This window comes from Chionomys nivalis, chromosome X (genome assembly GCF_950005125.1).
Source record: "Chionomys nivalis chromosome X, mChiNiv1.1, whole genome shotgun sequence".
NCBI lineage: Eukaryota > Metazoa > Chordata > Mammalia > Rodentia > Cricetidae > Chionomys > Chionomys nivalis.
The window spans coordinates 9,517,334-9,589,422 of record NC_080112.1 but is presented as its reverse complement, the minus strand read 5'-3'; the positions used below and the strand labels follow the sequence as shown (position 1 = coordinate 9,589,422).

The 72,089-nt window shown below is 37.1% G+C and overlaps 1 protein-coding gene across 1 annotated transcript; it reads left to right on the top strand.

Moving 5' to 3' along the window:
• Positions 1–29,619: 29,619 nt before the first annotated feature.
• Positions 29,620–62,792, top strand: LOC130867480 (dCTP pyrophosphatase 1-like). Its single transcript, XM_057759515.1, has 2 exons — positions 29,620–29,845; positions 62,350–62,792. Exons 1-2 carry the CDS (start codon positions 29,620–29,622, stop codon positions 62,790–62,792), a joined length of 669 nt encoding a protein of 222 aa, XP_057615498.1.
• The last annotated feature ends 9,297 nt before the right edge of the window (positions 62,793–72,089 follow it).

Here is a 72,089-nt window from a genome sequence, read left to right as displayed (position 1 = left end):
TATTTCCATGCATTTCCATGCAAAATTCAAAAAGTCATTCTTTTTTACTGCTGAGTAGTACTCAAATATGTAAATATTCCATACTTTCTTCATCCATTCTTCCATTGAAGGGCATCTAGGTTGTTTCCAGGTTCTGGCTATTACAAACAATGCTGCTATGAACATAGCAATCTTATATTACATATTAATTTCAGTTCACTCTCCCTTCCATAATCCAGCTTCTTCACCTTACCACCACCCACCCCTATCCACTATTCAGAGAGTGTTAGGCTTTCCATCCATAGTAAACAATGTCTAGCACATCACTTTGAGGCAGGACCAAGGTCTTACTCCCATATATAGGCTGAGCAAGGTATCCTTCCAAAGAGAATGGGCTCCAAAAAGCCAGTTCAAGCAATAGGCATAAATCCTGGTTCTACTGCTAGTGACTCCACAAACTCCACACAATTGTCAGCCACAAGCAAAGTGCCTAGTTCGGTCCTATGCAGTTTCCCCATCTGTCAGTCTGAAATCAGTGAGCCCTGACTTGCTCAAGTCAGCTGTTTTTGTGGGTTTCCCCATCATGGTCTTGACCCTATTATTTCTTATTTATATTTTTCTGTTTATATCTCCTCCCCTTACTAAACGGTAATGTCCTTATAGAAAGATTGGTTTCTTATTTATTTTACTTTGTTTTGCCATTGTTTAGTATGCTTGTATAATTATGGATTCTAAGCCATGAATCAATAGTTATAATAAGTATCTATTACATTCTCAATATTTTTTTCCATTTTAATAATAGCAGTAGAAAATAGTCAAATCAGACAGTTGTTTATAATTCAATATATGATGGATAATCATTTCAGTAAGAAAAAGCAACATGCTATGGATCAGACAGACAAACAAAGATATATCCCATTTGAACCAGTTGCTCTGGTATAATCAGCAATATCTACTACCTTTCTCTATTACATGTACCAGACATATTGTGTAGACATTGGAAAAATAAGATAACAACACTGAAAGAAGCCAACGTTACTGGAGTTAATATATGAAAAACATTTACTGTTTCACAGTCAGAAAATAAAGAAGCAGAGGAAGATAATGCAACTGATTTGTGTTACCTGTTTCCTGAAATTGCTCTCACATTGCTTATCTTTGAGGGATAAGAACTAGGTGTAGACCAAAGAAATAATTGCCTCTTGATTTTATATATGATTAAAAGAGCAATAAACTTGTAAAGCTCCATAAAATATGCATTACACAATGAATATATTGAAAATAATCAAATGAAAAATTATCTCTTGGGCCTATGAAAATTCTGAACATGGGAAATTAAAGTTATAGTTACTTGCCTCCAATGAACAACTTTATAGTCCATTTCAAATTATTAATGAAAAGAAGTATGGAATTTTATATTCTCTCTTCTAGCAACAAGTCTTTCTTAATTTCTAATGGAACAGCAACAATCACTACATCATGAATTATTACAAGGCACAATGACCAGGTTGACCTCTATTCTAGAAAACCTACTAAACTACATCTAGAAAATACCAAATAGGAATCAGGTCACTTAGTATTGCCATTTGCACTCCAAAATTGAGCTGTCTCACTGTTTCAGCTCTTGTTATACTAAATACCATTTATGTTTGAAACAGATGGGCACTTGCTAATTAAGAAAACTGCTCTAGTTCATTAAAGAAATAGCAAACAACCAAATGAAGTCTCAGTTCTCAGGGTCATTGGGTGTGCAAAGCTTGATCACATTACTCATTTGTTCCATCTTTTACTGAAATATTGAGTCAACCTAAATATTTACTGTATATTAATTTTAACTACTATAATTACAAAAAATCCACAGTATAGCCAAATACCTTTGAGCCATTTATTTTAGTTTCCTTCATTCTATTTTTCAGTACTTAAAACATTTTGCTAGGATCTGTGCTAAACATTTGTGAGGCAAAAAGAAATAATAATCCTTGTTGGAATCAAATAGTTTATATTATTTAAGGAGAGAAGTAGTATAAAGTAATAATATTTCCATGTATTATTTTGCTACTAAAATTCGTTAGAAATTTTGTGATTTGGAGGGGGTATAAAGTAGTTAGATAAGGTTTAGATATATGAGATAATATTTATTTGAAGTACAAGATATGAACATGCTTACTTGGACAAGAAACAGGAGAAAACAGATGGCATAAGAAAGATTTCAGGAACACTGAGCATTATGTAAATGTGTTCCAAATTGTTGACATGTCTGACATGTCTCTAAGATAGAACAAGGGTGAAAAAAAGGGTGCTAGATATTAGAAAAGAATTAAATATAGGAATATGCCACAATAATTCAGTGATGAAATTATAGTGACCAAACCCTGAATAATATTAATAACTTGATTATCAGATGTATTTTAAATCAGATTAATGAAGTTTGCTGATGAACTAAATATATTCCGCAAAATAATAAAGATATCACCAATTTTTTAAAAAATGAGAATGAGGTTTATTGATTAGAAAAATAATCAATAAAGGTAAGGATAGAAATTACCAAGAGTTAAGGTGGAACAAGTTCATTTCAATATTGCTATTAGACATACAAAGTATCAAATAGGCTGAATGATATTTGAAACAAATATTTAGAGCAATGATCAGGGCTATTTTGAATTATTCTGATTTGAAGTCAAGTAAGGCTGTCAAAGTAGCTTAGTGATAAAACACTTGTGTAGGAAATGCATGGCCTTAGGTCCAGTTTTCAATACACAAAAATAATTAAAATGTAGAAGGGGAATCAACAGGGAGACTGAGAAGTAACAGCAAGTAAAATAAAATGAAAATTAAGAAAGCATGGAATCCCGAAAGCAGAGTAAGAAATATGAAGCTATATTATTCTTTTATCATAAGCACATGTGTTTATAGATAACAATGTATTTTATGAGCATATATAGGCATATATATTAAAATACTTAAATGAACACAGCAGTGGTTGCTGCAAAAAGACTTACCTAGGAAGAAAGATTGACCAAATTTTTTTTTTTTTTGGTTTTTCAAGACAAGGTTTCTCTGTGGTTTTGGAGCCTGTCCTGGAACTAGCTCTTGTAGACCAGGCTGGTCTCGAACTCACAGAGATCCGCCTGCCTCTGCCTCCCGAGTGCTGGGATTAAAGGCGTGCGCCACCACCGCCCGGCTTGACCAAATTTTTGAACAGCCACACAAAAGAGGTTTATTAAGATCAACACAGCCAAAGTAACATTGGATTTTGCAGTGTAGAGGTTGATATAACATTAACAAAAGCAGGATTATGAGGGATAAAAGAGTAATCAGAGTAGATTCAATAAAAGAATAGAAATAAAAAGAGGACCATTGCTACAGGCAATTGCTTTCATATTTTGACTACAAAAAAGACTAATCCCTCACTAGGAGAAAAATAGTATATATGTTCAAGAATATAATTTTTCAAACATAGCAACAACAAATGAAATGCAGGTACAACAACATAAACACATTTTTAAAGTAAGACTGAGATAAAAATAGGAAGGAATGATTTTTTACAAAAATATTTATTTATATGTAAAACTTAAGTTTATGAAACCACATCTCTATGTTTTTTCAGGAATATACACGTAATAATTATTATATACATTAATTGTATGTATGAGTATACTTGTCATACATAGATTTATTATACTGTCTTTTTACAAAAGAACAGATTTATGTTTCTGTAAAATTTTTCTTAATTATATGGCTTTGAAATATTTTAACATTCGAATATATGCCTCAATAAACACTTTGTATATGCCTCTTTATATGTAACTATGAACGTTACACTAAATTTGATACTAAGATAGCATGATAGTTAAATTGTAAAGAATCACCTTAATTCTTATTTTTGTCAATAATGTGGATAGCTATTACTACTAGTAAGAAACAGTGAATTTTTGTGGACATGTATATTTGCTTTTCATTTTGGGGTGCTTTTGGAATGAGTTATATGCTATTTTCTATTGGATTTTTGGTCTTTGTAACTATGCATCATAAATACTAATCCTTTTTTATATGTGTTGTACATCTGTTCTTGCCTTCATCTGATTGTAAAGAGTAATAAAAAATTTTAAAAAAACAACATTTAAATACTTAGAGGTATCTATACCCTCTGGCTCTTACCTTCTTTGTGCCTACTTGACCACATAGATTCCTGAATCTTTAAGGGAGTGATTTGATGAAAATATAATTAGGACTGAGTATTCAAAAATCTCTCACTCTAAGTACATTTTACAGTGTGGGGATTGATATTAATTTCCACCTACTACAAAAAGTTTCTCTGATGAGGTTTGTGTGAGGCATAAATCAGTGAGCATAGTGGTATGCCATTAGAAGTTATTTTATTGTTACATTGCTTTAGCAGAATAATAACAGTATTAGGGATTTGCCTAGGTCCATGACCTATGTAGTCTCAGATTCTTGGAAACTTTGGCAGTGTCAGATATGGGACTTAAATACAATCATAAAGTGGTTGGTTATTTTCATAACATTTATGATACTATTGCAGCAATATATTCTTTAGGCATATCACTGTTGAAGGTCATGTAATGGTGTAAATGAAGGCAGACAGAAATTATAAAAATATATTCAGCTTTAATTAGGGAAAGACTCACAGAACCCGTGGTTCCAGCAGAGAACAGGAAAGCAGAAGGGGTGGGGCAGAGAACACCAGCAATATTTATTAGTAAAAAATATCCATTTGTTGAAGATGCTTTATTTCTTCCACTGTATACTTTTAGCTCCTTTGTCTAAAATCAGGTGTTCGTATGTTTGTGGGTTTATATCTGGGTCTTCTATTCAATTCCATTGGTCAACATCTCTGCTTTTATGCCAATACCAAGCTGTTTTCAGTACTGTAGCTCTGTAATAGAGTTTGAAGTCAGGGATGGTAATGCCTCCAGAAGTTCCTTTATTGTATAGGATTGATTTGGCTATCGTGGGTTTTTTATTTTTTCATATAAAGTAGATTATTGTTCTCTCAAGATCTGTGAAGAATTTTGTTGGGATTTTAATGGGGATTGTGATGAATTTATAGATTGCCTTTGGTAGAATTGCCATTTTTACTATGTTGATCATACCCATCCAAGAGCATGGAGATCCTTCCATTAAAAAATGGGGCACTGAACTGAACAGAGAATTCTTAACAGAAGAAGTTCAAATGGCCAAGAGACACTTAAGGTCATGTTCAACTTCCTTAGCGATCAGGGAAATGCAAATCAAAACAACTTTGAGATACCATCTTATACATGTCAGAATGGCTAAAATCGAAAACAACTTTGCTGGAGAGGATGTGGAGTAAAGGAACACTCATCCATCGCTGGTGGAAATGCAAACTTGTGCAACCACTTTAGAAATCAGTGTGGTGGTTTCTCAGGAAATTGGGAATCAACCTACCTCAAGATCCAGCAATACCATTCTTGGGAATATATCCAAGAGATTCCCAGTTATACTTCAAAAGCATTTGCTCAACTATGTTCATAGCAGCATTATTTGTAATAGCCAGAACCTGGAAACAACCTAGATGCCCCTCAATGGAAGAATGGATAAAGAAAGTGTGGAATATATACACATTAGATTACTACTCAGCAGTAAAAACAATGACATCTTGAATTCTGCACGCAAATGGATGAAAATAGAAAACACTATCCTGAGTGAGATAACCCAGACCCAAAACGATGAATATGGTATGTACTCACTCATTTGTGGACTCTAGCCATAAACCAAGGAAACAAGCCCAGAGAAGCCAAATACAAGGTGAACCCAAAGAAAAACATATAGATCCTCCTGGAAATTGGAAGCAAACAGGATTGATGAGCAAAAGTTGTGAGCATGGGGTGGGGCAGGAGTGGGGGTGAGGTTGGGGGAAGGGAAGGGGGGGAGAGGGAAGGGAGAAGGGAAGGAATGACAAGAGCTAGGGGGAGTGAGAGGGTGGAGATGGAGGAAGGGTGGATATAGGATCAGGGAAGAAGATACCTACATTAAGAGATCCATTTTAGGGTTGGCAAGAGACTTGGCTCTAGAGGGGATCTCAGGTGTCCACAGTGAGGTCCCCAGCTAGGTCCTTGAACAGCAGAGAAGAGGGTGCCTGAACTGTCCTTGCCCCACTATCACACTGATGATTATCTCAAATATCACCATAGAATCTTCATCCAGAGACAGATGGAGACAGACACAGAGACCCTCATCAGAGCAATGGACTGAGCTCCCAAGGTCCAATTGAAAGGCAGAAGGAGGGAGAAGATGAGCAAGGAAGTCAGGACTGTGAGGGGTTGGTCCACCAAATGAGTGAGACCGTGTGCCTGTTCTAATGGGAACTCACCAAATCTAGCTGGACTGGGTCTGAAAGAGCATGTGATCAAAGCAGACTCTCTGATTGTGGCTTACAATGGGGACTGACTGAGAATCCATTAAGAAAAGCACTGGGACTTGTTTTTACGGGATCTTCTGCCTTTTTGGGACCCTAGTCTATATGGATGCACAGCTTCCTAGGCTTGGATGTAGCGGGGAGGTCCTTGGACTTCCCACAGGGCAGGGTTCCCTGCCCTCTCTGTAGCAGGGAGGGAGAGGTAGGAGTGGGTAGGGGGGAGTGGGAGAGGATACGGAGGAGGGAAGGAAGTGTAAATATTTGAATGTAATATATATATATATATTATATGGCAGTAACATTGAAAGAAAAAAAAAGAATTAGGTGGATTCTGGGTCGCACCAAGAGTTATTTCAATATTTTTCTATTTGGTAATAGTTGCTTCATACCTTACAGTATGATTGATTTAAAGAGAAAGTTTGATGGGATAATAAGAAGAATGTTTATTTCATAGCTGTTAGATGGGATATCCTCAACACTTCTGTTAAGTTGCTTTAATTTATCACACAACTCTGTGAATCCTTTATTGATATTGTGTCTAAATGATCTATTTATAAAACTGAGACGTCAAAGGTACCCATTATCATTGTATTTGGATTTATCTGTCTCTTAAGATCTCATATATGTTTGTTTTATGGGTAAACCAAACTTTTCTGAATATCTATTTACAACAGCAATATTTTCTTCAATGATTGTTCTCTTTATAGATATGTAATGTTCTTATTTACCACTTTTGCAATAAATTTTTGCTCCAAGTTTATTTTGTCATGCAGGAGTTTACCCACTACTGATTTATTTCTACTTCATTTCCTTGAATTACATTTTAATCTGTAACTTTTAAGGTATGATTGTCTTTGTCAATGAGCCATCTTCTTTAGGCAACAAATATTTTTTTAATTATTTAATTCTATCTGCCAATTGATGTCTTTAATTGAAGAACTGAGACCATTACATTTAGAATTTTATTCAATGTTATTGACTCATAATATTGTAATCTAATAACATATGTCTTATAATGATAAGTATAACTTAATACTATAATAATAATAATAAATTATTTGGCTTCATAATTAAAATTACAATGAAATTTAAATTATAAAATTATGAATGAAATAAAAGTCAATAAAATTCTTACTCAAATAGTAATAACAAAATAAGTCAAATTTATTTTAAAAGGCCTCTCATTAATGTTTAGTAACTCTATAAACACAATCACTTAAATTTGTTTATGAAAAACTGAAATCTGGAAAATGAAAACACTGATTGAAGTAGAACAGAGTTTCCATGACATCAGGGTCTTATTTTCTTAAAATTCATCAGGATACTTTTTATGTTTTACATACACTCGAGCCTAATGAGAGAAGGCTATGACATTACCTTCTCTGAGTTGTTTTAAGGTTTATCCTCTGATCTCTAATCTCTATTACAATAAGATATTTACTGATGACAATAATTATTCTTTTGACATCTCCGTGGTCTATATCTTTTTGTCTGAAGATTCATGGGGGGCCTATGAATTCATATATTAATTTTTACCCTTTTTCTTGAAGAAAAGTCAAAACAAGAAAGGGACATTAATGGAAAATACATCAAGTTTTTCATAATCTCTCACATAATTTTCAGCTGAAGAATTCTGAAGACATGCTTGAGAATTACAACTTATAGGTAGTGCTTATTGAATTTTTTTTACTTTGTTGAATAGTTTCACATTAATTATGCTGTGATACTATGTATTTGTGTCACAACAGGGGTAGAAACATTAAACTAATGAATATCTTGCCTCATTTGTCAAGATCTAAAACACTAGCATAAAACATCTTTCATTGTAAATGTAATTTAGGAGATTCAGTGATACTTCTCTTATTTGAAAATAAACAAGTAGTTATTACTAGGCCATTTACTAATAAATAAAAATTAAAAGCACTTGAAATATAAGGATACTCTTTGAGACTAGATGACTATAAGGAAAGATTAAATAAGAGGCTACACTATTTTATTTGTAAAATCTACAATTTATCCTTTTGTAAAGAACATAAAGACTTTACTGAAAATGGCACTTATGCAATTGAGCATATTGTTTAAAATTCTATGAAAATTTATTTCCTTTTCCAAGATACTCTGTAAAATCTCTGTCAGTTACAGCATGAACTGGGTGTCCTTCATTTCAAATACGTAAGACAGAGTTTCAAATGATGTTTGAACTGACAAATCCATATTGGAGTTGCAAAGTATTGAGATCAGGAAATTCTAGAGTGCTTAAAAAAGAAAACACTGAAAAAGACACATATATGCCAATTATCTCCTTTTTAATCTCCTCTATGAAACTAAAAAGTCCAATTTGCAGCAAGGACGTTGCACAAGCCTGGAAAATTAGGAAGATAAATATATTTCACAAAATTCATGGTGTTCTTTCTGATAGAGAAACTGAATTGCTGAATATTTGAATTTATGACTAAATATTGCAACACCATCCATAGACCTGAAATAAAATGGATGACTGATTGTGTAGGGATAAATGGTGCACTGTTCCTATGCAGAGGAGTATAAAGATCTCTTATATAAAATATAACCCTGACAAAATGAGTATGTTAAATATATCTTAATGTACCCTTTATTGACATCTACCTCCTGATATTCATGAAGTTTTGAAATTTCCTCAGACTGACTACAGAATTTAGGATTTTATTCTAACTTGATTTTTTGGAAAGTCCAAGAGATATCAATTCTATGAATATATTATACAATATACCAGTTGTTTCTACTGTCAACTTCACATAAACCAGAGTTATGTGGGAAGAGGGAACCTCAATTTAGAAATTGCCTATGTCAGATTGACCTGTGTATATATCTGCATAGAATCATCTTGACTAGTGACCATTGTGAGAGGTCCCAGCCTAGTCTGAGTGGTACCATCTCTATGTGTTGTGAGGAGCAGCAGGGCTGCGTCCTGCCACCTGGCTAGCTTTACCTGAAATAATTACACAGAAACTGTATTCTTTTAAACACTGCTTGGCCCATTAGTTTTAACCTCTTATTGGCTGCTTCTTACATATTGATCTAACCCATTTTTAATATTCTGTGTAGCACCACAAGCTTGCTTACCAGGAAAGATCTTAACCTGCGTCTGTCTGGAGTGGGAGAATCATGGCGACTGCCTGACTCGGCTTCTTTCTCCCAGCATTCTGTTCTGTCTACTCCGCCCACCTAATTTTCTGTCCTATCAGAGGGCCAAGCAGTTTCTTTATTAATTAACCAATGAAAGCAATAGATAAACAGATGACATTAACCAATAGACAGATGACCCTTCTCCATCATTTATGCAGGTGGGTCGAGGCTGTATACGAATGAAAGCTGAGCAAACCACAGGAAGCAAGGCATTGAGAAGAGTTCCTCTAAGATGTCTACTTCAGTTCTTATTGAGCTTTCATCTTGACATTTTTAGTGATGGACTATGTGCTGTAGGTCAAAATAAGCTCTTTTTTTCCTCAAGCTGCTTTTGATTGTGGTGTTTATTACAGCAGCAGAAATCAACTAGAGTATATAGCAAAGGTTAGAAAGCATATGTCCCACGACTATTTTGCACTACATAATACTTTTATCTACAATTCCTTCTTTAAAGATACTCTTTTTAACGAAGTTAGTAGTGATATTGAGTAAACCTAAGGACTAAGACTCTGTAAAGTGGCTAAAAAAATGTAGCAGACACTTCAAACTGATAGCCAATAAGGAGTCTGCAGTCTTCAATACTACAGTGGCAAGAAAATGGGTTCTACAGAAACATGAATGAGATTGAAAGTAAATCTGTTCTTCGTGATGTCTCCAGAGAAAGACCTTGCCAACATTTTGATTGCAGCTTTCTGAGAAACTGAAACAGATAACACAGCTTAGCCATACCCACACTAATGGCTCAATAATAACTGTATGTTGTTTAAAATACAAAGTTTGTCCTTACTTGTTATGTATCAGAGTACAACTATAATGAATTGTATATTTTTCTGGGAAAACTCACTTTTTCCCACTTCAGATACAGAATATAAAGGAATTATGGGAAAAAATAAGGTAGGAACAGACAATGTTAAGATCATGGAAGTTCAGTAACAAAGCATAAGTTCAGTAACAAAGCCATAAAATCACCAGGAATTTAAAACATATGTTAAATTGCTAACAAAAAACATGATAGTAAGGACATGACCTATTTTGCTTCTTGCTGTAATCAAACACTGAGAAAAGCAACAGGTTTATTTGTCTTCCATTTCCAGGTCACAGTCCATCACTGAAACATTAGGGCAGAATTTGTAGTGGAAACAATGGGGAAAAGGCTTATTTTCTTGCTTTCTCTCTGACTCATTCTCAGTTAGCTTTTTTATATATCCTAGTCCTACCAGCCTAGGGATATATAAAGCCAAGTGGACTGGGATTCTCACAACAATTAGCAATCATGAGAATATACTCACAGACATGCTTATAGGCCAATCTCATCGAGACAATCCCTCAATTATAGTTTTCTCTTCCTGTGTGACATTAGCTTGTGTTAAGTTGACAATAAAAACTGAGCATCACAGCACTTACTGCAAAGTAATGGAATAAGGAATGTAGTGTAAAGTAGAATTGGGAATTCTAAATTTTATAGGCAGCACAGACAACTAAACGATATAACAATATGCATTCTCAAAGCAGAAGAGGTTGTCTAAGCGATTCGAAGGAGAAAGTGAGATAATAGATGCCATGAACAGATTGATCACCTGCTAAGGCTACTGTAGCAAAATATAACAGCCTAGGTTTTGGCTATTACAAATAATGCTGCTATGAACTTTGTTGAACAAATACTTTTGTAGTATGATAGGGCATCTCTTGGGTATATTTCCAAGAGTGGTATTGCTGGGTCCTGGGGTAGGCTGATCCCAAATTTCCTGAGAAACCGCCACACTGCTTTCCATAGTGGTTGCACAAGTTTGCATTCCCACCAGCAATGGATGAGGGTACCCCTTACTCCACATCCTCTCCAGCAAAGGCTATCATTGGTGTTTTTGATTTTAGCCATTCTGACAGGTGTAAGATGGTATCTCAAAGTTGTTTTGATTTGCATTTCCCTGATCACTATGGAGGTTGAGCATGCCCTTAAGTGTCTTTTGGCCATTTGAACTTCTTCTGTTAAGAATTCTCTGTTCAGTTCAGTGCCCCAATTTTTAATTGTGTTAATTAGCATTTTAAAGTCTAGTTTCTTGAGTTCTTTATATATTTTGGAGATCAGGCCTTTGTCCGTTGTGCGGTTGGTAAAGATCTTCTCCCAGTCAGTGAGTTGCCTTTTTGTCTTAGTGACAGTGTCCTTTGCTTTACAGAAGCTTCTCAGTTTCAGGAGGTCCCATTTATTCAATGTTGCCCTTAATGTCTGTGCTGCTGGGGTTATATGTACGATGTGGTCTCCTGTGCCCATATGTTGTAGAGAAACAACCTAGATGCCCTTCCATGGAAGAATGGATGAAGAAAGTGTGGAATATATACATATTAGAGTACTACTCAGTGGAAAAAAAACGATGACTTCTTGAATTTTGCATGCAAATGGATGGAAATAGAAAACACTATCCTGAGTGAGGTAACCCAGACCCCAAAAGGTGAACATGGGATGTACTCACTCATAATTGGTTTTTAACCATAAATATAGGACATTGAGCCTATAATTTGCGATCCTAGAGAAGCTAAATAAGAAGGTGAACCCAAAGAAAAACATACAGTTATCTTCCTAGATATTGGAAGTAGACAATATTGCTGGGCAAAAATTGGGAACTGGGGGGTGGGCTGGGATGGGGGAAAGGGAGATGGGGAGAGGAAATTGAGAAGGGGAGGATGGGGAGAGCTTGGGGGAATGGGATGGTTGGAATAATGGAAGGATGGATATGGGAACAGGGATGTATATATCTTAATTAAGGGAGCCATCTTAGGGTTGGCAAGAACCTTGACTCTACAGGGGTTGCCAGGGGTCCAGAGAGATGTACCCAACTAGGTCCTTGGGCAGCTGAAGAGAGAGAGACTGAAGTGACCCGATCCTATAGCTATACTAATGAATATCTTGCATATTACCAGAGAACCTTCATCTGGTGATGGATAGAGATAGAGACAGAGACCCACATTGGAGCAATGGACTGAGCTCCCAAGGTCCAAATGAGGAGCGGAAGGAAGGAGAACATGACCAAGGAAGTCAAGATGGCGAGGAAGGCACCCACTCAATGAGACGGTGGGGCTGATCTATTGGGAGCTCACCAAGGCCAGCTGGACTGGGACTGAAAATGCATGGGATAAAACCGGACTCTCTGAATATGGTGAACAATGAGGGCTGCTGAGAAGCCAAGGACAGTGGCACTGAGTTTTGATTCTACTGCATGAACTGGCTTTGTGGGAGCCTAGCCTGTTTGGATGCTCACCTTCTTAGACCTGGATGGAGGGGGGAGGACCTTGGATTTCCCACAGGGCAGGGAACCCTGACTGCTCTTTGGACTGGAGAGGGAGGGGGAGGGGAGTGGGGCATGGGGAGTGGGGGGATGGGGAGGGAAAAGGGAGGTGAGGAGGAGGTGGAAATTTTTAATAAAAAAATTTTTTTTAGACTAATGGCTTTTTTTATTATTGAAAAAAATTTTCTGCCTCCTCGCCGCCTCCTATTTCCCTCCCCCTCCTCCCGCCCCTCTCCCCCTCCCCCCACTCCTCTTCTCCTCCCTCTCCAGTCCCAAGAGCAGTCAGGGTTCCCTGCCCTGTGGAAAGTCCAAGGTCCTCCCCCCTCCATCCAGGTCTAAGAAGGTGAACATCCAAACTGGCTAGACTCCCACAAAGTCAGAACATGAAGTAGGATCAAAACCCCGTGCCATTGTCCTTGGCCTCTCATCAGCTCTCATTGTCTGCCATGTTCAGAGAGTCCGGTTTTATCCCATGCTTTTTCAGTCCCAGTCCAGCTGGCCTTGGTGAGCTCCCAATAGATCAGCCCCACTGTCTCAGTGGGTGGTTGCACCCCTCGTGGTCCTGACTTAATAAAAAAATTTAATAAAAAAAATATAACAGCTAGATGGTTTAAACAACAGAAAGTCTGTGTTTCCAGGTTCTGAAATGCAGAATTTAGACCATAACTCTGACTCAGTAAAGGATGTACCATCTGATAAAGATACAATGGTCAAATCATATACAGATGATATGCACTTTTTATTCTAAACAGTGGACATGAGAGGCTTATGGTTATCTAAGAATTTAGTTATAGTTAGGAGTACTAATTGGTAGTATACTTCTTAGGTTCAACTATGGATATAAAATTAGATCAGACGGACAAGATGCCTCTGACAGTAATGACATTTAGCATCAAACTTAACAACCCACATTTGATGCACACAACTCATATGGTGCAAGGAGAGAAATGGATTCCACATATGAATCATGGCACATATTTACTCACATACACACAAGCACATACAGATATTAATAAAGCCTCTAATTTTAAAATATTTTATTGCATATTTTAGTTGTAAGTTATTACATGTCTGCGCATCTCAGTTTTACTGTGCTGTCTTCAACTGACATGTAAATTTGTAATACCTTCACCTTGAATATTTGTGGTAAGAATAGAGTCAAATACAACAATTAAGTGGAACTGTTTACATGGAAGTTTCTTATGGTATCTCAGTTTTTGGACCAAGAATTCTTCCTCCTTATAAATTCAACTACATTTTATATAAATTCTGACTAATATTACCTAAAATTTCTCTGTATTTTTAACCATATAAGATTTATTAGTGCAATCACATCATTCTTCCCTAGCTCTAGAAAAACTATCCAGATAAATATTTCTGAAAATAATGTAGTATAAATATGTGGTATGCTAATCACCCAAAATGCTTGGGAAAGGAAACATAGTACCAACACCTGAGATCAGAATTTAGGACGTGATTCCTGGAATCTGCATTTTAAATGTGTGCTGCCTTAGTACATTCAAGTAAAAGAACCACGGTATGGGCTTCTCTAACTCAGTGCCACAAAACATAAAATATAACCAAAGCTCTGTTGAAAGAAAGAATACCAATTACATAGACTCCTTTGCTTTATTATCCACATGAATAATTTCTACCCCACAAAGAAAATTAATAAGCCCACAAAATTTCAGGGTTGTTTTTCTTTATCCCCTGATTTCAGAGCATTGTTGACTTTCAGATTCTGTTTGCTTTATTAATAAGTTCCTAAGTGTTTGAGTGTCTTATATGGGCATTCTCTAGAAGATATGAAGCAAGTAATGCAACCTCAGGAACAGCAGGAAAACATTAGACTACTGGGTTTACGTAGAGAAAATAGGACATTTTTTTCTGCTCCAAGAATATTTGGAGGGTATAGTGACACTACATATTATCACTTTGAAAAACCTTCTGCATCAATTAAATGTCAGATACTTTAAATTATCTTCAGGTAAGTTTATATTATTTAATTTTAAGGTGTTTTATCATTTCAATAGGTGATTTACACATTCTACTTCAATTCTGTCTAGCAATTTCAGTCATTCCTATGAAATAATTCAATGTATACAAATAATGTTACTGATTGTTTAAGACTGAAGTGTTTATTACAAAAAGGGAAGATTCCTATTTCACAGAAAACAGCTTGGGACAACAATGTGCCTGATAAAAGGAGACACAGCAAGATCCCTGGAGTTAGTAGAGGTTATTCACAGCTGTCAACCCTCACTGTCCAAAAGAAACATGCCTTCTCCAATAAAATCTTGCCTTTTCTAGATTGATACATATTGCATATACATTCCTGGCTCTTCCCAATTATTCTAAAATGGATGTATGTCAAAATATTTTCCACTTGCTAAGTGCTAAGATTCAGAAATTATCTACATATTCCACAAATAAACACACACATATGCATACACAAACACATGTGTATATGTGCACAAACTCCTTTGTTTTTAATGGAAGTTTAAATGAACAAATATTTTCTTAAGTATTCCATGTTTCAGAAATATTATTCCTCATAAATACTTGAGGTTATCTTAAACTACAAAATCATTTCACAGAATGCTAGAAGAATATCAGAACTGAAGGTATACTTGTAAAAGTTTATAATATTTTATTGAAAAAGTAGAAAAAGAGGAAATGTTCTTTTTTTGAAAGACAGTCAATACACAATTCACTGGTTGAGTAAGCAATAACTAATAAGACAGACTAGCAAACAAAATATAAAATTGTCAATACACAGGTTCTTTGAATCTCACTTTATAGCATAATCAATTAGATAACAGTGATATTTTCAAATTATTTTATTATTTACAAGTATGGGAATTTTTGCCTTAATGCATTTCTGTGTATCCATTGCAAACCTGATGTCCCAAAATACAGAAAAGAATATCAGATCCCCTGGGACTGGAGTTAGAGAATATTGTGAGCTATTAAGTGGGTGCTGAGAGTTGAACCTAAGTCCTTTCAAAGATCATACAATGCTCTTCACCTCTGTAACATTTCTTTAACAGCATATTTTATTAGCATATGTTAATTATGAACAATAATGAAATTTTTATGACATATTCATATGCATATAAGTGAACTTTGATCATATTCACCTACAGTTACTGTCTCTTGTCCTGATACAGTTTTATAGATCCTTTTCCTCTTATTATTTATTTATTTATTTATTTATTTATTTATTTATTTAGTGTGTGTGTGTGTTTGCTCTTTTGCTCTTTCTTTTCTTGAAAAGAATTTTTTCCTACTGTCTATTCTAATCATGTTTTCCCCTCCCCCAACTCCCACAAGATCTTCCCTATCCTTCCCCCATCTACCTCTATGCCCTCTTTCTCTCCTCTATAATAAAACAGGCTAGCCAATAAAATAACAAACAAACCAGAGTAAAAGGAAATACAAGTAGAGAAGAAAAAGAAAAATCATAAAAAAAAACATATACAAGCACAGAGGTGTGTCTGTGTTTGTACACAACCTTCATGCATGTGGATATTCCCATCAAGATATACATGTGTAGATACCAGAGGGAGACAACTGATATCTTTTTTTTTTATCTTATTCCACATTATCTCTTTTTCCTTCTAGCATAAAGTCTTTCAATGAACCTGGAGCTTATCAACTTGACAAAGTACTTTGCTAATAAGCCCCTAAGATTTATCTGTCTTCATTTCCCGGTACTATAGATGTAGGAAACTTTCACTGTCTGGCTGGCTTTTCATCTGAGTGCTGAAGTTCTAAACTCATGTCCTCATACTTGCATGGTGAACACTTTACATACTGAGCTGTCTTTCATACCTTCCTTTTATTTTTTAATGCTGAATTCAATAAAACAAATTCAGTATCTTACATAAGAGTAAAAGTTCATAACTGAATAAAATTATTATTAAACAATCATAATGCATTCTAGTTCTTTATTGAATATCCAGGGAAACACATACAAAAGCATTACATTGTATTTATTAGCAACATATTAGTGATTACAGAGCCCAGAGCAATGCTTAAAATATACTCTAATTTTTGGCTCTTTTATTCAAATTATTTTGTCTATGAAGAGTTTAGTTTGGAGAATGAAGTTATTATCAAGACATTATAATCTCTAATGGGATGTAATCTACTTATAAATTTTATGGTTGGAAAAGAAAATATATCTCTGTTATTTTGTGTGTACATTTAACTATACAAGATGGTCGACCCATCAGCATATCTCCTGATAGGTGTCATGTACTATTTATAGGTAAATATATTGAGCCTGAAACTAATGTAACCTTGTTCTCCATCTTCCCACTGGTTTCTGTACTGGGACTCTGACAATTTAATATTTTTAACTATTGTTCTGCCACATTTAGTTCTCTTAAAGATGCTACTAATGATAAAATTTCAATAACAACTTCAATGTTTTCAGCAAATACTAGGCTACTAATCAGTCAAAAGATGACATCCAAAGCTTATAAAAAGTGCTCTTTTCACTCAGGATAGTGTTTTCTATTTCTGTCCATTTGCATGCAAAATTCAAGAAGTCATTGTTTTTTACTGCTGAGTAGTACTCCAATATGTATATATTCCATACTTTCTTCATCCATTCTTCCATTGAGGTAAGCCAGACCCAAAAAGAGGAACATGGGATGTACTCACTCATAATTGGTTTCTAGCCATAAATAAAGGACATTGAGCCTATAATTCGTGATCCTAGAGAAGCTAAATAAGAAGGTAAACCCAAAGAAAAACATATAGTTATCCTCCTGGATATTAACCTTCATCAGGCGATGAAAGGAGACAGAGACAGAGACCCACATTGGAGCACCGGACTGAAATCCCAAGGTCCAAATGAGGAGTAGAAGGAGAGAGAGCATGAGCAAGGAACTCAGGACCACGAGGGGTGCACCCACACACTGAGACAATGGGGATGTTCTATCGGGAACTCACCAAGGCCAGCTGGACTGGGTCTGAAAAAGCATGGGATAAAACCGGACTTGCTGAACATAGCAGACAATGAAGACTGCTGAGACGTCAAGAACAATGGCATTGGGTTTTGGTCCTACTGCACGTACTGGCTTTGTGGGAGCCTACGCAGTTTGGATGCTCACCTTACTAGACCTGGAAGGAGGTGGGAGGTCCTTGGACTTCCCACAGGGCAGGGACCCTGACTGCTCTTGGGGCTGCTGAGGGAGGGGGTGTTGATTGGGGGAAGGGGAAGGAAATGGGAGGCGGTGGCGGGGAGGAGACAGAAATCTTAAATAAATAAATAAATAAATAAATAAATAAATAAATAAATAAATAAGAAAAAGTGCTCTTTTAAACTTATTGAGGTTGTTTGGGGGACGGGGCCTAAGACTCTATTTTAAATGGATTAGTGTAATGACTACAGTTCTGATTTTTTACATTACTTTTATTATTATATGTATATGGATAATTGCCTACATGTATGTCAATGCACCATGTGCATGCCTGTGCTGTACTGGACGTAGAGAGGTGAGTTGTCATATGGGTGCTGTAAATAAAGCCCAGGTCCTCTGGAAATCAGTCAGTGTTCTTAACTCTGTGCCATCTCTCTCTCCAGCCCTATGATGACTAGGTTTGAGTATCTATTTAATACAATATTGAATCGGTAAGTAAAATGATGAGTAATCATCTGGAACTTACAAGTAAAATAAACCCCGCCCAAAATTGCATTGTTCAGAGTATATTATCAGAGCAACATAAATAAAACGAAGAAAAATTTGAAGGATTAATAAACCCAATAGCTGCAATTATTTTCCAACTGAGAGAGATTTTATTCTAAATGTGAACCTTTAGATAACTATAATGAAATTATTTAACGCAGTTGTGTATAACCCAAGATGTTTGCAATTAAACTTAGTTTGGTCGATTAAAACTTAGGTGGTTGAATTTTTTGTCTACAGAATTCTAGGAAAATAAATGGAAACTTCTTTACTCTTAGTAAAACCAGGTATTTTTATTCCAAAATGAAGAAGGCTGCCTTGTAAAATTAGAGTTGCTATGGAGTCTTCTGTAAAGAAAGTGTCTTCTTCCTAATAAAAGTTTATTCACACATAAAAGGGATATTCAATTTCTGAATTCATGAAGCACAATGAACCAGTTTCCAAGAGAAGTGACTATAACATGTGAAAATGCCTTATATGCAGAACCACTTAAAGCCTCTATAAAATGTCATAGTCATGAATACACATTTGTTCAACAAACTCAATTAAATTATGATAAAACTTGGAAAAAATTAGTGACAATCTGTAGTACGTGAACCACAATATACGCCCCTTCTCCTTCATTCATTTGAGTCTGACAAAAGTTATACTTTATTCAGATATGTCCAAGAGAATGATCTCTCTGTCCACTATTACCAGACAGAAATATTTTATCTTTCTGGGAATGATAAAATATGCCATTAGAAATTATTTTCATGTAGAATAGTGGAATTAAATTAGACCTCAATGACAGAAGGAAATATGAGAAATTCACACACATGTAAAACTAAGTATTAAACCACTAAATGGTTCAAAGAAGTAATTAAAGTGAGAAATTTTTAAAATTAAATATTGAAAAATGACTAAAAACAATTTATAGGAAGCAGAAAGTACAAAGAGAAATTTATACTTACATAAGTGAAAAGTATTTACTTGATTTTATATAAAGTCTATAAAAAGACAGTGGGCAAATGACTCAATGGTGGTATAGATTTTATCTGAGGAAAGGACCTGTGTTGAAAGAGTCTTTCGTTCAAGAAAGAGCAAGGCCATTGTTGGTTTACAACCTGGGATATTTGTAAGACAGAAAAGGAGAAGAAAGAAGTGAACTGATTATTTTTCTCATGGTTTGCAATTGTTTGGGAGTAGCTAGAGAGGAGAATATATGGTAAGATAAAGAACATGTGGTAGGGTTTGGTGGTGTTAATCCCAGCACTCAGGAGGCAGAGGCAGATGGATTTCAGTGAGTTTGATTCCAGCCTGTTCTATAAAATAAGTTCCAGGGAGGCTCCCAAGATTTACAGAAAAACCCTGCCTTCAAAAACCAAAAAATAAATAAATAAATAAAATAAAAATCGAAGATAAGAGAGAAAGAGAGAATGTCTGGTGATTGATAAACATCTTTTGTTGTAGCCGGCCATTACTGAGGAATCTATAAGATGGGGAGGGGAAAACATCAAAAAATAAGTTTCATTGGTTCTAGATCTCAGTTACTTTAGTTTTGAAGAAATGTCATAATTTAACTAAATTGAAAAAACTTTACAAAATTTGTGACTATAGATAATAATAGTATAACTAGAAGAGTATATAGAAAATTTATTCCTCATAAAACATTGTTATGAAATATTTATAAAATGTTGTGAAATATTTATTGTAAATAGAGTTGAAGAGAATTAATGAAGAAATTAAGTAATAATAAAATTCTCTTAAAATAACTTTTTTACATTGTCTTTAGGGAGAAGAACAAAATTGTCCATAGTCAACAGGTACTGGAAATACTTATTTCCTTATTTTTTTTTTGAAAATTAAGAATATTCCACTACCATTACTGAACTTGAGGAGTAATTGAACATTAGAGAAAAAAGAAAAGTAAGATAATTTAATTTTTATATTAAAGCATCAAATAGCCATCAGATCAGAAACATAGGTAAAAATCCTTAGAATTCTCAATAACGTATATATTTTTTTAAATTGCTGAAAGGCTCAGAGATCACTGAAGAAGAGAGGATGGAAAAATTGTAAGAACCAGAGGTCAGGGAGTTTGCTGTAATATTGTGTTTCCTAGTAACATCAGAAGCTATACCCATAAAGTCCCTACAACATGACTGCGCAAACATGAACTAAACAAGGAGGACACCAATAGACATGCAAAACTGAAATAGCAAAAGCACAAAATACCTCAATCCCATACAGAGAACTATAGGCAACTGAGAAAAACTGAGAATAAGAGAGGTAGTCTTTCCTAGGGAAGCATGCATCAACTGGCTGGCTGTCCAGTGCCAAACAGTCAGCATTGAAACCATGCATACACCCATTTATTAAAAATTTTCATAATAAAGTTTACATAAATTTAAAAAAATAAAGCACTGCAAGTAACTGAGATGATAGAACTTCAGTTTGTTCACCTATGTAAATTCTGAAGGTGATATTAACAGGAATGAGGAGAAGCAAGAAGAAGCCAAAAAGTTAAGTAAAGACTGAAAGGAGTTTTATGTTATTAATGAATGTGGAGAAAGGGAGATGAACATTAAATAGAGGCTAAAAATGTCAGAGGATACAGTGTTTTCCATATCTATGGTAAAGAAAATAAGAAAATGAGAGAAAAATATAAGAATGAAATTATAAAAGACAAGTATCAACCTAATAATTTGTCACAATTGAATGTAAAGTGACAAGTCTATATAATCTTGGCCAGCATTCCCCAAGACCTTGAGAAAACACGTGGTAACGTAAGATACAAATTATTAAATAAAATAAAGTTTACATGTTCTAAGGATTAATAATGTCTGGAAAACTGGAACTTGAAGCCATAAAAGAGTTTAACACAGATGCTATTAAGATATTAAATATATGGTTGCACAAGAGAAAGATAAGGGAGGTGTTTTCTCAGATGACTCATCTCAAATGATCCTACATAGTCATATCCCAGAGACCCAAAGAAGAATCCATCCATTCCTTAGAAATTGTGTAGGCACCTTGGATTCGAAAGTAATCTTTAACTGAGAACTTTTTTTTTTTGCCAGTATGTATTATCTGACAGATAAAGGAAAAACCTCCTGGGTACCTACCCAAATCATCTTCCTTCTTGATAAGAGCTTAACAATGCCTTTGCTGACTGAACAAGGTGGGACCTCCTACACAAACAGATTGGAGCTGTCATTCTCCCTTACATGAAATCTAGGCTAAGAATCTCAGATTGCAACTAGCATAGAATAGGCACTAGCGTAAGAGGCAAAGATGAATATGGACTTTCGGGAGGGTGCTTTGAATAGTGGTGTCCATAATTAAGAGAATGATTAATTTTGTTTAAAAAAGTAGAGGGGTGTGAGAGCTTAAACTGCTTAGAGTAGAAAAATTTAATAAGGTAGAAGTTGTAAGGAGGAGGAAAGAGAGAACCCCCTTCCCCTATGGACTAAAAGCAGAATGAGTAGTAGATACAGTTTCCTTGTGTGAAGAGAAAGGAAAATCCAACTAAAAAGACAAACTGTGTCTCTAGAATCACCCACAGGTATATGTTTATTAGGCTAGTTCCTTTCAGTGAAAGCCGTCGACACATTCTCAAAGGTCATTGACTTCTAGAAAATTAAAGAACAGGGATGTATGTCTTATGGTCATATGATGAAGGTGCAGTCTGAGTCATATCAAGATGCTCAGAACAACCCAAAGTCTGAATCACTGTGTACTTCCTAAGGACATAGTTCTACCCTGGGCTTCAAGGGTCAGATGGATGCTGCCTTTAAAAATTATGTAATTGTGTTAGAGAGAACAGTATTCTATAGTAGAAACATCTTCAGTAAAGAATAGCATGAAACAAAAATAAACTCAAGTGACCCGTAAGAAGACCATAATGTCTTGGACATCAGAAAGAAGAGGAAATGATAACAGTAATAATAATCACAGCAACAGCAGCTGTTGAGTCTGATCTTCATTGTGTGCCCATTTCAATGTTAAGCATTTTATATGCCATACTAAGATGTTTCTATTTCCCTAGCTCTGAAGCCAGATTTACAGATTTGAACTCAGCCTTGCCATCTGTAAGTACAGGTGAAGTCACTTCATTTCATTAAGCTTTAATCTTTGCATCAATAAAGATAATAGTACAACTTCACTGGGATGATGTGAATCTCAAAGAGAAAATGTTCAGAAGGCAAATACTAGTACGCTTGTACCATTTGTACTTTGTAGGAGTTAGTGACTCAAAGAAATTTCTCACAATTCATGAAGTAAATGAAGGCATAACATCTATGTCACAGTTAGTGAATCTTGTTCAGGGAGCACTAACATATCATCTGAAGCTGCACACTGAATGAGACAATATTTGAAGACAGGTTACGCTGGATCAGATTCTATGTGTAAAATGTCTGATCTCTATCACTACAATGAAATCCTGAAAAAGATCTACCATCTTCTGAGACATTTCAGCAGATAAAAAGGACCCTTGGACACCATTTAGGCCCTCTAATCCTTTTTTTTTTAACATATCATATCCTGCCTCTCTCTATATGAGTACTTTATTCAGAATTTCTTAGATGTTTCCTCTATTCCTAAATATATGTGCCAGACAGGAGGCAGTCTGCTTTGCTAAAGTGAATTTAAGTCTACTATACAGGCATCCTGAGTATTAAATATTTGACTATTATGAGCAATGGGCACTGATAGTTACTGGATTTGGGTTTTGTTACTTAAGAGCTATGTGACCTTGGGCAGGTATCCAGATGTATCCCTTAAACCTTAAGTCCTTATTTGGTAACGCAGAGATATTAAGTTATTCTAATTCTAAGGAGGTGAAAGTTAAATGAAGTGAAGTTATGGTAACTGCCCTACAGTGAGTATTAAGAGCCCCCAAAAAAGGTATATTATTATTTTTCCTTATTAGTTAATATACCTTTATATTTGATTACCTACCACTTGATAAAAGGACAATATAACATACAGTTCTCCTTCTATAGTTGTGCCAAATTTCTTACAAAATAAATAAATAAGTGCCAAAGAAGGGCAAACACAGACAGGGGCTGTTTTAGCTAGAGCTGCCAGGAAAGGCCACTCCAAAGATAGGATATTTGATCAGAATGTGGAAGGATAAGAAAGGGCAGCCAAGCAAAGATCTGGGGACAGTATCCCAGTCAGAAAAAATTACACACACAAAATCTGGGAAGAGCTTGGCACGTTCAGGTCAATATGGCTGAAAGCAGTGAATAAAAAAGATGAAAAGACACAAGGTCACAGAAGGCCTCCATATTCAGGGGCAAGGTTTGTACTCCACTCATGGAAAAATATAGAAAAAACAAACTAACGGGAACATAGATTTAATGAAAATTAGAACATGAAGAATAATGGGGCAAAATTTGGTCACTAATTGTAATAACTTATGACATACATACTTAGACTTGTTCATCCTTGTGTTCATGAAGAAGCTGAAAAAAACTGTTTGCAAAGGAAAGACTAAGTTTATCATCCATAACTTAGTGCTAGTTTATCTTGCTGAATACCCTGGGACATTATCAATTCTTTTTAGGAATATATGGGGCAATGGACTAACAAGTATCATTTTCTATGATGACATTGGCTATATTATTTAGTGCTATAGGGGCATCTGATTCCTAAAGTGTTTAAGATCTCACTGAACATATAGAGTAGAGAATACCAAAATTTGAAAATCTGAAGAAAAAGTAAGCTGTAAATTTGAATACCATTACCTCAGACTTTGATTTGGACTTTTCAAGAATGCCAAAAGGAGGTCTGGGTGTGATGGCACATACCTTTAATACAACACTCAGGAGGCATAGACAGCCAGGCAGAACTCTGTAATTTCAAACACACTACGTTTCTGGAAATCTAGAGCTGTGTGAAGCTTACTGTCTCATGGCCCAAGTTGAAATAAGCTGAGTGCTAATAGAAGATATGGAAAAGGGAAAAAAGTAAAGGAATTCTGAGTACAAATAATTAAATAATGATAGGGGAATGGGGATGAGAAAGAAGAAAAGGTAGTGTTTGGATCGTTAGGAACAGATGAAAACCTGAGTGAGCATTTATTATTGACATAATATGACCAAAACTAATGAGAATTACAAGTCCTTCTCTTGGTCAGGTTCAGAGAAATGGCAACTCCTTCTCCTGGTTTGAGAAAAGATGTTGATTGTGTGAACAGAAATAATCGACTGTAGCTTCCTAATCTAGGACGCCTGCAGCCTGAGACTGCTTTCTATCCCTCCTTCTTCTTGTCAATGCTGTAAATATTAATTATTTATCTTTTATATATAAAACATAATTCACATTTTTATTTGATACTATTATGCAAGAAATGTACATGGTCTTGTGATTATTGGCTCGAGGCCACAGTATCTTATTAATTAGAATCTTTGTGTTAAACTAAGTTTCATGGTTTTTATGCTTTATTAATATACAAAATATTAGGCATTATTATAATGCTTATAACCAAATTTATTTTACTTGATTCTTGCTTTCCTTTCTTCCCAATTCCCCTGCCCTATCCTGTTTTGTTGTATACCTACTATTACCCCTCTGTTTTATAGCCACAGGTGTCTTTAACACCCTATCCCCACCATCACTTCTCACCCCCATGATCACTGCTCTTGATTCATAGTCTATACCCATACTCACAACCACTTATATACATACATATTAACATTGAAATTTAATATTCATTTGTGAGAGAGAACATCCATATTTTTGTATTTCAGAATCTTGATCACCTCTTTTAATTTTTTTATTTCCATCTTATTTCCTTAAAATTTCATAGGTTTAGTATTATTTCAAAGATGAATAAAATTCTAGTTTGTATGTATAACATATTTTCATTATTCATTTATCAGTTACTGAACATCAAGGCTGTTTTCAGTTGCTGAATATTATGAATACAGTAATCATGAACATGGATATATAAGTATCTCTGTGGTCGGCTATTGAGTCCTTTGGGTATATATCCAGGAGAGGTTGGGTCATATGGTAATTCCATTTTTAATTTTTTGAGAAACCTCCATTCTGATTTTCATAAAGGCTACACTAATTTACACTCCCATAAGCAATAAATAAGCACTTTAATTTCTCCATAGCCTTCCTAAACCAAGATTTTAGAAGTTGTTTGATTATATGATGAGATTTTTAGCCAGTTACATCATATTATTTGAAGGTCTGATTGGAAAATTTGGATTTCTTGGATAAAAACTTAGAAAAAAATGTATTAGATCTTGGTCATTTTTTAAAATAATGAAGGCATTCCTGGTGGAAATACTGGAAACTGTTCTAGTTGGTGATTATCCTGGTTAATCATGATTGCCAATTTGGCATAGGCTAGAGGTATCTCTTTTAAGTCTGGATGATTTGTCTAGATTAGATTGTCCTGTGGATATGTTTGTAGTGAATCACCATGATTATTAATTGATACATGAGGATCTAGCTTACTGTGAGCAGCACCATTCACAGTTAGGTGGTTTTTTGTAGGGCCCGGGTCTACCCTTGTTCCTGGGATTCATCTTGAGGACAGTTTCTGGTCAGATAACTAAAGCATTCTGTTTGTTCCTGTGCTCCCCCTGCCCAGCCTAGTGATTAACTGTAGGGCATTGTTGACTCCATCTTTGGCATGGTAATTTCTCACTTGCCTGGGTGGAAATTCTTGTGCAGCAGTTAGGTATATAAGGATTTCCCCAAGGTTGAATAAACGGCATTCAGCTGATCTCCTTTTGAATGATCCAGGTCTCTTTGTGTGTTCTTTCAATCTCCAGGCCCTTGCCCGACTGGCATATGGTACAGTGGCATGGCACGTGAACTGTACCGAGGGTGTAACACAAAATTGGGTATTATAATTGGAGGCACTGCTGGGATCATCAGCAACTACAGTCAGAGACCCATCTGCAAGATCGGGAAGTAGGGATCCCTGAGAGGTCGCCCTCGGAAGGCTGGCCAGCAAGTAAGAAATTGAGTGGTGAGGGTGTATTGGTAATGGGTGCAAGTAATTCTGTTCCTGTGTTAAGGGGCCGGTTAACAGGCCTGTTGTTAGTTCTTTTGGAGAAAAAAGGTACCGGTATTAAAGTTGAGACAGCACAAGAGATTGTTGAGACAGTTTTAGAGTTTAGTCCCTGGTTTCTACATGCAGGAGGTTTTTTTTTTTTTTTTTTCATTTTTTTTATTCTTTTTTAATTAAAATTTCCAACTGCTCCCCGTTTCCCATTTCCCTCCCCTCCTCCCACAGATTGCCCCTCCCCCCACTCCCCTCCCCCATCCCCACTCCTCTTCTCCTCCCCCCAGTCCATTCCCCCTCCCTCTCGATACTGAAGAGCACTCCAAATTCCCTGCCCTACAGGAAGACCGAGGTCCTCCCACTTCCATCCAGGCCCAGGAAGGTGAGCATCCAAACAGGCTAAGCTCCCACAAAGCCAGTTCATGTATTAGGATCGAAACCTAGTGCCATTGTCCTTGGCTTCTCATCAGCCTTCATTGTCCGCCATGTTCAGAGAGTCCAGTTTCAACCCATGCTTATTCAGTCCCAGTCCAGCTGGCCTTGAAGAGCTCCCAATAGATCAGTTCCACTGTCACAGTGGGTGGGTGCACGCCTCGTGGTCCTGATTTCCTTGCTCATGTTCTCCCTCCTTCTGCTCCTCATTTGGACCTTAAGAGCTCAGACCGTTGCTCCAATTTGGGTCTCTGTCTCTCTCTCGATCTATCGCCAGTTGAAAGTTCCTGTGCCATTCTCCTTGGCCTCTTGTCAGCTCTCATTGTCCGCCACATTCCGAGAGTCCGGTTTTATCCCATGTTTTTTCAGTAGCAGTCCAGCTGACCTTGGTGAGCTCCCAATAGATCGGCCCCACTGTCTCAGTGGTTGGGTGCACCCCTCATATTCCTGACTTCCTTGTTCATGTTCTCTCTCCTTCTGCTCCTCATTATAACCTTGGGAGCTCAGTCCGGTGCTCCAGTGTGGGTCTCTGTCTCTATCTCCATCCATCACTAGATGAAGGTTCTATGGCGATATGCAAGATATTCATCAGTATGATTATAGGATAGGTTCATTTCGGGTTCCCTATCCTCAGGTGCCCCAATGAACTAACTGGGGACATTGCCCTGGGCATCTGGTAGCCATTCCAAGTTCAAGTCTCTTGCCACCCCTTAGGTGGCTCCCTTACCTAAGGTATGAGTTTCCCTGCTCCCCTATCCAACCTTCCTTTATCCCCAATCACCCCGATTCCCCCAGTTCCCCTCATCCTCTCCTTCACACTTTTCTCTCCCCATCACCCCTCATCCCCATCCCACCCCACCCCCAAGATTCCAATTTTTTGCCCATCAGTCATGTCTATTTCCCACAGCTGGGTATATACCCAAGAGATGCCCTATCATATGACAAAAGCATTTGTCCAACTATGTTCATAGCAGCATTATTTGTAATAGCCAGAACCTGGAAGCAACCTAGATGCCCTTCAATGGAAGAATGGATGAAGAAAGTGTGGAATATATACACATTAGAGTACTACTCTGCGGTAAAAAACAATGACTTCTCAAATTTTGCATGCAAATGGATGGAAATAGAAAATACGATCCTTAGTGAGGTAACCCAGACCCAAAAAGAAGATCATGGGATGTACTCACTCATAATTGGTTTCTAGCCATGGATAGGGGCCACTGAGTCTATAATTTGTGATCCTAAAGAAGCTAAACAAGAGGGTAAACCCTAGGAAAAACATATAGATATCCTCCCAGCTGTGGGAAATAGACATGACTGATGGGCAAAAATAGGAGGTTTTAATATTACTGATTGGGAGCAGGTAAAGGCTGACCTCCAAAATGCACTGAAAGAGAGAGGGCCAGAAGAATTCCCCATAGCAATATTTTCGCTATGGCGCTTAGTCAGAGATGCTCTTCTCAGTGATGATGTAAAAGTAAAAGAGCAATTAAAGAATTTGAACAAAACCCTTGAGGAGATTCAGGAATTAGAATCTGTGAGTTCTATTAAGAGTTTTGAGGAACAAGAAGTTAAGAGTATTAGAAGGGATATAGAAGAGGAAGAAGAAATGTTAGAAAATGAGATCGCACTGATAAAAAGAAGTTAGAAAGAGAGGAAAGGAAGGAAGCAAACAAAGATGTCTCCATGAGACCTCTACTGCAAAAAACATTCCTTGACACTTCAAATCCTTGTACTACTGCTTCTGCCCCTATAGACTTAGAGGCAGAAATCCAAAAGATCCAGAAGAGATTAAATAATCTAAGTAGAGAGAGGCAGATTTATCCTGTTGTGGAAATTATTGATCTGCAAGGACAGAGGATCAGGCATCATAACCCCCTGGTCTTTTAGAACATTAAGCAACTAAAAGAAGCAGTTAAGGTCTATGGAATTTATGCTCACAGAAATGGAAATTTAAATGACTTTATTCTGTTATGCAGAGACATTGAGGGCACTCATGTGAGGGTCAGGTAATTGTTTTTGCCCTTAAGGAGGGTCAAGGTGGAGCTAGATAAAAGAATTGTTTTCAATGCAAATGATCAGAATACATTAAAAGGAATTGCCCTGTGACTAAAGGGATCCTTAACCAACCCAGGAAATAAGCCAGGTGTGGTGGCAGACAACTTTAATCCCAGCAACTGGAGGCAGAGACTGGTGGAACTCTGTGAGTTCAAGACCAGCCTGGTCTACAGAGTGAATTCCTGGAATAGCTAGAGGCAGGACTCATAGTGTCATCCACTTCTTATACATATTCCCACCTTATTTTTGCCTCAGCTCATACAGGAGAAATGTTAGAAGTCACTGTCTCCAGGCTTTTGCCTACATGGGAGTTCCAAAAACTGTAAAAACTGATAATGGGCCAGCCTACACCAGCACTGGCTTTGCTAAATTTTGCTCTGAGTTCTCTATTTCTCATAAAATGGGAATACCTTATAACCCTCTAGAACAAGCTATAGTGGAGTGAGCACATCGTATGTTCAAAGCCTATTTGCATAAAACAAAAAAGGGGGAATATGGTTCCACCCCCAGATACCATTTGTCTTTTATTTTATACATTTTCAATTTTTTGACTGTTCATTCTCAATCTCATACCACTGCCGACCGGCAATGGCAGCCAGATTCTTCCGGGATGCCTCATGTCAAATGGAAGAATCTAGCAGATGGCACCTTGTATGGTCCGATCCTGTACTGGTGCGGAGAAGAGAGGCTGTTTGTGTTTTCCCGCAGGATGCTGACAATACAATATGGGTACCTAAGCGGCTGGTGCGTGCTGTGGATTTTCCTGTCCAGAAGCCTGAAGACAGGACAGAGCCAAGAGATCAAGGAGATACTGGCTTGTCAACTGAAGAGTTGCTGGGATACTGAGGAGCTGGCTGTGGTGGTCTGAATGCCAAGGATTGTCCCTCTACCTATCAGTCCATTCCATGATAATACAGCCATTGTTGTGGTTGCCAGAGCAGCTAGAGCTGCTGGATTTTTCATTAGTCAGTCAGTTGCTTCTGATAGCACAATGGATACCTTCTCAGAGCAGGTTGCAAATGCCTAGGCCATTCAAATTGAGCTAAATTTACAAATGAGTATTTCAGTTAATGAAGTTAATTTTGCTATTGGTTTTGGTTGAAGACCACTGCTAGATTATACAGTATATATAATTGCTGTTATCCACGGACCCTGGGATACACAATTTACAAATTGGCTCTTAAGATTATTCTAGTTAGCTATACCAGGGTTCCTTCCACCAGCGCTGACACCTTACTTAAAGAACTCCAATTTGGGCAGACTTATTAAGGACTGAGCAGGCACAGTCTCCTTAAGGAATGCTTATATGTACTGGAGCATCTTCATGTTTTCATGGTGCCAGAGCCAAAGGCAAGCTCAGGTCAATGTTGCCATGTGGCAAGTCCTCTTAGCTATTGCCCCAGAGAATCTTTCAGCACAAATCTGGCTGAACTCAGTGATGGATGACTAGTGATTCAATGATGGGAAAGGTTTTGGGGGGGCTGCCCCAACCTAACACAGGAAATGTGTTTTGACCTGGATTCTGTCCCATCACAGGTAAGTGGTATTGCCTGATGCCCAATGCCACCCAAGACAGGCCTAGTCATATAATTTATATAAAAGGGGCACCTGTAGGGACTGGGTCTACCCTTGTTCCTGGGATTCATCTTGAGGACAGTTTCTGGTCAGCTAACTAAAGCATTCTGTTTGTTCCTGTGCTCCCCCTGCCCAGCCCGGTGATTAGCTGTAGGGCATTGTTGACTCCATCTTTGGCATGGTAATTTCCCATTTGCCTGGGCAGAAATCCTTGTGCAGCAGCTAGGTATATAAGGATTTCCCCAAGGTTGAATAAACGGCATTCAGTTGATCTCCTTTCGAATGACCCAGGTCTCTTTGTGTGTTCTTTCAATCTCCAGGCCCTTGCCCTACTGGCGTATGGTACAGTGGCATGGCACGTGAACTGTACCCAGGGTGTAACACAAAATTGGGTGTTACAGTTTTGGGGTTCTAAAAGAAAGTTAGGTAAGCATGAGTCAGCAAGTAGTAGTTATCTATGTGTCAGTTCCTGTCTCAGGTTCCTACCTTGGCTTTTCTCAATAATGGACTATGTTTTCTCAATAATGGACTATGTTGTAAAGTATAAAATGAAAGAAATGTCTTTCCTTTCATAAGTTGCTTTCTGTCTGAGTGTTTTGCCACACCATCGTACAGGAAATTATAGTGCTAAATGTAAATATGTTGAATTGGTATGTATATAAGTTTTGCTAATTATTTATTAATTGAAAATTATGTCAAACTTTTTTAATCTTGAAAACACATAGAGCACTTGGAAAGTCCTCTGAACCCCTTTTCTGTTCTTGAGTTCTGGAAACCTTCAGTGAATTCAATCCTTAGACCATTGCTCTCAGCATCACATATGTTATGCCATGGTAAGAAGTTTCTTTAACTCTTCTGGACCAAACAACTTTGGTTTGGGTCTGTGAATAAGGAATTATTCACTCACTATTAATCAAGAATATTTTCCAAAATAAATGCCATTTTGATATAGCTTTTTTGTTTATTATCTACTGAATATTGTATAAGGGAATATCTTTGTCACATTAGTATGTAAATGTATAAGGAGGTAATGATATAGGTCTCTTAAATCTTCCACTGTTTTAAATTCGACCTAGTTATCTAATTCTGTGGGTAATTATCACTCTGTTGTGTGTTTTTACTATTCTGCTGATAATATTCATGAATGAAATTTATCATTATGACAATACCTATAACAACAGGAAATGGAAATGATAAAGTAAAATTGGAATGACCTTCTATAAAATTTGGAACTACCTTCCAGTAATACATTAAAGACCTATATTTTCCTATTGATATTCATGACCTTTATCATTTTCAAACATACCTTTATCTGTCCTTCCTTTACATCCCACTTTTTGACATATTCTATTTGCTTATGTTGCTTCTTCCCTATTTTACATGAACCTCTCTTTCCTTATTTTTATTTGAGTTCTGAGCCCCCTTCTTCCTGTTAGAGGCATTTAGAGGATACAGAGGCTTCCTAAGGGAAACTACTAAAGGCTTACAAAGTTAATTTGAAATCAGTTTGGTTTTCATCTATTCAATAAAACTTTGGAGATACTCACATGACCATTTACTGTTTCCTTATTTTCTCATTCAAAATTCTCTCCATAGAATCTATAAGATTATGTTTCACAGAAAACAAACCATATTTAAATTTTATCATTTGATAGTTTTATACCCTTATATGATAAATTTTAGTCATCTTCCTCCCCTGTGCCTCCCATAATTCTCCTCTTTCTCCAGCTAGATCATTTCTTCTTAACAAATCCCTACCCTGTCTTTCATGTCCTTTGTGTATATGTGTGTAATCTATTGAGTTTAATACAAGTTTCTTGTCCAAGCATGGGTGGGAAGTTATTTAATAGAGGAAAGACAATGTATCTGTGGCCACAATACTAAGGAAAAATGACAATAGCTATGGCGTCTTAGTCAATGTTCTATTGCTATGAAGAGATACCATGACCATGACAACTCTTTTTTTTATATTCTTTTAATGACATGATATACTTTGTTGTTTTTATTGAGCTATACATTTTTCTCTGCTCTCCTCCCTTCCTCCTTATCCATTTCTACCCTCTTCAGTGGCCCCTAAGCTCCCAATTTTTGCCATTTTCTCCTTCCTATGTAAATCCATGTATGTCTCTCTTTGGGTCCTCTTTGTTTTCAAGGTTCTCTGGGGTTGGACCACAACAACTCTTACAAAGAAAAATATTTGAGTTTCAGAAGTATAGTCACTATCATCATAAACAGTAAGCATGGCAGAGGTAACTGGGAGTTCTAAATTCAAATTGGCAGGAAGCAGGAAAATGAGAGATACCTGGCTTAGCATGCACATTTGAAACCTCAGTGCACCCACACCCACACATGCTTTGTTCAACAAGGCCACACATACTCCAGTTTTCTAATTCCTGCCAAATAGTTTCACTCCCTAATGACCAAGCATTGAAATCTATGAACCTATGAGGGTCGATCCTATTCAAATCACCACAATACCTGTTGTAGTTTGTTTCTCAGTTGCTATGACAAAACACTGACCAAAAATAACTTTGGGGTGATGGTTTATTTTGGCTTATATGTTATAATCTATCATCAATGATACCAAAGCAATAGCTCAAAACCAGAACCTAGATTGAAAAACTGAAGCTTGGGTCAAAAATGAAAATTTTGCTTTGCTCCTCATAGTTTGCTCAGATTGCTTTTTAAATACAATCCAGTACTACATGCCTATGGGTAGGACTGATAAAAGTGGGCCTGGCCCTCCCATATCAATCAATAATCAAGAAAACGCCACCTTTGACTTTTTTACAGAATGACCAATTCTTGGGAGATTTTTCTCAGTGAAGATTCCCTGTTTCCCATATGACTAATGTTTATTTTGAGTTGACGAAAATTAACCAACACAATCGAACCCATTTCTACTTGACTCACAAATAATCACTACTAAAACATAACTTCTCTTTTCTGAGTTATGTTCAAGATCTCCCATAAATATAACTATATACAACCTAATACAACATTTAAAGTCCCAAAGTCCTTTATAATAATAATAATAAACAACAGAAAATTGCTGACAGTGGCCTCAGAAAGCTAGAATTGATGGGCTCATCTTTTACCCATGATGATATGTTTATGGGACGAATCTTGTACAAGATAAACCCAGCTTCAATAAGTTCATGGTTGCAATGTCTATGCCACATACAGAAGGCATTTATTCTGCATCTCTCCCTATCCTATACTTCTCACATTCTTTCTAGTCCCTGTTCTGAAATGTTTCATGAACTTTGGATAGGGTAACATAACTGTCCTCTTTATGGCCCTGAATTCTACTATCAATTATCTTAGCACTTTAGCCAATTATGGGTATATACATTAACCACTGCAGTAAAAAGATTCTCTGATGAAGCTTTGAGCCAACACTAATTCATAGGAATAGACAAAAGTATTTTAGAAGGCAAAGTGATCATTTAACAAAATAGCAATAGGTTTCCTGTATGACCCAACACTTAGCAGCCATGGACCATTGACAAGGTTTGCAGTACTATGTATGACTTCCCTTTTTTGGAGTAATCATTAAATACAACCAGAGATCAGTTTGTTAATACTATAACAGTGATACCACTATTGTACTAGCAAACACTTTGGGCCTGGAATGTCATTATCATAGGTCATAGGATTCATAGCTGGGTAAGATTGTTTTTGACATTTTTCCCTCTGTAACCTGCATAGAATCTCTGGAAATATGAAGATTGTAGAGAAGTTTCTAGTTAAATTCTAATTATGTCAAAGAAAATATTTAGTTTCTTCAGTAGTAGTTTATTATTAAAGATGTTTTTGTGTTAACAATTGAGCTGGTTACTTCAACTTATTCCATATATCAGAACTAAAATGCTGATATTTTATAGAGTAAAAATAGTGAAGAAAGACAAAAATTTCTTGTAGATAAACAAATTAATTGTTTCTGTCTACAGGTCCATATCTGATCACGTGTGTATGAGTTAAACATGCTATTTATATGCCCTTGGGTTACATTATCAAGTGAGAAAGTGAAGTAACAATAAGGGAGGTCTCTCCTGATTGCCTCAAAACCAAATAAAGTAATTGTACAAATTAAACATGTTAAAATTTTCCAAATTATTATTACAAAAATAATATAAATATTTTTAAAATTAAAAGACATAGGTTAAATCATAGGAAATGTTATTACCTTCAATACTGTTCAACAAAACAGCTATTTTCTGAGTTACTAGGCATACATACAGTATAAATATGTATTTTTATTCAATTTAAGATAATATTCCTAAAATTAAGCAAATCTATTGATTAGATGATCTAGTCTTATACCTACTAGATATTTAAGACAAAAAATCAAGACTTTATGTACATACCTTTAATATCAGTACTCGGGAGACTGAGGAAGATGCATATCTGTGAATTCGAGGCCAGTCTGGTCTACAAAACAAGTTCTAGGATAGCTAGTGATACACAGAGAAATCTTGTCTCATGAAATAAAATAAAACCAAAAATAAACAAACAAACATGTTTTGATCATTTCTAAGTAAAATATGGAAATACTCATTTCTTTCAAACTTTAAGGCTGCATGTTTTAGACTGCTAAATAATTCATTTATTTTTGTAAGTTTCAAAAGATATGTATTTATGAGTTTTGTTAATCTACTATAAAAATTGTTGATTACATATAGTTCATAACTCCAAGCTTACTATGATAAATAAAATTACTACAGATGAAATGTGTATTCATTGTATATGAATAAAACTCTTCCAGGAGTAATCGCATATAGTTGATCAGCTTTGAATAGATGCTTTTTATAGAATATATTTTTATAAAATATATAAACATATTTTGAGACAAGTTCCTAGTAAGAAGCTAATGTTGCCCTATAAGTAACTCACAGTACAGCCAGGCTTGCCTCCTGCTACTTTAACTTCTTGACTTCTAAGATTTTATGTATATTATATCATCCCTTGTAAAATAAATGGATACTTATTAAGGAGAAAACAAACTTTGCTCTAAAATAGAATCATTATTATTTACCTAAAGAGTATGTGATGCAAGATTTAAATAGTTATAAAAAATATAAATGGGTCTGTTACGTCTTATAAGAGAATCTACATATTTTAAATTAACTACAATGTGAGATGTTACATTAATATAAAACTAGAATCTTATTTCTGTTAAAATAAAATTACTCATAATGTCATAGTCTTATATTAGTAGTAATTTATAAAAATTTATTTTTATTTATAAATTAATAAAAAATAAATAAATTTATAAAAATGTTATTTTCCTCCAAGACTCTGGATTTTACCAGATTATCTTTATGTTGAGTTTATTATGTCACTGTATAAACTTGTATTTTATCTTTATAGACTATAAAGTTCTTTATAATTATTCTATATATCAATTTTATATTTTCTATTATATATATGTATATTATACATATATCATCACTGTAACCTCCAGTGTGATCCTGTATGGAAATGGGAAATTGGTTGTTAATTATGTCATGAAGATAGAGACCTCAAAGCACGAAACTTAAGAACTTGAACTCTTTCTCTTACAGTCTATTCCATATAAAAACAGTAACAGAGCAGGTGCTTGAACTGGGCATCTCCTGTGATCAGATTGATGACTACCTGAATTGTCATCATAGAGCCCTCATCCAGTAACTGAATGAAAATAAATGCAGAGATCCACAGCCAAGTACTTTTCTGAGCTCTAGGGATTCTGTTGAAGTGAGGAAGGAAGAACTACAAGAGTCAGTGGTTCAATGTCATTTCACAGGAACAGATAGGAACAACTATCCTGGACTCACAGGAACTCACAGCCTCTGTAATGATAGCTAGGGAGCCTATATGGAACTGACTTAAGCCCTCTCTCTTATATGGATCTGTGTAGCTTGGTATATTTGTGAGTGTCCTAGCAGTGGAATCAAGGCCTGGTGTATTTATGAGTATCCTAGCAGTGGGATCAGGGCCTGTCTCTAATGCTTGAGCTGGCTTTTGGGAACCTATGCCCCATACTGGGTTACCTCACCCAGTCTTAATACAAAGGGAGGAGCTTAGTCTTACTTCAACTTAATAAGCCATGCTTTGTTGACACTCATGGGAGGCCTATATCTTTCTGAACAGAAGCACAGAAGTGAATGGGGGTAGAGGGAGGTGGGGGGAGCTTGTGGAAGGAAAGGAGAGATGGGAAATTGTGGTCAGAATGTAAAATAAATGAAAACAGTAATTAATTAAAAATAAAAATATTAAATTCTTCAAAAAACACATAAACACCAAAAAGATGGTTATCTATAGCCAGGAATAAGTTCTCACTAGATACTGGATCTACCCAAACTTTGATATTAGACCTCTGTCTTAGGGTTTCCATTGGTGGGAAGAGATAATATGACCATAGCAACACTTATACAGGAAACACTTAATTGGGATATCTCACTTACAGTTCAGAGGTTCAGTCCATTATCATCATGGTGGGACATGGTGGTGGTGCAAGCAGATGTGGTGTTGCGGAAGTATCTGAGAGCCATACATCTTCTGGGAAGTAGGAAGTGCCCTGTGTCATTTGGAGTAGCTTAAGCATAGTAGAACTCAAAGTCTACCCCCCACAGTGATACATTTGCTCCAACAAGCACATACCTACTCCAACAAGGCCATACACCCTAACAATGCCTCTTCCTTTGGGGGTCATTTTCTTTCAAACTTCCACAGTCTCCAAGCCTCCAGAAATGTGGGTAGTAAATGTTCATTAATTACACCAACCAGTTATATCTATATTATTTGTTGTTATACTAACCAAAAAAAAAATGAGTAAGCCTTTTCAGTTCTTAAATTACTTTGTTGGCATTCAAGTTCAACATGGGTATGAGTTTTTAAAACATATTCCTATGTATAGGAAGTACTAAAATGCTCTCAAAATGTTTGACATTTTGACCTCTCCAAACCAGATGCTAAGTGGATTTATTTATTTATTTATTTATTTATTTAATAACCGGAGAGCCTTATTTCAGAATTTTCAGTGTGTCCCTGGGCAATCAAGAGAACTTGTTCTTTCACCTTATTAGAGGAGACACTAATGACAAAGTTATTAAAAAGTTATAAATTACTGGCTTGCCTGCACCAAGCAAGGTAGGCGCTTTGTTTATGAACTACCCAACCAGCACGGAGATCTGAACTCAGTACCAGGAGAGACATCATTGGGCAAGGAGAGCGGATCTTGGCACCAGGAGAGCCATCATTGGGCACGGAGATCTGATATTGTCACCAGGAGAGACATCACTGGAGCACCAGGAGAACCATCACTGGGGAGTACCATCACTGGGAAGGTACAACAGTAGGCAAGGAGACCTGATCCTGTAAAAGAAGATCCATAGGAGAGCAATCGGAGGAAGAGATGGGCAGGCGCCAATGCAAGAATTCACCCAACAATCTGAAAAATAATATGAAACCACCAGAACCCAGCGACCTCACATCAGGAGGACATGAACACGTTAATCATGAAGAAGTAGAAAAAATTGACTTTATGAAAGTGATTGACGTCCTTAAACAGCATGTAAAAAATGCCCTTATAGAAATGGATGAGAAGTATAACAGAAAGTTTGAAGAATTGAGTAAATCAGTGAATGATACCCTAGGAAACCAAGGAAAAACAATCAAACAGATAATGGAAACAGTTCAAGTCTTGAAAACTGAATTGGAGGCAAAGAAGAAAACACAAACAGAAGGCGGGCTGGACACGGAAAATCTAGGTAAACGAATAGAGTCTACAGAAACAAGCATAACCAACAGAATACAAGAGATAGAAGAAAGAATTTCAGATTCTGAAGATACCATAGAGAAAATAAACACGCTGATCAAAGAAAACAGCAAGGCCAACAAACTCTCATCACAAAACATTCAGAAAATATGGGACACAATAAAAAGACCAAACCTAAGAATAATAGGAGTAGAAGAAGGGGAAGAAGCGCATCTCAACGGTCCAGAAAATATATTTAATAAAATTATAGAAGAAAACTTTCCCAACCTTAAGAAAGATATACCTACGAAGGTTCAAGAAGCATAGAGAAAACCGAATAGGCTGGATCAAATAAAAAACATCCCCTCGCCATATAATAATCAAAACACAAAGCATACAGAACAAAGAAAGAATATTAAGCGCTGCAAAGGAAAAAGGCCAAGTTACTTATAAAGGTAAACCTATCAGACTTACACCTGACTTCTCTATGGAAACAATGAAAGCCAGAGGGTCCTGGATAGATGTACTGCAGAAACTAAGAGACTGTGGATGCAAGCCCAGACTACTATACCCAGCCAAGCTTTCGTTCACTATAAATGGAGAAAACAAAATTTTCCAGGATAAAAACAAATTTAAACAATATGTAGCCACAAATCCAGCCTTACAGAAAGTAATAGAAGGAAAATCACTAACCAAGGAGTCCAGCAATGACCACAATATCTCAGACAACTAGAGACCCTTCACCAGCGCAACACAAAGAAGGGAAACACACAAAATTTACTACTAAAAAAATGACCGGAGTTAACAACCACTGGTCATTAATATCACTTTATGTCAATGGACTCAACTCACCTATAAAAAGGCACAGGCTAAGAGATTGGATACAAAAACAGGATCCAACATTCTGCTGTTTACAAGAAACACACCTCAACTACAAAGACAGTCACTTACTCAGTGTAAAGGTTTGGGATAAGGCGTATCAAGTTAATGGACCTAAGAAACAAGCAGGTGTGGCCATACTAATTTCTAACAAAGTTGACTTCAAACTTAAAACAATCAGAAGAGATGGAGAGGGACATTTTCTACTCATAACAGGAACAATTCATCAGGATGAAGTCTCAATCCTGAATATCTATGCCCATAATACAAAAGCACCCACGTACGTAAAAGAAACATTGCTAAAACTCAAGGAGGCAATCAAACCACACACATTAATAGTAGGAGACTTTAACACTCCTCTCTCACCAATGGACAGGTCAATTAGACAGAAACCTAACAGAGAAATAAGAGAATTATTGGGGGTGATGAATCAAATGGACTTAACAGACATCTATAGAATATTCCACCCAAATAGGAAAGAATATACCTTCTTCTCTGCAGCTCATGGAACCTTCTCGAAAATTGACTACATACTCGGTAACAAAGCAAACATCCACAGTTACAAAAAAAATATCTGTAACCACCTGTATCTTATCAGATCACCATGGATTAAAGCTAGAATTCAACAACAATGCTAACCCCAGAAAGCCTACAAACTCATGGAAACTGAACAGTCAACTACTGAACCATACCTGGATTAAGGAAGAAATAAAGAAAGAAATTAATGTCTTCCTTGAATTCAATGAAAATAAAGAAACAACATACTCAAACCTATGGGACACTATGAAAGCAGTCCTGAGAGAAAAGTTCATAGAACTAAGTGCCCACTTAAAGAAAACAGAAAAAGCACACATTGGAGACTTAACAGCCCACCTGAAAGCTCTAGAAAAAAAAGAAACAGACTCACCTAGAAGGAGTAGAAGACTGGAAATAATCAAACTAAGGGATGAAATCAACAAAAAAGAAACACAGAAAACAATTGAAAGAATCAATGAAACAAAAAGCTGGTTCCTGGAGAAAATCAACAAGATTGATAAACCCCTATCCAAACTAATCAAACGGCAGAGAGAGAATTTGAAAATTAATAAAATCAGAAATGAAAAGGGGGACATAACCACAGATACAGAGGAAATTCAGACAAACATTAGATCTTACTACAAAAGCCTGTATGCCACAAAACTGGAAAATGTTACAGAAATGGACACTTTTTTAGATGAATACCATATACCAAAGTTAAACCAGGACCAGGTAAACAACCTAAATAGACCTGTGAGTCGTGAAGAATTAGAAGCTGTTATCAAAAACCTCCCTTCCAAAAAAAGTCCAGGACCAGATGGTTTCAATGCGGAATTCTACCAGATCTTCCAAGAAGACCTAATACCTATACTCCTAAATGTATTTCACAATATAGAAACAGAAGAGTCATTGCCAAATTCCTTCTATGAAGCTACAGTAACTCTGATACCAAAACCACACAAAGAGTCAACCAAGAAAGAGAATTACAGGCCAATCTCACTCATGAACATCGACGCAAAAATCCTCAACAAAATACTGGCAAACCGAAACCAAGAACACATTAGAAAAATTATCCATTATGGTCAAGTAGGCTTCATCCCAGAGATGCAGGGCTGGTTTAACATACGCAAATCTATCAATGTAATCCATCATATAAATAAACTGAAAGAAAAAAGCCATATGACTGTTTCATTAGATGCTGAAAAAGCATTTGACAAAATTCAACATCCCTTTATGATAAAAGTCTTGGAGAGATTAGGGATACAAGGGCCATACCTAAATATAATTAAAGCTATTTACAGCAAGCCGACAGCTAACATCAAATTAAATGGAGAGAGACTTAAAGCCATCCCACTAAAATCAGGAACACGCCAAGGCTGTCCACTCTCCCCATACCTCTTCAATATAGTTCTTGAAGTCTTAGCAATAGCAATAAGACAACATAAGGGGATCAAGGGGATTCTAATTGGAAAGGAAGAAGTTAAACTTGCGTTATTTGCAGATGATATGATAGTGTACATAAGCGACCCCAAAAACTCCAGCAAAGAACTTCTACAGCTGATAAATACCTTTAGTAATGTGGCAGGATACAAGATCAACTCCAAAAAATCAGTCGCCCTCTTATACACAAAGGATATGGAAGCAGAGAGGGAAATGAGAGAATCATTACCTTTCACGATAGCCACAAAAAGCATAAAATATCTTGGGGTAACTCTAACCAAGGAAGTGAAAGATCTATTTGACAAGAACTTTAAGGCATTGAAGAAAGAAATTGAAGAGGATACCAGAAAATGGAAGGATCTCCCGTGCTCTTGGATTGGGAGGATCAACATAGTAAAAATGGCAATTCTACCAAAGGCAATCTATAGATTCAATGCAATCCCATCAAGGTCCCATCAAAATTCTTCACAGATCTTGAGAGGACAATAATCAACTTTATATGAAAAAACAAAAAACCCAGGATAGCCAAAACAATCTTATACAATAAAGGAACTTCTGGAGGCATTACCATCCCTGACTTCAAACACTATTACAGAGCTACAGTAATGAAAACAGCGTGGTACTGGCATAAAAACAGAGAAGTCGACCAATGGAATCCTATAGAAGACCCGGATGTTAACCCACAAACCTATGAACACCTCATTTTCGATAAAGGAGCTAAAAGTGTACAATGGAAGAAAGAAAGCATCTTCAACAAATGGTGCTGGCACAACTGGGTGTCAACCTGTAGAAGAATGAAAATAGATCCATATCTATCACCATGCACAAAACTCAAGTCCAAATGGATCAAAGACCACAATATCAATTTGAACACACTCAACCTGATAGAAGAGAAAATGGGACGTACCCTACAAGATATGGGCACAGGAGATCGCTTCCTATCTATAACCCCATCAGCACAGACATTAAGGGCAACATTGAATTAATGGGACCTCTTGAAACTGAGAAGCTTCTGTAAAGCAAAGGACACTCTCACTAAGACAAAAGGCACCCTACTGACTGGGAGAATATCTTCACCAACCCCGCAACAGACAAAGGTCTGATCTCCAAAATATATAAAGAACTCAAGAAACTAGACGTTAAAATGATAATTAACCCAATTAAAAAATGGGGCACTGATTTGAACAGAGAATTCTCAACAGAAGAAGTTCAAATGGCCAAAAGATACTTAAGGTCATGCTCAACCTCCTTAGCGATCAGAGAATTGCAAATCAAAACAACTTTGAGATACCATCTTACACCTGTCAGAATGGCTAAAATCAAAAACACCAAAGATAGCCTTTGCTGGAGAGGTTGGGGAGAAAGGGGTGCACTCATCCATTGCTGGTGGGACTGCAAACTTGTGCAACCACATTGGAAATCAGTCTGGCGGTTTCTCAGAAAAATTGGGATCAACCTACCCCTGGACCCAGCAATACCACTCCTGGGAATATACCCAAGAGATTCCTTATCATATGACAAAAGCATTTGTTCAACTATGTTCATAGCAGCATTATTTGTAATAGCCAGAACCTGGAAGCATCCTAGGTGTCCTTCAATGGAAGAATGGATGAAGAAAGTGTGGAATATATACACATTAGAGTACTACTCTGCAGTAAAAAACAATGACTTCTCGAATTTTGCATGCAAATGGATGGAAATAGAAAATACTATCCTGAGTGAGGTAACCCAGACCCAAAAAGAAGATCATGGGATGTACTCACTCATTATTGGTTTCTAGCTATGGATAGGGGGCCTCTGAGTCTATAATATGTGGTCCTAAAGAAGCTAAACAAGAGGGCAAACCCAAGGAAAAACATATAGTTATCCTCCTGGCTATGGGAAGTAGACAAGAGTGCTGGGCAAAAAATTGGAATCTTGGGGGTAGGGTGGGATGGGGATAAGGGGAGATGGATAAAGAAAAGGGTGAAGGAGAGGTTGAGGGGAACTTGGGAAAACGGGATGATTGGGGATATAGGAAGGTTGGATAGGGGAGCAGGGAAACTCATATCTTAGTTAAGGGAGGCACTTAAGTGTTGGCAAGAGACTTGAACTTGGGATGGCTACCAGATGCCCAGGACAATGTCCCCATTTAGTTCCTTGGGCACCTGAGGATAGGGAACCTGAAATGAACCTATCCTATAGCCATACTGATGAATATCTTGCATATCACCATAGAACCTTCATCTAGCGATGGATGGAGATAGAGACAGAGACCCACACTGGAGCACCGGACTGAGCTCCCAAGGTCCTGATGAGGAGCAGAAGGAGGGAGAACATTTACAAAGAAGTCAGGACCACGAGGGGTGCACCCACCCACTGAGACAGTCAGACAGATCTATGGGGAGCTCACCAAGGCCAGCTGGACTGTGACTGAAAAAGCATGGGATAAAACCGGACTCTCTGAACATGGCGGACAATGAGAGCTGACAAGAGGCCAAGGACAATGGCACGGGATGTTGATTCTACTTCAGGTTCTGGCTTTGTGGGAGCCTAGACAGTTTGGATGTTCAACTTCCTAGATCTGGATGGAGGGGGGAGGACCTTGGACTTTCCACAGGGCAGGGAACCCTGACTGCTCCTGGGACTGGAGAGGGAGGAGAAGAGGAGTGGGGGGAGGGGGAGAGGGGCGGGAGGAGGGGGAGGGAAATGGGAGGCGGGGAGGAGGCAGAAATTTTTTTTTTCAATAAAAAAATGTTATAAATTGCATGGAAGTTGCAGTCAATTTTAAAAGACGCTTAGTCCTATTCACGTTAATTTTATATTGATAAATTTCATCAGCATAAATTTTGTTAGTGTTATACAAAACTATTAGAGTTTTTCTATTTTCTTACTGTCCATGAGATATGTCTATCTAGTAGAGTCCTGATCCTGATATTATATTCACTGGTACTCAATATCATATCAATAATTTGAAACTTTTTATCTCTAATTCTTCTCTCTAACCTATTCCACATCAAGAAGTTAAGCATCTCAGTTTTCTGGACATCACTAATCATGAGTCACATTAAAAAGACCCTTACACAGTTTTTCTTACTATCTGAGAACACTATGTTAAGACTGCCTGTTCTGTGCAACAACCACTTATCTTTCTCTGCTGAATTTAATATGATAGCATGTCTAGCAAAGTGAACCATACATACTTCAAAATAAAATATGTAGATAATTCTTTCTATGAAAGCTGGATAGCCTGTAAGGAAACTTAATCTTACTTTCTAGGTACTCTCATTACCACTTATCAAATATTATGTGTCTTTGAGCATGTCTATATGTGTTTGTATGAGCATTGATTTATTTTGTTCTGGGGATCAAACCTAGACCCTCAGAAGCACAAGGCAAACTTTTTACACTGAACCAAATCTCCACTTTCTACTTGTCAAATCTTTGTCATAATTGTGATAAGTAATCTTGTTAACTTATAAAACTTGGGAAGAGGGAACTAAAAAATTTCTTCCCCAACTCATTGCTTAATCTCAGTCTCCAATTCCAGCAAGCACTCCCTGAGAACTCATAGGCCATTCTAGCCAGGGCAGCAGTTAGGCTAAGTGCAGACCTTCACCTCTCCTTCTATTCCTCCAAATCTGATCCCCTGGTTTTATCCACTGCTCTGTAGCAGAACACCTGCTACAGCCTTCCTTTCCCTCTGCCCCAACCTCCAGTGAATCATACAGATTTCTCCCCTCTAAACTTCCTTCTGTAAGCCCATTGTCTTAGTTAAGGTTTTTATTGCTGCAAAGAGACACCACAACCATGACAACTCTTATAAAGAAAACATTTAATTGGGGTGCCTGACTTAGAGTTTCAAAGGTTCAGTCTATTATCATCATGGTGGGAAGCATGGCAGTGTGCAGGCAGACAAGGCTGGAGTAGCTGAAAGTCCTACATCTTGCACACAACAGGAAGTCAACTGACTAACTCAGCAGTATGTTGAGCTTAAGAAACCTCAAAGCCTCCCCCTAGTGAGAAATTTACTCCAACAAGGCCTTACCCAATCCAAAAAGTCACACCTCTTAATAGTGCTGCTCCCTATGAGATTATCCCCAATTACATTCAAACTACCACACCCCTCAGGTCTCTCCCCTGAGTACCTCAGTACTGCTGGGTTCCATCTGCAGAACACTCTAACTGTCCTAATGACTGGACTCTACCCTAACCCTACAGAGTTAAAAGCTCAAGTGTAAGAACCAAAGTTACATTTTAAGCTTTAATTACTATGCCTAAGAGATTCATGAAACAAAAATGTGTCTGATCTGCAAGTCCTTTGCCCAAAGGACAGACAGTTCCTGAAATGCTGGAGGTTATTGTTTATGGGAGATAACAAGCCACATGTTTTTCATTACCCTAAACAAGCTTGTGTGACCCATACACACAGGATACCCTTGATCTCATGTGGGTAATTTTACAGCATGGAGGTAAGTCAAGATGTATGCTCACCCATGATTTGGCTTGATGGGAAATGCAATGAAGTATGAGTTTTCCTTCTTAAGCTACTACAAACTATGATTCTGAGCCAAGTTCCAGCAACCGGGGTATGGACCTGGCCAGAGCCAATCCACCTGGCCAGTATTTAATTAAAGCTCTAAACTGTGGTAGTGGTCTTACTCTCGATCGTTAGGATTAACACAAGCTCTGAACTTGAAGTCCCTCCAATTCCCATCATGGAAAGTTCCACACCCATCCTCAAGAAACTCTATGTAAACCCTACCTTCTGTTCAGTTCCCTTCTGTTTCCCAGTGAAATAGAGCCAGTCACCCACTTGGTTTTGTCCTCCCAATAAATCTATTTTGTGAGTTTTGATGTGTGTTGTGACTTTATGGTATTATTTGGTTTCCAACTGCCAGGATACATTTCCATCTGAGCCCTAATTGATTTTCCCGAGCTCCAAACTCCAGGTTTGAAGTTTCCCTGGGAACCCTCAAACTACTGCAGTTAGGAAAATAGGTAGACTAACTGCCTATCACTCACCTCTCCCTCAGTTCCTCCAAATACAATCTCCTAGTCTCATCCTCAGTTCTGTAGCAGACCACAAACTGATCCCTGACACCTTTCTGCCCCTATCTCTTACCAAAGCTCCCAAAACAACACTAGAAAATTATAGGAATTTTATTACTGCATCAGAAAAGTAAGACAACTACTTACAAAGTTTCTGCTAAGCTGTCTCCCTATATTAAAAAAAAAAACATTTCCAGTTTAATTTTGAAGCATTTATGTATATCAAGACCACAGGGCAGGGAAACCTGCTTGCTCTTTGGGCTGAGGAGGGAGGAAGACTTGATTGGGAGAGGGGGGGATGGAAGGTGGTGGCGGGGAAGAGGCAGAAATCTTTAATAATTACATTAATTAATTAATAAAAAAATAAAATATGAAAAAAAAGATCAGAATTCTCGTCCTATCAGTAGCCGTTTTGAGCATGTTTTTTTTGCTCATCTAAATTTTGGTTTGTTATCATTCACTGGTAGAATTTAGTAAAGAACCTGTGATATAATATTTGCCTTAGTTTCATTTATGTTGCTATAATGAAATCTCACTACCAAAAGCAAACTGGGGGAGGAGAGGGTTTATTTGGTTTACATATGTAGAATCACTAACATTTCCCTAACGGAAGTCAGGACAGGATCTCAAACAGGGCAGGAACCTGGAGGCAATAACTGATGCAGAAGTCATAGAGGAGTGCTGCTTACTGACTAGCTCCCCATGGCTTGCTCAACCTGTTTTCTTATAGACCCCAGCACCACCAGTACAGGGAAGGCACCGCCAATAATGGACTAGGCCCTACTCCATCAGTCACTAATTAAGAAATTATCCTAGAAATCCACCGGAATGACCTCAGCTAAGACTCTTACAAAGGTGTAGAGGGCATCTCAATGGACCTTCCCTCATAACCAGGTTAACGACTACCCTAATCTTAAAGGCTATTGGCTGAAGAAGTTCCCACAGCACCAGGAAACAAGGAGGACCATAAGAGAAACATACGTGGAATTCCCTGGGAAGGGGAATAGACAAAATTTTCTGAGTAAAGTGGAGGTGTGGGAAGGGAGGGTAGATGGAAATTAGGTAGGGGAGAAGAGGAAGAGGGAGGAGAGCATGAGGGACTGGGAAGGGAGAGTTGGGGGAAGGACAGAGAGGAAGAACAAGGAAAGAGATATTTTGGTTGAGGGAGCCATTATGGGGCTAGAAAGAAACCTAGCACTAGAGAAATTCCCAGGAATCCACAAGGATGACTCCAGCTAAGACCCTAAGCCATAGTGGAGAGGGTGCCTTAACTGCCCTTAGCCTGTAATCAGATTGATAACTGACTTAATTGTCAGCATAGAACCTTCATCCAGTAACTGATGGAAGCAGATGCAGAGATCCACAGCTAAGCAATAGGCCAAGCTCCTGGAGATCAGTTGTAGAGAGGGAGGAGAGATTATATGAGCAAAGGGGTCAAGAACATGATGGAGAAACCCACAGAAACAACTGATCTGAGATAGTGGGAGCTCACTGGCTCTGGGATAACAGTTGGGGAGCCTGCATAGGATCGAACTAGGCCCTCTGAATGAGGGTGACAGTTGTGTGGTTTTGGCAGTTAGTAGGCCCACTGATAGTGGAAACAGGATTTATCCCTAGTGTATGAACTGGCTATTTGGTGCCTTTTTCCTGTGGAGGTGTACCTTGCTCAGTCTAGATACAGGGAGGAAGGTCTTGGTCCTGCCTCAAGTAATGTGGCAGACTTTGTTAGCTCCCCATGGGAGGACTCACCCTCTCGGGAATAATGAATGGGAAATGGGGGAAGAGCAGGAGGAGAGGAGGGAGAGGGACCTGGGATTGGTACATAAAATTTAAAAAAGATTGTTTTAAAATAACAAAAAGAAAAAAGAATACAGCAGTATTTGTAGCAATGTAGATCATGAAGGTACAGCTCAGGATGCTTCAGAGGGAAACAATATTAGCACCTAGGCTAGAGGCCATTCTTGCAATATTTTGACAAAGAACGTGTCTGCCCTCTGTTCATTTCCTAAGAATGTACCAAACACTAATTAAAATGTAATGAATTAATTTCTTTGGAAGAGGCAGTTTCAAAGCAACATAATATTAACTCTGTGGAATAGTTATGATTAATAACTTTTATACAGTTCTATGTAAAATAAGACAATGAATATTAATTTTGAAATCTATGCTTGTACTAAAAGAGATAAGAAGATTAACCGAACTAAGGAGAGATCTCATGCCCTGCAAGAAATAAATGGAAACGTGTCTTCAGGGCAAGACCCCACCAAGCTAAGCTTCTGATTTATGAAAAAGAGTAAGGATCTATCCCAAGGTAGTATCTGAACTTGGCAGTATTGTGTATGTTTTATTGGTTTTAGAGGCATAAAATATGTAAGAGGGAAGTTATTTCTTCATGATGTCAGAGAGCTTCTGAAGTCAGGCAGCATGTGACATGCATAAAAATTATAAGAGGAAAAGAGGCCCCAAGTGACTCTTACATGAAGCTGGGCCCATTACATGAAGTAAGGTGTGGGTTCCTATGGACTCTCCACGATTTTGGAGATTTGTAAGGTGTTGGAAATCTGCCAATGAAATCTATATACAGGAGGTAGGAACCCCCCCCCCAAAAAAAATTATCATTCAGGGAGCAAAGAAGGAGCAGTGGGGCCCTTTGAGATTAAACCATCACTTGTGAATTACGAATATGAATGTTTACTCTGCTCAGTTTTATTCTTGCTTCAGTATAGTATTTCCTTAATATATCTCCACTCCTCTAATTTTGGAATGGTAATAGATATTGTATGCTATTATACATGGAAAGTATGTGATTTTCATTTTGAATTTTCAAGAATTTAAAATTAAGACATTGCCTTGAATTTCAGAAAACACTTTGGACTTTTAAACATGGTTGTTATCACCAAAGACTGTGTTTGTATTAAATAAATTTTGCCTTTTGATGTGGCCATGAGACTGGGTAGAACAGAAAATAAAGTGTGGTTGTTTAAATAACAAGTGTCCCCCAAATTCTCAGGAAATTTGAATACTTGGTGTTCAGTCACTGGTGCTGTTTAGGGTGATTTAAATGGTTTATATGTCATTGCGGTAAAATTCTGAGGTTTAACTCCTTGAGGGTTTTGCAGTTTTTTTCTCTGATTCCTAGTGTAGTTAAATATATGAGCTTGAAGCTTTCTGTTCCTATTACCACATCTCCTATCTACTGTCAAACTTCTCTGTCATGATGGATTCTACTGTTTATATCTGGAAACATAAGCCCAAATAAACTCCTTCTTCTGTAAGTTGCCTTAGTCATGGAGTTTTATCATAACAACAGAAAAATAACTAAAACACAAAAATGTCGTATTTCATTTTTTTAGTATTCATATGGTTTTACTTATTTAAAAAAAAAGATAATGAGGTTGGGGTATACCAGATGCAAAAGAAGTAGTAGTATTATATTTATATATTGTATATGTACATAATGCTGTTAAAAACAAAGAAAAATTTTAAAAGTCATCAAAATATCATTTAAGAACTTATAAGACCTGCTATTTAAGAAAAAGAGCATTTTGCCTAACTAAAAATAATAAATTGATTTTATATGCTAGTATATTCATTAAAGGTAGTTCCATTCCTGTAATTAAAAAAAAACACTGTGAATAAATTCATACTTTATTCCAATTCTTTGAAATTTGCTTCATTTTGCCTACTATATAGTTAAAACAGGAAGCTTCTTTTGAAACATGTTTGTGTGATTGAGGAAAACAAATAACTGCTTCTATATAGCATTCAGTTTGGCCAATTTTAAGTCTGCATACAGTTATAGGTACTATTTTAAGAGCTTCTACTTCTACAATTAAATATGTATATTTACTTTTGGTATGAAATGAGATATTGAATATTAATGCTTTAAAGAAAAAACTTTCTATGCATATCTAAACAAGATAAAATAAAAACAGGTGTATACAACAAAGTAAATCAGCTACTAACAGAGGTATGGAAAAGTTCTCATTTAATCAGCAAATGGAGAAAAAGTAAAGCAAGGAAAATATGAACAAAATTAAAATAAACCCCTTTTCTTATACCCATCAAAAATTTGAATCACATGAAAAACAGGCAAATGGAAAGACTGACAATTGACTTTACCTTACAAAAAACAGAAATGAAAACAAACTGGTAGGAAGACTTAAACTGTCATTCTACTGAATTGGTTGAGAATCAGTGTATACCAGGTAAGTGTAGGAAACTAAAGTGGGAATCTTGGGAAGATTTCCATTGCTGTAGGACAATGGTTTTATCCTATAAAGATTTGTTTCTTATACTTGTTTAATAAAATGCTGATTGACCAGTAGCCAGGCAGGAAGTATAGGTGGGGCAATGAGAATTCTGGGGAGAAGGAAGTTTCAGTCTGAAGTGGTCACCCAGACATAGAGAAATCCAGGCATAGAGCAAGCAAGATGTGACTGCCTTGCTGAAAAAGGTACCAAGTCATGTGGCTAACACAGACAAGAATTATTGGCTAATATAAGTTATAAGGGTTAATAAGAAGCCTGAGCTACAAAGACAACCAGTTCATGATTAATGTAGACCTTTGTGTATTTCTTTGGGACTGGACAACTGCAGGACCAGGTGGGACAGAAACCTCTGTCAACAGATTTGTTTAATTCTATTTCCAGAATTTCTAAGAAATCCACTGTGATTCTGGCAGCAGAAGTAGAAAAGCATCCATCTTGAATATCCCAAAGCATTCTTTTAGTATGTTTAAAAGGAGAAAAAAATGCCTACAAACTGACTATATGGAGAAGCACTGATTATATAGGATCTCATTATACCAGGATCAGCAGTTAATAAGCTAATGGGGAGCTAATGATGTGATTCCATTCTGAGTAAGAACCATCAATATTAAGATTGTATTAGTTATTTTTCTGTTGCTATAATAAAATGTAATGACTATGATAACTTAAAGAAGAAAAAGTTTATTTTGGCTTATGGATCCAGATGGCAGAGCAGAGGTGTGACAAGTGGTCACAGACATGGTTGTAGGAACAAGAAGCTGACAGCTAACATCTTGATTCACAAACACATAACACAGAGCAGGAAAGGAAAGTGGCATAAGCATTTAAACACTCAGAGCAGCAACTAGTGATATGTAACCTCTAGTTAAACTGAAACGTCTAAACATCACCAAACAGCATTAGCAACTGTAGACTAAGTATTTAAGTACATGAGACCATGGAGGACATTTGCAATTAAAGTCCAACCCTTAAATGCCTTAGGAATTATCCCAATTTCAAAAGTACTTTATGATAGGTATCAATATTGTTTAAAATCCCCAAATCTCTCCAGAGATTAAGTACTATATCCTAAGTATAACCCCTTGCAAATTTAAAGGGAAAATTATGTACTTTCAATGTATAGCAATATACCATATGCATTTCTATTTCAAAAGGGAAAAATGAAGACACAGTGAGGAAATAACTGAACCAAAGCAAGACAAAAACTGAGCAGGGTAAACATCCAAATCTTAAATCTTTAATACAGTTCTTTATCTTGTGGTGACCCCAACCATAAAATTATTTTTGTTGATACTTCATATTTTGCTACTGTTTATGAATTGTAATGTAAACATCTATTTTTTCTAGTAGTCTTAGATGACCCCTGTGAAAGGGACATTCAACCTTACAAAGTGGTCATGACCTAGAAGTTGAGAACCTCTGCTCTGTTTACTTTGTATGGGACTTTAATTTCCATGGCTTCACCTTAATATTGGTTCAATTTCCTTTGTGCAGCTCTCTTTGGCAGCTATGCTATGACTCTCCAATCTCCAAATCTTGGAGTATCTACTGCAACTCAGGTTTTAATTTCATAGCTTGACACAATGGACTCTCACTACCTTCTGCCTACACAGATCCCTCATGCAGGAAACTGCATGAAGCATGCTGCTTGGCCTCAGTAGTTCTCAGGATCAGTGAAGGATGAATGCACAATCTCTTTATTCTTTGATACTTTGTGCCTCTAAAGCCAGAAACATGCAGTACCAAGTTTTGTTGCCAACTTAGAATGGACCCTGGCTCTCTTGGACCACACCAATAGCAGCTATTTTATTCAGTTACTTTTGAGGAGTTAAAACTCCTTAGGTGCACTTTAAGAAGCTGGAAGCCTATCTGTGTGGGAATCATTCCTTTGGATAGCAGACCTCTGTTAAGGGAACAACTCTTCCTTACAATTGTAGCCTCTCTTTCAGCACATTTCTTAGCAGCAACATTAATATTCCTATGTTCTTTCTTTCTCACAGCTATATTTTTGTATTTCCTTTTACTTTTTTATTATAGAACTGCATAAGAGATATTGATCATAACCTTTCCATCTTAGCCAAACAAACAAAAAAAAAAACAGTCCATTGCTTTTTAACTTCATAAGATAAGTGAATAAATTAAAGAGATTCTTTGTTAAAGCATCACAGAATTACTTCTTTAACAGTAGCTAATATTATTCCTCTCTGAAATTTCTTGACCTAGGCCTCAACATTCTGTATTGCTTAGTGCTTTGTCTTCTAAGCTCCTATAAGACAGTCTATTATGCTCTACTTACATCATCCAACAACTTTTCTAGTCCAGGGTGTCATAATGATGCATGGTGTCCAGTGCCTTGGGGAACTGTGAAAGAAGTTCCAAGAAAAAAGGTAGAGGGCCTTCTACCTCAAGTGCTCTTTTTTTTTCCTCTGGATTGTTCTTGGGCATTATTATTCTTGTTGAATGTCAGAATATGGCTAAAAAACCCAGTTTAGTGAAAGGATAAGCTGAGTGCTGCCCTCAGTGTACACTGAATCTTGATATTGCCTTCTGCCTTGCTTTTTGCTTTCCCAAATATAATATATACTATGTACCAGGCAATTGTGTTAATGTTGATCTGGCCTGAGAAAGTTCCGGGAAAGGGCTGCTCTGTTAATATTTAGTATGTGTTTGCTGGTGTTTATTTACGTGTTTTTATGATCATGTTTTTCTAAACTCAAACAATGTTCCTTGGATCACTGTTTTCTTTGTTATGTTATTTCCACATCATGAGAACCCCCAGAGACCACTTGGGGTCTGAGTTCATATGGTCAAGCAAAAAAACCTTTATTTTAAGCTTGAGCTTGGGATTTCCATCCATTCCAACACAATTGTTAGATCAGGGAGAGGCTTGAGCTCAGCTATGGCAGGGTTTTTAAGGAGAAAAGGATGAAGGGTAGGGGAATTCCTGATTCAGATGGGGGTTGAACTACTGATTGGACAGGAGTGAAGTAACAGAAATTTGGTCAAACAGGGATTGGTACTGGCATTGCTTTTAGGAAATTGGCAACCTATATACAAGTTAGGTATGTTATTCTTAATATTCTAGGGCATATAGCACTTGTTTGTCTCAGTTCTGATTGGTTCCCTACAGGGTATGGTTAGTGGCTTTTTCTAGTTATTGTAATGGTGAGGCTTAGAATCAGTATTGTTAGTTTACAGCCTGTCATGACTTCACTGATCTTAAGTTAGACCTTTTCAGTTCCATTCATGTACAAAAACACACTGATATTGAAGTAAATATGTCCGCAGTATTAAATTGTTGTCTGCCTCATTCTTTAAGGTCCATGGAACCCAAGTCTCCCAAACAGATCTGCATAGGTCAATAAAGTTGACACGAAGTTCTAAAGACTTACATATTTCTTCAAAAACTATGGTCAGGTTTTTTACAACAACAGCCCAGTTTCTTATTCCAACATCTTTATTAGTTATTTTTCTGTTGCTGTAATAGAATAACATGACCACAGCCACTTAAAGAAGAGAGTTTATTTTGGCTTATTACTCCAGGCATATTAGAGTGCCTGACAGTGAATGAGAAGCATGGTGTCAAATATCAGGTCTGGTGGCAGGAATAGGGAGCTGAGAAATCACAATTTGAACTGTAAGCATGAAGTGAAGAGAACAAACTGAAAATGGTTCAAGGATTTAAACTCTCTTAGCCTGCCACTTTTGGCATACTTCCTCTAGCAAGGCCACATCTTCTAATTGCCCTCCCCAATAACACCACCAACTAAGGATTAAATGTCCAAATTCAATCCAACCACCACAATAATATTGACTTAAATTTGTAAGCTGTCATATTGAGGATACAGAAAGAGTGGATTTACATTTAAGTTCTGGGTCCTAGATTGAAGCAAGGTAGGCAGAATTTCACCTATTCATTGTTTTACTTCTAGTCTAGACCATAACTCACTAGATGAATGAGGTCCATATAATCTTTTCTCCAGAACTCTTGATTCAGATATTATTGATAAGCCTTATAGTTTCACTAAATATCTTATCTAAGATTCATGACTTTATTAACCCTAAGTAGCTGGCAAGTTACCAGAACCAGGCATAATTTATTCTGTTTGAGCATATATTAAGTCAAATTAGGAACTTTGAGGAGAACATATAATCACCACGACTTTATTAAAGAAGTACAATCCTGAGCTGGGCATTGCAACACACACATATAATCTTAGCACTCAGGAGTTCAAAGGTCATCCTGGACTACATAGTGAGTTCCAGAAAAACTAAGCTATGCCAGGGAACTCTGTCAAAAAACAAAAAACAAGCAAACAAACAAACAAAAAGCAGAATAATCCCTAACTATATTCTAAATATTTGTCCTTATATTCAGAGATAATAATAGTCTTTACCCTTATTAAGAAAACTGCTCTGTTTTTATGCCAATACCAAGCTATTTTCAATACTGTAGTTCTGTAATAGAGTTTGAAGTCAGGGATGGTAATGCCTCATATTACAAAAGCATTTGTTCAACTATGTTCATCGCAACATTATTTGTAATAGCCAGAACCTGGAAACAACCTAGATACCCTTCAATGGAAGAATGAATGAAGAAAGTGTGGAACATATACATATTAGCATACTACTCAACGGTAAAAAACAATGATATCTTGAATTTTGCATGCAAATGGATGGAAATAGAAAACACTATCCTGAGTGAGGTATCCCAGACCCAAAAAGATGAACATGGGATATACTCACTCATAATTGGTTTCTAGCCACAAATAAAGGACATTGAGCCTATAATTTGTGATCCTAGAGAAGCTAAATAAGAAGGTGAATCCAAAGAAAAACATAGTTATCCACCTGGATATTGGAAGTAGACAAGATTGCCGGGCAAAAATTTGAGAACTTGGGGGTGGGGTGGGATGGGGGTAAGGGGAATTGGGGAGAGGAAAGTGAGAAGGGGAGGATGGGGAGAGCTTGGGGGAATGGGATGGTTGGGATAGTGGAAAGGTGGATATGGGAGCAGGGAGGTATATTTCTTAATTAAGGGAGCCATCTTAGGGTTGGCAAGAGACCTGACTATAGAGGGGCTCCCAGGTGTCCAGGGAGATGTTTCCAGCTAGTTCCTTGGGCAGCTGAGGAGAGGGAACCTGAAATGGCCCTATCCTATAGTCATACTGATGAATATCTTACATATCACCATAGAACCTTCATCTGGCGATGGATGGGGATAGAGACAGAGACCCACATTGGAGCACTGGACTGAGCTCCCAAGGCCCAAATGAGGAGCAGAAGGAGGGAGAACATGAGCAAGGAAGTCAGGACTGTGATTGATGCACCCACCCACTGAGACAGTGGGGCTGATCTATTGGGAGCTCCCCAAGGTCAGCTGGACTGGGACTGAAAAATCGTGGGATAAAACCGGACTCTCTGAACATGACAGACAATGAGGGCTGATGAGAAGCCAAGGACAATGGCACTGGTTTTTGATCCTATTGCATGCACTGGCTTTGTGGGAGCCTAGTCTGTTTGGATGCTCACCTTCCTAGACCTGGATGGAGCGGGGAGGACCTTGGACTTCTCACAGGGCAGGGAACCCTGACTGCTTTTTGGACTGGAGAGGGAGGGGAAGAGAAGTGGGGGGGGGAAGAGGAGTGGGGGGAGGGGGAGGGAAATGGGAGGAGGGGAGGAGGCAGAAATTTTTTCAATAAAAAAAAAGAAAAGAAAACTTTTTTTTTGCAAAAGATGGAGACTATTCCAGAAAACCACAACCAATCAAAATGCAGAATTGTGGCACCCAGTCCCAGTGGATACAGCTGTAAAAAAACTCCTACACTTAAGACTCAAGGATCATTACAGAAGTAAGGGTGGAATCATTGTACAAGTCAGAGAATCTGAGAGTATGTTGTGAGTTTCTGCCTCCTAGTAGTGTCACAAGCTACTCATAATGTCTCACCAACATGACTGCCTTAATATGGGCTGAACAAGGAAAACCACAATGTACGTGTTGAAGTGTACAGGGGAAAATTCATTAGTCCTCAACTCTATACAAAGAACTGCAGTCAACTAAAGAATGCCAAGAGTGGGGGAGTTCTGAAAACATATACTAAAAGGCGACATTATACAGACTGATCAGGTTGTGATATATATGTGTGTGTGTGTGTCTGTTTGTCTGTCTGTGTGTGCATATATGTGTATGTATATATACATATATGTTTATATATTTATATATTCATATAAAAACAATTAATGAAAACCAAGTCCATGAAATTGAAAGAGATCAATGTGGGATATATGGAAGGATTTGGAAGGAAGAAGGGACAGGGTGAAATGATGTAATTATATAATAATATAACAAAGAAAGACTGAAAAATACCCCATGGGTTCATAAAAAGTAAAACATAAGAGGAACTATTTATAGTCTCTATAACAATGACCTACTCTAAAATGAAAAAAAAATCTGCTGTAGTTTTATGAGACTCAGAGAAAGACCAACATCACACCTTCATTCTCCTTTTGCTTTCAAATGTCTCCCAATGTGAAGAGGAAGTCACAAAATGTTTCTAAAGGTCACATTTCTGAGACCAACTGGAAAATAAACATATATATATATATATATATATATATATGTGTGTGTGTTCTTAATCATATTATACCCTATTAACTTCTTGTAACAGTAAAAACTACTGTTCCCCATCTTTTTATCAATTACCCTCTCTTCTACTTTATAACACTGAGCCCTAATGCAATAAGAATATTCATCCACTACATTATCTGTTTTTATACTGATACTTTTAAAGTATAATGACAGTTGATTACTGTTGAAAAAACAACAAATTGAAGACAGTCCTCAAAACTGTATCTTAATTGATCCATATCATAAGAGATCAAAACAGAAGTATTGTTATAGTTCACTTTTCTGCCTTAACAGAATATCTGAACTGAGGTGTTTTCTAAAGGAACAAGGATTATTTTGATCATGAAATGACTGGAATGTCAAAGAATATTACATGAGTGTATGGTAAATCTCATGCTGCCTTGATTCAATTAGAAGAGCAAAGGAATATGGGGAGAAAATAGGTCAAGGGCTCAATCACATGATAAAATGTTTTAATCAAACATCACTTCCTTTGAACATGTTTATATTAAGGGGTAAACATTTTAGTATAAAATTTTATTTACATAAAGCATATCCAAGGGCTGAAAATATAGCTTAGTGGTTAAGAGTAGTTGCTGTTCTTACAGAGGGTTTGGGTTCAATTTTCAAAACTCACATAGAAGGTTATAATAATTTTTAACTCTAGTGGTTCTTATGTTCTAGTCTCACCCCCATATATAGGAGGAATGCATGTTGTATTCATACATACATACATACATACATACATATAGGCAAAATCTTCAAATATATAATATAAAAATAAATCTTTTAAAGTTTATATCTAAGTGATAACAGATACTACAAATATAAAGTGTTAAGCACCTAAAAGTTAAAGAAACATTAAATAAATCTAAATGCTAACCTGACTAACATAAAACCTCCAATATTGAACTTAGCCTGAATAAGGGGAACCTGGGGACACAGTTACCTTTAAAGAATCCCTACCACACATTGTCCTGTGAACAACCTTACAGAAAAACATCATCCTTCTTCATGTGTCTTAGCAAAAACTTATCAGTCACCTCATAGTTTACTTATAACAAGGCCAGTCACAGGTTCTTCAAATTCCCATTCATCATCTTGTAAGTACTTAATTAGATGAACTGCTTGTTCCTACTGAATAATACCAACGAAATGCCTATTATCGTGACTTGAGAAAATTTAGTAAGCACCTCTCTTTTCCATTGGTTCCTGAACTTTGACTTAACCCTAAGTTTAAGCAAGAATTAACTGCATAATACTACCTCCTTAACGATCCTGCTTCAAAATGAACTAACAACAGTTTAATATATTTCTGACTCCTATTGCCAACCATATTTCATAAACGTGAACATCTTACAAATTATTCCACTTATTCATAACAAGTTCCTATTTGCCATACTATCTCCTATCAGTGTGAAAGTAACAACTTATCATAAAAATATAAGCAATTTATTTTGAGCCAAATATTAGGAGCCGTGATCCAGAATCCAGTAGAGTTTGCCTGCATAAATCCAGGTATCACGATTCTAGGTTCAGTGGATATATAATTACTTGTCTATTGCTTTGATAAAAACACCAGGGCCAAAGTAACATATAGAAGAAAGAGTTTATTTGGGCTTATGATTCCAGAGGATTAGACTCTATGACAGTGGGGTGAAGGCGTGGTATCAGGAGCAGGAACTTGTGTGTTCACGTCTTGTGTGTTGCACAAAAAAGAGCAAACTAGAAATGGCATGAGTTTAAACTCTCCAAGCTCACCTCTGGTGGTATACTTCCTTTAACAAGGCTACAAGCCTTATTATAAATTTTCCAAATGATGTAATCATGTTCAAATGCCTGAGACTATGGTGTACATATCATTCAAATAATCACTAGGGTGGGTGGGGTTATGGGGTTCCATTCCTAACTGATGAATATTGACAGTTGATGGCTTCTGGGAGAGGAAGGGTCAGTTTTCTTTAAGTGTGTCACCACTTACAGGTTGATTGTGTTCCAGTAGATTGGGTTTCTACAGTACAAATTGGCTGTTTAAATTATTACATAAAATAGGAAATGAAGACTTCCAAACACTCTTTTGAATCCATTATTTCCCTGGTATCAAACAAGATATAGATGCAATAAGAAAGAAATCTTCAACCAAACTAATTCATTAACAAACATACTAGCAAACTGAATCCAAAACCATATCAAAAGAATTTCATCATGGCCAGATTATATTCATTCCAAAGATATAGTGACACTTAGTACCATGAAAATGCTAGTGAAAAAAGCAGGGATACAGTTCAACTTATAAACATAGGTAAGAACATTGCAAATAGGACTCTGAAAACTCTGGAAATAAGACCATCAGTTGACAGATAGGAATTTGTGAAACTAAAAAAGAAAAACTTATGTAAATCAAAAGACAACATCACTGAAGTGGAGAAATAGTTCACAGAATGAAAGAAAAATTTGCAAGCTATTCATCTTTAGAATTTTCAAAATATAAAATGAAAATTGAACACTAAGAAAATAAAACTCAATTTAAAAAACAATCAGTTATGAAATTTAGTAGAAAGTTCTCAAAAGAAGAAATAGAAATTGATAGTAAACAGATGTTCTATCAACATCCTTAGCTATGAAAGAAATACAGAATCAAACTATATTAACATTATATCTCACTCAAGTCAGAATTACCATCATTGGGTTTACAAATAAGAACAAAAACTGGCATGGATGAAGGGAAAGCATGTCCCTTACATACCATAGGTTGGAGTGTAACTAGTAAACCCACTCTGGAAAGCAGTTTGGACATTTCTTTAAAAAAATAGAAATAGATTTATCTTATGACCCAGCTATACAGTTCCTGGGCCTACACTCAGAGGGCTTTCTATCTTAGTACAGAAATACTTACATAATCATATTCATTAATGCTGTATTCACAACAGCTAGGAAATGGATTCCACCAAGATGTCCATCATCTGACAAGTGAATAATAAAACTGTTGTACATAGTCACAAACTAATGTTACCCATTTGTAAAGAAAAATAAAATCATAAAATAGGAAAAGTTTTTCATAGTGAAGTCACTTTGTCCCCAAAAGACAAGTGGATGTATTCTATGAATATAAAAGGAAATAAAGAGATCCTTACACTAGAATAAGGGAAGTGGGTAGAGAAAAGAGAAATCTGTTATGGGTCAATCCAAACTAAGGACATATGAAGAAGCCTCATGAAACTCTACCACTGTGTGTGTGTGTGTGTAAATAGTTTATGCAAAGGAATATAACATCAGTGAACAATAATGTTACCAAAAGACAACGGTTGTATCAAAATTTCAGTGTGAGATAAAGGTTACCTCCTCAGCCATTGCTGCTATTGCTCTTGGTTGCATACCAGAACTAGCTGGTAAAATACTATTGTCAAGATATCAAAATGGTTGCTGGGCACAGAGACGTTAGTCTTGAATGCACCAGGAAACCTTCTCTATGAGTAAGTGTCATAGGTGCTATGCAGGCTGCTGGGAAAGAAGAGGGTCAATGGTCATGTTTTACTGAACACTGGTCCCTGCATTTTGTAGGTGGAAACTGCTCATTCATTTCCCAGCCTCCTGGACGTGAAATAATTATACAGAAACTATATTAATTACAACACTGATTGGCCCATTAACTCAGGCTTTTGATTAACTCTTACATCTTAAATTAACACAGTTTTATTATTTTAAATTTTACCACAAGGCTCATAGTCTACTGGTAAGATTATGGGACTTCTGCCTCCTTCAACAGTTACATGGTGTCTCTGACTCTGCCTTTTTTTTATCTCTGCTTGGAATTTTGCCTTGCTCTATTCTGCTCCATCATATGCTCCAAAAGCTTCTTTATTAATCAATAAAAGCAGTATATATATATATGAAGTTCCCACACCACCTGCATGCCACAATACCATAAGGCTAGAAAAAATACACTCACTGGTACAAGAGTTCCATGACTGTTTATGACAGTAACCAACTGCTATCTTGATCTTAATTGGATTATATGCCTACTGTTTAGGAGAAAATACGTGTTTGGTATTATAAATATGCTCAAAAAAACTACGGTGTAGAAACCATAATCTCCAAGAAAGAAGTTATTGATGTTGTGTATATAAGTGTTCATGTTTCTAGACTGCATTCTAAATTTTTATGTTTATATTCATAGATTTTTGCTGCTTTCAACTTTGGACAGAGAAGCCTTTGATTATGGTGGGTAGTGGTTAATGCAAAGATTATTACTCTTCAAAGTGCTAAGAATAAGCAACTTGAGAGCTCAACCATAGATGGGACACCTATATGAAACTCACATCACCAATGCTCAGAGAATATCATGGATTATGGGGAGGGAAGAATGTAATAAGTACAAAATGGGGAAGAGTGCTGTGGAATTTTTATTTCCTGATATATATAACATCATTGTTGCACACAAGAACTCATAGAATCTGCTATTACATACACATGACCTGTACAACATCAAGCTATTTAAAAATTCTGTCATGGAAGTGGAAGGGATTCCTGAAGCTCAAGCTCTTGCCAAAGAGCTATTGGCAGTTGAAGGCTGATAAAGGAGAGAGAGTTACTTTCCATTAGGAGTGTAGACATTGATATGTTAACTGGTCTACTGTGAATGACCCAACATGCCTGCACATACGGGCAGCCCAAAATGACCTCAGTGTCTTCAATAAATAACAAAACATACAAAGTAAGGACATGGCACTGAGTGTAAGAAGTGATAGTGGAGAGCCTATGGGCAGTTGGAGGAAGGGAATGAGGGCAGATAGGATCAAGATAAATTATATGGATGTATGAAGGTTTTCAAAAATAAAGAAAAAATAACCACTTCAAAGTTGTAGAAATAGAAAATTATAGAGTTAAATAATTTTTAAACTACTGAAATGTTAGAAAAGGAAAAAGGAGGAGATACATATAAAAAACATTCTGTTATAAATTATCTTACTCCTTGTAAAATGATATAATGTTGTTTGTAAATTGTTTTACGATATCACCTATAAATTTATATTGCAAACTCTACAGAAACAACTAAAACCATTTTAAGGGAAGTGTAATATTTATGCTAAGAAGACAAAAAATTGAATTAAATAAAGAATTAAAACAAGACAAGATAAAAGACTCCGAAAAAAACAAAAATCAAAAAAGATATAATTAATAGAAAAATGATTATGAAAAATAATTACTGTCAACTACACTATAATAAATAAGAACAGCGTTCAGCCCGGAGCCCACGCTTGAAGACATTCGATGTCTCCATACAGAATTTGCTGTTGAACGGGACTGGGAGCACTTCCACCAGCCTTGGAACCTGCTCCTAGCCTTGGTGGGAGAAGTGGGCAAGCTGGCAGAACTCTTCCAGTGGAAGTCTGATGCAGAGCCTGGTCCTCAAGCCTGGCTGCCAAAGGAACGAGTAGCCCTTCAAGAGGAGCTCAGCAACGTCTTCATCTACCTGGTGGCATTAGCAGCCCGTTGTCGCGTGGATTTACCTCGAGCAGTAATTGCCAAAATAGACACCAACCAACGACGCTACCCAGTCCATCTCTCCCGAGGTTCTGCCTGCAAGTACACAGACTTGCCCCATGGGGCCATCCCCGAAAACCAGGCTGTGGGGGCTGCAGAACCTAACTCTGAGTTGCAAAGCCAGGCCTACATCTAGGAAACAGTGTCAGAACAACAGAGATGGACTCGTTCTGGTCCGTTCTTTTTTTTTTTTTTTTTTTTTTTTTTGAAAAAAAATTTCCGCTTCCTCTCCGCTTTGCATTTCCCTCCCCCTCCTCCCGCCCCTCTCCCCCTCCCCCCCACTCCTCTTCTCCCTCTCCAGTCCCAAGAGCAGTCAGGGTTCCCTGCCCTGTGGAAAGTCCAAGGTCCTCCCCCCTCTTTCCAGGTCTAGGAAGGTGAACATCCAAACTGTCTAGGCTCCCACAAAGCCAGAACATGAAGTAGGATCAAAACCCTGCGCCATTCTCCTTGGCCTCTCGTCAGCTCTCATTGTCCGCCATGTTCAGAGAGTCCGGTTTTATCCCATGCTTTTTCAGTCACAGTCCAGCTGGCCTTGGTGAGCTCCCAATAGATCGGCCCCACTGTCTCAGTGGTTGGGTGCACTCCTCGCAGTCCTAACTTCCTCGTTCATGTTCTCTCTCCTTCTGCTCCTCATTAGGACCTTGGGAGCTCAGTCCGGTGCTCCAGTGTGGGTCTCTGTCTCTATCTCCATCCATCGCTAGATGAAGGTTCTATGGTGATATGCAAGATATTCATCAGTATGGCTATAGGATAGGTTCATTTCAGGTTCCCTATCCTCAGGTGCCCAAGGAACTAACTGGGGACATTACCCTGGGCACCTGGTACCCACTCCAAGTTCAAGTCTCTTGCCAACCCTTAGGTGGCTCCCTTAACTAAGATATGAGTTTCCCTGCTCCCCTATCTAACCTTCCTTTATCCCCAATCACCCCATTTCCCCCAGTTCCCCTCATCCTCTCCTTCACACTTTTCTCTCCCGATCTCCCCTCACCCCCATGCCACCCCACCCCCAAGATTCCAATTTTTTGCCCGGCAATCTTGTCTATTTCCCATAGCCAGGAGGATAACTATATGTTTTTACTTGGGGTTTACCCTCTTGTTTAGCTTCTTTAGGATCACAAATTATAGACTCAGTGGCCCCTATCCATGGCTAGAAACCAATTATGAGTGAGTACATCCCATGCTCTTCTTTTTGGGTATGGGTTACCTGACTCAGGATAGTATTTCCTATTTCCATCCATTTGCATACAAAATTCGAGAAGTCGTTTTTTACCGCAGAGTAGTACTCTAATGTATATATATTCCACACTTTCTTCATCCATTCTTCCATTGAAGGACATCTAGGTTGCTTCCAGGTTCTGGCTATAACAAATAATGCTGCTATGAACATAGTTGAACAAATGCTTTTGTCATATGATAGGGCATCACTTGGATGTATTCCCAAGAGTGGTATTGCTGGGTCCAGGGGTAGGTTGATACCAATTTTTCTAAGAAACCGCCACACTGATTTCCAAAGTGGTTGCACAAGTTTGTAGTCCCACCAGCAACAGATGAGGGTACCCCTTTCTCCACAACCTCTCCAGCAAAGCTATCCTTGGTGTTTTTGATTTTAGCCATGCTGACAGGTGTAAGATGATATCTCAAAGTTGTTTTGATTTGCATTTCTCTGATCGCTAAGGAGGTTGAGCATGACCTTAAGTATCTTTTGGCCATTTGAACTTCTTCTGTTGAGAATTCTCTGTTCAGTTCAGTGCTCCATTTTTTAATTGGGTTAATTATCATTTTAACATCTAGTTTCTTGGATTCTTTATATATTTTGGAGATCAGACCTTTGTCTGTTGCGAGGTTGGTGAAGATCTTCTCCCAGTCAGTAGGCTGCCTTTTTGTCTTAATGACAGTGTCCTTTGCTTTACAGAAGCTTCTCAGTTTCAGGAGATCCCATTTATTCAATGTTGCCCTTAATGTCTGTGCTGTTGGGGTTATACATAGGAAGCGATCTCCTGTGCCCATATCTTGTAGGGTACTTCCCATTTTCTCTTGTATCAGGTTCAGTGTGTTCAGATTGATATTGAGGTCTTTAATCCATTTGGACTTGAGTTTTGTGCATGTTGATAGATATGGGTCTATTTTCATTCTTCTACAGGTTGACATCCAGTTGTGCCAGTACCATTTGTTGAAGATGCTTTCTTTCTTCCATTGTATACTTTTAGCTCCTTTGTCTAAAATCAGGTGTTCATAGGTTTGTGGGTTAAAATCCGGGTCTTCTATACGATTCCATTGGTCGACTTCTCTGTTTTTATGCCAGTACCATGCTGTTTTCATTACTGTAGCTCTGTAATAGAGTTTGAAGTCGGGGATGGTAATGCCTCCAGAAGTTGCTTTATTGTATAAGATTGTTTTGGCTATCCTGGGTTTTTTGTTTTTCCATACAAAGTTGATTATTGTCCTCTCAAGATCTGTGAAGAATTTTGATGGGACCTTGATGGGGATTTCATTGAATCTATAAATTGTCTTTGCTAGAATTGCCATTTTTACTATGTTGATCCTCCCAATCCAAGAGCACGGGAGATCCTTCCATTTTCTGGTATCCTCTTCAATTTCTTTCTTCAATGCCTTAAAGTTCTTGTCAAATAGATCTTTCACTTCCTTGGTTAGAGTTACCCCAAGATATTTTATGCTGTTTGTGGCTGTCATGAAAGGTGATGATTCTCTTATTTCCCCCTCTGCTTCCATATCCTTTATGTATAAGAGGGCGACTGAATTTTTTGGAGATGATTTTGTATCCTGGCACATTACTAAAGGTGTTTATCAGGTGTAGAAGTTCTTTGGTGGAGTTTTTGGGGTCGCTTATGTACACTATCATATCATCTGCAAATAATGCAAGTTTAACTTCTTCCTTTCCAATTCTAATACCCTTGATCCCCTTATGTTGTCTTATTGCTATTGCAAAAACTTCAAGAACTATATTGAAGAGGTATGGAGAGAGTGGACAGCCTTGGCGTGTTCCTGATTTTAGTGGGATGGCTTTAAGTTTCTCTCCATTTAATTTGATGTTAAGTGTCGGCTTGCTGTAAATAGCTTTAATTATATTTAGGTATGACCCTTGTATCCCTAATGTCTCCAAGAGTTCTATCATACAGGGATGTTGAATTTTGTCAAATGCTTTTTCAGCATATAATGAAACAATCATATGGTTTTTTTCTTTCAGTTTATTTATATGATGGATTACATTGATAGATTTGCGTATGTTAAACCAGCCCTGCATCTCTGGGATGAAGCCTACTTGATCATAATGGATAATTTTTCTAATGTGTTCTTCGATTCAGTTTGCCAGTATTTTGTTGAGGATTTTTGCGTCGATGTTCATGAGTGAGATTGGCCTGTAATTCTCTTTCTTGGTTGACTCTTTGTGTGGTTTTGGTATCAGAGTTACTGTAGCTTCATAAAAGGAATTTGGCAATGACTCTTCTGTTTCTATATTGTGAAATACATTTAGGAGTATAGGTATTAGGTCTTCTTGGAAGTTCTGGTAGAATTCTGCATTGAAACCATATGGTCATGGACTTTTTTTGTCAGGGAAGTTTTTGATAACAGCTTCTAATTCGTCAAGACTAACAGGTCTATTTAGGTTGTTCAACTGGTCCTGGTTTAACTTTGGTATATGGTATTTATCTAAAAAAGTGTCCATTTCTTTTACAATTTCCAGTTTTGTGGCATACAGGCTTTTAGAGTAAGATCTAATGATTATCTGAATTTCCTCTGTATCTGTGGTTATGTCCCCCTTTTCATTTCTGATCTTATTAATTTGCAAATTCTCTCTCTGCCGTTTGATTAGTTTGGATAGGGGTTTATCAATCTTGTTGATTTTCTCCAGGAACCAGCTTTTTGTTTCATTGATTCTTTCAATTGTTTTCTGTATTTATATTTTGTTGATTTCAGCCCTCAGTTTGATTATTTCCATTCTTAGACTCCTCCTAGGTGAGTCTGCTTCTTTTTTTTCTAGAGCTTTCAGGTGGGCTGTTAAGTCTCCAATGTGTGCTTTCTCTGTTTTCTTTAAGTGGGCACTTAGTGCTATGAACTTTCCTCTCAAGGACTGCTTTCATAGTGTCCCATAGGTTTGAGTATGTTGTTTCTTTATTTTCATTGAATTCAAGGAAGACATTAATTTCTTTCTTTATTTCTTCCTTAATCCAGGTATGGTTCAGTAGTCGACTGTTCAGTTTCCATGAGTTTGTAGGCTTTCTGGGGGTAGCATTGTTGCTTAATTCTAGCTTTAATCCATGGTGATCTGATAAGATACAGGTGGTTACTAATATTTTTTTGTAACTGTGGATGTTTGCTTTGTTACCAAGTATGTGGTCAATTTTTGAGAAGGTTCCATGAGCTGCAGAGAAGAAGGTATATTCTTTCCTATTTGGGTGGAATATTCTATAGATGTCTGTTAAGTCCATTTGATTCATTACCTCCATTAATTCTCTTATTTCTCTGTTAGGTTTCTGCCTAATTGACCTGTCCATTGGTGAGAGAGGAGTGTTAAAGTCTCCTACTATTAATGTGTGCGGTTTGATGGCTGCCTTGAGTTTTAGCAATGTTTCCTTTACGTACATAGGTGCTTTTATATGAGGGGCATAGATATTCAGGATTGAGACTTCATCCTGATGAATTGTTCCTGTTATGAATAGAAAATGTCCCTCTCCATCTCTTCTGATTTATTTTAGTTTGAAGTCAACTTTGTTAGAAATTAGTATGGCCACACCTGCTTGTTTCTTAGGTTCATTTACTTGTTAAGCCTTATCCCAACCCTATACTCTGAGGAGGAGCCTGTCTTTGTGATTGAGGTGTGTTTCTTGTAAACAGCAGAATGTTGGATCCTGTTTTCGTATCCAATCTCTTAGTCTTTGCCTTTTTATAGGTGAGTTGAGTCCATTGACATTAAGTGATATTAATGACCAGTGGTTGTTAACTCCAGTCACATTTTTAGTAGTAGATTTTGTGTGTTTCCCTTCTTTGAGTTGCGCTGGTGAAGGGTCTCTAGATGTCTGAGTTATTGTGGTCATTGCTGGACTCCTTGGTTAGTGATTTTCCTTCTATTACTTTCTGTAAGGCTGGATTTGTGGCTACGTATTGTTTAAATTTGTTTTTATCTTGGAAAATTTTGTTTTCTCCATTCATAGTGAATGAAAGCTTGGCTGGGTATAGTAGTCTGGGCTTGCATCCATGGTCTCTTAGTTTCTGCAGTACATCTATCCAGGACCTTCTGGCTTTCATGGTTTCCATAGAGAAGTCAGGTGTAAGTCTGATAGGTTTACCTTTATAAGTAACTTGGCCTTTTTCCTTTGCAGCTCTTAATATTCTTTCTATATTCTGTATGCTTTGTGTTTTGATTATCATAATGCGAGGGGATTTTTTTTTTTTTTGATCCAGCCTATTCGGTGTTATGTATGCTTCTTGAACCTTTATAGGTATATCTTTCTTTAGGTTGGGAAAGTTTTCTTTTATAATTTTATTAAATATATATTCTGGACCATTGAGCTGCAATTCTTCTCCTTCTTCTACTCCTATTATTCTTAGGTTTGGCCTTTTTATTGTGTCCCATATTCCTGAATGTTTTGTGATGAGAGTTTGTTGGCCTTGCTGTTTTCTTTGATCAGCATGTTTATTTTCTCTATGGTATCTTCAGAATCTGAGATTCTTTCTTCTATCTCTTGTATTCTGTTGGTTATGCTTGTTTCTGTAGTCTCTATTCATTTACCTAGATTTTCCATGTCCAGCTGGCCTTCTGTTTGTGTTTTCTTCTCAAGTCTTGAACTGTTTCCATTATCTGTTTGATTGTTTTTCCTTGGTTTCCTAGGGTATCATTCACTGATTTACTCAATTCTTCAAACTTTCTGTTATACTTCTCATCCATTTCTATAAGGGCATTTTTTTACATGCTGTTTAAGGATGTCAATCACTTTCATAAAGTCAATTTTTTCTACTTCTTTATGATAAAGGTGTTCATGTCCTCCTGTTGTGAGTTCGCTGGGTTCTGGTGCTTTCATATTGTTTTTTAGATTGTTGGGTGAATTCTTGCATTGGCGCCTGTCCATCTCTTCCTCCAAATGCTCTCCTATGGATCTTTTTTTACAGGATCAGGTCTCCTTGCCTACTGATGTACCTTCCCTGTGATGGCACTCCCCAGTGATGGCTCTCCTGGTGCTCCAGTGATGTCTCTCCTGGTGCCAATATCAGATCTCTGTGCCCAATGATGGCTCTCCTCGTGCCGAGATTAGCTCTCTGTGTTGGTTGGGTAGTTCATAAACAAAGCACCTACCTTGCTTTGTGCAGGCAGGCCAGAGTAACAAAGGGACTCCCGTCTGCCTGCTTGCCCTGAGGATTCGCCTTCAGCACCCAGACAGGCTGAGCAGGGTGGTGTTATGTGCCCAAAGAGGGAAGGCAGGCAGAAGGGAGAAGGGTTCTGGATGCAAGCTGGGTGGGATAGGAAGAGAGAGGCTGTATGCAGGGAGTATAGTCCCTGCAGGGAGCCCAGGAAGAATAGTCGGGGGGGATGAGGAACTTCTGAGTTCCCTGTTCTGGGGTGCTGCCATGGGTCACAAACTCACCCCAATGATGGCTCTCCTGGTGCCAAGATCAGATCTCCATGCTGGTTGGGTAGTTCATAAACAATGCGCCTACCTTGCTTGGTGCAGGCAGGCCAGTGAAACAAAGGAACTCCCACCCGCCTGCTTGCCCTGAGGATTCGCCCCCCAGTGCCCAGACAGGCTGAGCTGGGTGGTGTTATGTGCCCAAAGAGGGAAGGGGGCAGAAGAAAAAAGGGATCTGGATGCAAGCTGGGTGGGATAGGAAGAGAGAGGCAGTATGCCTCTAGTCCGTTCTTAACTGAATCATACGTCTGAGGCCCAAGAGTTTCCAAAAGATAATTTCCTGGTCTTTTCTCTCTCAATAAAATGATACATGACAACAACATCTGGATTTTTCCTGGGTAGCTAGATAGAACATCTCAGGTCCTTCAGAGAAGCAGGCTTACAAAAACAGAGAACCTGAAGTAAATGTGGGCCACAAGGCTTTGGTGAGTGCAGAATACAGCTTCCTTTCCTCTTTGGTCCCTTGGTACAAGTAAAGGCCACCTACCCCTCTCACCTGGCTAATTCTGTTATTCCTCTGCAGCAAGGTGGTTTTGAGTGAATGATTTATGTGGTGTGTAACCTAAGGCACCCCACTTCCCCTGAGGCTGCTAGGCCTGCCTCCCCAAAACGGTATCACACAGAGAAAGCAGTAGTAGTGATTATCTGCCCCTCAGACTGTTTGCACATTAGTGAAGTGAGGGTTTCCCAGCACCCTCTCCTGCCCCTCTTGCCTTCCCAGGTAAAGCAAGCCATCATTAAACTGCTTTATTTTATATTCAAAATAAATAAATAAATAAGTAAGAACAGCTATGAATGGTTTAAACAGACTAACAGATACCATACTGAAGCTTAAAAAAATGATACCCAATTATGTGTTGTCTATAAAAAGTAATATTGACAAATTAGAATATAATCTAATGAATAAGGAAAGATCAAAATGAGTTCAAATAAAAACATCTGACTCACTGTAACCCATAAGCCTTTAAAATAACATTCACTTTGTAATTTAAGTAAGAACAAGAAGAAAACATCGATTTATGAAAAGGGAAATCATTGTCTAATGGTATTGTTTCATTTCATTTCATTCAGAGATAAACTAAAGCAGAATGATTAATAGCATTTATTCACATAAAAGTTTTCCTGAATATCTAAGCTCCCACATTAAATATATATGTTGTGCAATAGTCATAGGTAGCACAGCTGATACGTAAGAAACTCATTGTGTTTGATTATGGAAATAATTTACACTTCAGTTAGACATTTAAGAATATAATGTTAAGACCATGATGGGGACACCCACTAAAAAAGTTTACCTGAGCTAATGGGAGCTCACCAACTTTGGCCAGACAGGGAAGGAACTAGCATAGGATCAAACTAGAAACATTGGATGTGGGTGACAGTTTGTCTGGCTGGGTCACACTGGTCACTGGCAGTGGGACCAGGATTTATTCCTACTGTTGTACTGGCTTTTTGGAACCCATTCTCTTTTGATGGATACCTTGCTCAGCCTAGAAAAGGAGGAAGGGCCTTGGTCTTTCCTCAAAGCAATATGCATTACCCTCTCTGAGGAGTTGATGGGGTTGGGGTAGGGGGGAAGTAGAGGGAATGGAAGGAGGGAAGTGAGTGGGAACTGGGATTGGTATGTAAAATGAAAAAAGATATTTTGTTTTATTTTAAAAATGAGTATACGTAGAATAAATTAAAATATTTTCAAAATTTTACTTTGTTTTGTTTCCTTTTTATATATGTTAAAATATACAATGAAGAGAATATAGGCTGCTGAAATCTCCTCTCATTTATCTTTCAGAATTTTCTGTTTTATGTGATTGATGTTTGTCACTCAAAACAATTAATTTGATTTATAAATATCTTTTAGTGTCATACTTATTTTTGCATATTTTTAAATTTTAAAATAAAAATTCAGTGACTTAAAGTAACATAAAATCAAATTCATTAATTCATTCTTAAATATTTATTACTCATTTTGTACCAAATAGTCTCTGATATACCAATGGTTTAGCAGTAAATTAGCCCCATATATTTCACAAAACTACCTTTTAACATGCTAAACTATTAAATGCTATACAATAGTTTTGATGGATTCTTTATATCCCACATTTTAAAAATGTTTGTTTGAGGGAGCTAAATTTTGCAGATGTCAAGTTACTTATGAACATCACATAGATAATGAAAATAAAATCTGGGCCAAGTTCATAACCCAATTTTGGATTTGACTTTCAAAGTAACTTCAGGAAATGACTTTGTTCTTTTTACAGGAATTATGTACTATATTTGAGTGGGAAATGTTACTGAAAGCAAATTGGAAGATGACCAAAAACAGCTACTGACCCTGATCTTGCTTGTTTAATTGTTTAGGATTTAATGGGCATTCATTGATTGTTGTGTCTCCCATTCTTCCATCAGACAAATACTGAAGATTGTATGAGAATTAAAATAGCTAATATGCTTAAAGGTGATACTTGGGAAGGGACTTTATTTAGAAAAGTCTTAACACAAAAATGTGAATATTTATTTTGAACCTTTATGAGAAACATTTTAAGATCAAAATAATTTGACAATGAAGTTAAGCAGTATATATTTTTAGCATGATATGTCATCATTTCATTGCAGAACATTTTTAAGTAACCTATCCACCACTTCATCACTACACAGGAAGTTAGCATTTGAAAATACTTATAGTCATTAGTGGCACATTTCTAGTTTTGAGAAAAATATGATCCTAGTATGCCATCAACATAACATAATGAGAACAATAAGTTTCAAACTAACTTTCTATGGCAATTTTGCTC

Excerpts from the sequence above, each read along its gene's own strand:
- LOC130867480 (XM_057759515.1), top strand. The coding sequence starts at position 29,620 with ATGGCAGCCAGATTCTTCCGGGATGCCTCATGTCAAATGGAAGAATCT. Across the intron at positions 29,846-62,349 it reads AAGAGATCAAGGAGATACTG|CGTTCAGCCCGGAGCCCACG; the intron begins GCTTGTCAACTG and ends AAATAAGAACAG.